The sequence below is a fragment of the Lycium barbarum genome, chromosome 5 (genome assembly GCF_019175385.1).
Source record: "Lycium barbarum isolate Lr01 chromosome 5, ASM1917538v2, whole genome shotgun sequence".
NCBI classification, from domain to species: Eukaryota; Viridiplantae; Streptophyta; class Magnoliopsida; order Solanales; family Solanaceae; genus Lycium; species Lycium barbarum.
Genome location: NC_083341.1, coordinates 58,574,381 through 58,646,469, shown reverse-complemented (window position 1 = coordinate 58,646,469; position 72,089 = coordinate 58,574,381). Strand labels below are relative to the sequence as shown.

The window sequence follows — 72,089 nt, the reverse complement described above, 5'->3', positions numbered from 1 at the left end:
ACATAATTTTCTGTTTACTACGTGAGTAGAGTCATGTTAGGGGCCGAAACTCGGTACCCTGACTTAGAAAGGTTACTTTTCGCTTTGGTAATGGCCTTGCGTAAGCTTCGGCCTTATTTCCAATGCCACCCAATTGCTGTGGTAACCACCTTCCCTTTAAGGAATGCGCTCCACAAGCCCGAACTTTCAGGGCGATTGGCAAAGTGGGCGGTCGAATTGAGCGAATTCGATATTGAGTATAGGCCTTGTACTGCGATCAAGTCCCAAGTCTTGGCGGACTTTGTGGAGGACTTTAGTTCGGGGGTGGCCCCCAGGCTTAGAAGGAAGCTTCTCTAGTTCAAGGGGTTGCGTCTGTGGTTTAGACACTCTACACAGATAGGGCGTCCAACGTAAAAGGCACGGGGCTGGGGGTTGTACTCCATACCTCCGCATGAGATGTTCCTAGGGAAGAAATTAATAGCGTGCCTCTAACTAACAATGAAGCGGAGTATGAAGCTTTGATTGCAGGTCTCGAGCTAGCCCGAGGACTCAGAGCAGAAGTCATTGAGGCAAAGTGTGACTCCGTTTTGGTAGTTCAACGCCAAAGAGGAGTGCATGCTGAAGTACCCAATGAAAGTTTTAAGGTTGTTGGTTTGGTTTCGAGAATGGACAGTGATGCACATTCCCAGAGAGAAGAATGTGGAAGCTAATGCATTGGCTAATTTAGGCTCGTCCATGGAGTCAACGGGCCCAAATTCAGAATCTGTGGTCCAACTACTTCACTCAGCCTTGGATTAACCAGGATATGATGACGTCAATTCCACAAGCCTTGTTTGGGATTGGCGGAATGAGTTCCTGGACTACCTCAACCATGGCAGGCTACTGGAGGACTCAAAGGATTCTTGAGCCTTGAGAACCAAGGCGGCCCAATACTGTATCGTTGGTGGCCTACTTCATCGCAGATGCTTTTTTGGCCCAATGGAAAAATGCATAGACTCGAGGAGTCAGATTACGTCATGTGGGAGGTTCCAAAGGCATCTGTGGTAATCATTCTGGTGCAGAGTTGCTCGCAAAGAAGTTACTCCAGGCTTGGTATTACTAGCCTCGAATGGAGGAGGATGCCAAGGCGTTCGTCCGGAAGTGTGACAAGTGCCAGCGGTACGCATAAATTTTACACCAACTAGGTGAAGAGCGGTATCCAGTTATATCACCATGGCTATTTATGAAATGGGGTTTGGATATAGTAGGGCCCTTATCAGTGGGACCTAGTCAGGTACGGTTTGTATTGATGGTAACAAATTATTTCTCTAAATGGGCCGAGGAAGCAACGTACAAAAAGGTCCGAGAGAAGGAAGTGATCGATTTCATTTGGAATCATATAATTTGCCGATCCAAGATCCCAAAGGAAATCACTTATGACAACGGTCCGCAGTTCATTCGAGCTAAGATCACAAACTTTCTCGAAGAATTGAACATCAAAAGGATCACATCTTATCCTTATCCTCCCAGCAGTAACGGCCAGGCGGAGTCAACAAATAAGACGGTTATCCAAAATTTGAAGAAGAAGTTAGAAGATGCCAAGGGGGTGTGGCCATCAAAGTTATCAGACGTGCTATGGGCTTACAGGACCACGGCCAAATCCAGTACCGGTGAAACTCCTTTCTCCCTTGTATACAGGGCGAAGGCATTGATTTCGGCGGAAGTCGGGACCCCTAGTCCACGGTACGACTGGGCACAAGAGAAGACCAATGCTGAAGCAACGTTGGTGCAGTTAGCCTTATTGGAGAAGCATAGAGACCTCGCGTACGTCCGTATAGTTGCTCAGAAACAACTGATGCAATGATATTACAATCATCACACTAACCTCCGGCATTTCAAACTTGGGTACTTGGTGCTACGGAAAGTGACGCAAAATACTCCAGACGCAAATATTGGAAAACTAAACTGGGAAGGCCCATACAAGGTGATTGGCATTGTCAGTAAAGGTTCATACAAACTGGAGGATGAAGGCGGCAAGCAAGTCCCTAATAATTAGAATTTTAGTTTCCTCAAGAGATATTATGCTTAGCGTGAAAACTATGGCCGGTGGTGCTTCACTCTTTTTCCCTTCGATCAATTTTTGTCCTAATTAGGTTTTCCGGGCAAGGTTTTTAATGAGGGAGTGCTGCTCGGTCGTCAACAGGTTTTCCTGGAGGCATTATAAAATTTTTGGAACTTCATTCTTTGCTTCTAAACATTTAGGGGCTACATATATAAATAAATAAAAGATTGAGGTGATTATGGCTACAACTTAGGTAATTTAGGTGTCACCAAGTAATTCAGGTGTCACCAAGTAAGCTAAAGATACAGATAGGGAAATAAAAATGAAATTATTTTCTCTGCCATGATAAGCAAATATTTTTGCAATGTTAAGAAAATACTTAGCCATGTTAAGCAAATTTCTTTACCATGTTAAGCAAAGTACGATAAACAGACCAAATTAGACTTCGTACTGAAAAACTTTGCGCCAAAGCGAAAAGGAGACGTCCTTTTCTGAGCACCGAAACCTAAGAGCCCTCTTTTATAACGATTAAAACTTCTTACAAAGAAGAGTAAGTTTGGAAAAGCTTAAGAGTTGTTTTGAAAATCAGTGCCAAGTACGATTTAGACTGAATATTACTCCGTTGAGACAATCGAAATTGTCATAGTCCGAACCTTTCAGGGGACTAAAATCGGAGGAGCATGCAGGTACACTCAAAGGCTCGGGGGCAAAAAGCAATAGATGTACCCGATCTTTGGAGCTCTAGGAACTGCGAATATACAATTCTCATCCTTTGAATGACTAAAGTAAATGCGAGAAGCAAAGCATAAATAAAAGTCAAATCTGCAGAACAAAGGATCATTAATTAAAAGGTCACTCCGAGTTCGTAGGGCCCTAAATCAAAAGATAATTACAAATCCTGCGAGCCAACATATCTGATTCTATGGTCTGTCAAGCCTTTTTAAACAAAAAGGTTCAAAAAATGAATAACAACAGGAGCTAAGATTTTATGGGGCTGAAAATAGAAGCTGCGGAGACCTACAAGCACCCAGAGACATTACGGAGGGGTCAGGATTCACTTTAGAGGGGAGAGTTTGTCTTGTAGCTGGCATATTCTCTTAGATATCCTCTTCGACAATGGAGGCATCGTCTTCATCTCCCTCGTTCTCGTTCCCTTCTTCTGGCAACTCTACCGACCTCTGCTACAACTGGTAAGCCTTCTCAATCTTAGCTCTGATGTCACTGATTCACCTGCCCCTTACATCTTCAATGGTTTCCCTTCTCATTTGATAGGAACTCTGGATCAGGGCGAGGTTGCGGTTATTAATAGCAGGTTGGAATTTAGCGTCGGCCATGTTGACAGCTAGGGCCAATTCAACATTTTCTCTCTGGAGGACCGTTATGGATGCCGAAAGTTTCAGGATGCCATCCTAGTGCTCCAGGTTCTGAGCCTTGAACACAGCCAGCTGCTTTTTCAGTTGTTCATTTTCATTACAGATAGCGGCAAGATCGGCGTTCTTGGCCTCAGATACCCCTCCAGTGAGCGCACATCAACTTCTAATATCGACACCCGTGCCATCAGCTCAGAAACATTATTGTTGGCCATGTTCCACCTTTTCTTCCAGTCTTCAGCCTTGTCTTGCATAATGGTGGCTTGCACATGGAAGGCTCTTCAACTTGTCCGAGCTGGGTTTCTAATTTTGTTACCCGAGCTAACTTTGACTTGGCAGCCAACATTTTCTCCATAGTTGAGTCCCTTTCCTGGGCTAGGGCGGCCATCTCCCCGATCATCCTTTGCAAACCCTCATTACAGAGAAAGCTAGCCTATATCATGTTATAAGTTATGGGTTACAGTCTTAGCAAGAAAATTTTATTGAAAGCAACCTTTTATGGAATTTTTATTCGGTCTTTCTTCGAGGCTACATATTTTATGTAGTTTGCAATGCCCACAGGTTGGGACAAAAGGTGGCATTCGGCTGAAAATTGGAAGGTGACCTACCTGAATTAATTCGGGTCATTGACAGGAGCAGGAACTCATTTTCCAAGATCTCCCGGGGGGAATGTAGGGACATTCTCTCGGGTAAGAGGATTATTGGTGCCAGGGTCGCCAGCAGCAGGGATGGGCACTATAAAGATACGAGGGGTCGGTGCAGCAGTCGAAGCGAAAGTTTGCGTATGCAGACCTGCAACCCCAGATCCTACCGAGGCAAAGGTAGCTTGTGTCGTCGACGCTCCACGCTCAGCGATTGCCATTTCTTCCCACAAAGCGGGCTCACTCTCGATAGCAGCACCCGGGAGGCTGATCCCACCGACGCTCCTCGAGAGCAATAGTTTATTTTCATCTGGATTGTCCAGGTTGTTACACCTTGTAGTGTTTTACATTGAGATTTGTCGTACATTAGTTGTCTTATTTTTGGACACCGGGATTTGTCTCTAAGGTTATACACGGTTGTACATGCTTAACTTATGCTTATAAGAGCTTTAGTTCATGTATGGTAAGTTATGGAAGGATTAGAGAATTAGTGGATCGAAGCGGAAATGTTCGTCGAAAGTTGTTTCTAGGGAATATAAAATATGGGTCGTATAATATGAGATATGGTCCATATTTTGAGATATGAACCGTCTTTAAGGCTTTTAAAAATTTACAGAGAAGTAGAATTTTGTGGTGGTAAAATACGGACCAACTATGTTGTCTGTATAAAATTATATGGAAAGCATGTTAGCCGTATAATATTATACAACCAGTATATATGGTCTATATTTTCCAAGTCGCTGGATTTTGCTGAATTTATATATTATGACCCCTCTTCATTTTAAGTCATTTTAAACATAACCACAAGTTCAAGAAATCTCTAGAAACCTCTCCCAACATATTCAAACACTTCTCCAAGCATAAATCAAAGATCAAAGTGAGGATCAAAGTGCTTAGGGTTTCAAAGTGTTATTGAAACTTGTCTTTTCTTTTTGCAAAATCTTTGGAGGGTGTTTCAAGGTGAAGAAATCTTGTAAGAGAAGTGTTCTTAGGTTCTTGAGGTAATATTTCATCTTATTTTCATGTTTATGAGTTTATGTGGTAATTATGCGAAAAAGATATTGGAGAAACAGGTCATAAGGTGTTGTGTTGAAGTTGTTGTTATGGATAGATTATGAAAAGAAGTTTTGGGACAAAATTGAGTATAATTTGAATGCAATATCTTGGCTATGGTATTATTAATATATTTATTGTTGTCTTGGAGTTTAGTGTGTTGACACCCAATTTTGTCCCGCCTCTCCTCCGAAATACCTATTCGCGCTTCTAATATTTTTTGAAAAATTAAAAAATACTTATATTTTACTATAATTATTAGCCTCTTATCAATACCGACGTTTCATTATTCTATTACAGTTACTAGATATTATTATTATTATTATTAATTCCAATACGAGCCCAATTCACCCTCAATATTTTTGGATTAACCCAAAACAATTTTCATAGGCCATTACCCATTTTAATTCACCCCAACCCAATTTTCAGACCAGTCCACATTTTATTCCAAGCCCACATTTTAATTCACCCAGCCCATCGCCTAAACCTACCCGACCCGCCCCTGCAAGCCGCCACCCCTCTTTCTCTTTCTCCTCTCCTTTCCTCTTTCTCTCCCTTCTCTCTTCCACGCAACTCCCACGCCTCCACCTTCTCCTGTCCCCCCACACCACTGTCGCCTCCACCTCCTCCTGTCCCCCGCTCCTGCCCTCTTTCTTTTATTCAACACAAAACCCTATAAATAAGGGGAGATGAATCGTTTGAAAGGGGACAGAAAAGAAAGGCTAGAATCCCTTTACGAAAACAAGTTCTTGAACCCCAAAACCCCCTAAAGCAAGAAACAAGTTTTTTTTTTCAGTGGCAAAATCACCTAAGCAATACTAGTTCATCAGCCGCCTCAAAATATCCATACAAAATCAGTTTCTTTAGCAAATCGTAATCTCATTTTATAATCTCATTTTAATCGGGTCAAAATACTAGATCCCAATTCATATTCGTTTGCCTTGTTGTTGTGAATCCGAGTATCGCAAGCTCGGGTTTGATAGTGTTCGAGGTGGATCGAAAACTCGAAGTCTCACTTCGCTGCACCCGAAGCAGGTAATTTCCCCTTTTCCTTTTATTTTCTGTTTTCTCTGTTTTTTATTGCTATGTAGGTTTAAAACGGGTTGATTACTTAGATTAGTTTGGTTTAATGGATAGTTTGTTTATATGTTGATATTAATCCGGACTTAATCGGTTTGTATGATGGTTTAGTTGTTGAATTAGTTCCGTTTATACAATTACATATGTTGGAATTATATGAGTGATTCTCTATCCTTTCCTTTTATTTTTTTGCTACGACTTTATTACGCTTGGTATTTGATTTTAGTTCTCAGTGCTTTGTTTTCTGTTTGTTTGGAATTTGAATTCAGTTAGTTTATTCAAGCCCATAAGTATTTGTTTAGTTTTACTTTGGTCCTAAGATCAGTGTTAAACACTTTCGAAGAAAAATAAGACCTGTTCTTATGTTTCATTCGGGTTGCTATTCAAGTATGTAAAAATATAATCTTTTCTATCCAAGCATCAGCAATACATTAGTTCATGTGAACTTGTTTGTTATTATCATTTTTTTTATCTTGGTTGTCAAATTTGAACGTGATGAAGAGCTTAACATGATTGATGAGCTTGAGTCAAGTTTGGTTTGTTCAGTGGTAAATTCGAATGAAATATTCTCAGAAATCGATTCAGCTTTTGGATCTTAATTTGAAAGAGGTCGCCTGCTTGTTTGAAACCATATGCATAGGAGTTTTGTTTCTAACCAGTCCATGCCCTTTCTTATTTAATGTTCAAATGATTAATGGAAGAGTTTAATTTAAACATGAATATGCTCTAACCAATGATATTTAGATATTTTTCATTGTGGGTTTATGGAATAGAATTTAGTATTCTTGGTTTACGTCTGCAGTATGATTCTTCCAAGTTGGAGTTGACTGTGTTAACGTGTATATGTCGGATGTCGTAACAATAGAAATTTCGCTTGTCTTTTGATAGGATGTTATCTTATAGAAGATGGCTCAACATCATTGTTTTGTTATTATACAAAGTAGATCGATAGGGGAAATGCGCTAGTACTTTTCTATATTTATTTAAAGAGATCACTCGCCTGAGAAAAATTTGTTTTGATTTGCCTCCTTCCACATAATGCAGCCCCCAATTGTTGGTTTGAAACCTCAAAAATGGATAAAATGTGGATATAAAATAATTAGCTTGTTTTTTGGGTAAAATCAGATCTGCTTAAGGAAGTTTCTCTGTCTGAATATTTATGTGTTAGTGCATATTTCAATATGTTTTTATTAGTACTATGTTACGGTAATTATGTCCCCAAATGAAAGCATAAATCTTTGTCAAATGCAGAAGTTATAATAGAACATAGTAGTTAGGTGCCAGATTGATCTTTTTCCTTTTCCGTTGCAATCTTCTGCCTGCTATTGATGTGCCCACTTGAATTTACATTATATGTTTAGCCTTACTTATTGATTACGCACTAATTCTTTCTCCTTCGTTTTTATGCATGAACATCGCACACGAGTCCGAGGGACTCGTTCTTCTTCTACATCCGGTGTTGGGCTAAAAGCCCAACGAAATCCTCTTGAGTCATTCTCCATCAGTCCATCCGCAACAGCATATAAAAATTATTATTGGGCCAAAGCCCATACAGCAGCAGCAGACTGCAACCCTACAGTGGAAGTTACTGGGCCGAAGCCCAATAGCAGGAACAGTCCGCAGTAGTTGGGCCTGGAAAATGGGCCAGATCCATTCAATTTTCTTTCCCTCTATCTTATTTTACTGTTGTATATTTTTTTATTTGCTTTGTATGACTAACCTTATCTTATTTTACTTTTCTTAACTTAGATGAACCTTAGTAGAATTAGTGGGTTAGTTTGATATAATGGGTAGTCAATTGAAAGTATCTATAATATTTATTTTTGTTAAGACAGTTGATTTTCAATAACATACTTGGAGTAAAAGAAATCATGTTTTGCTACTTCAGAATATTATTTTTCTAAGAAATGTCACTAATATGCAAATATAAACTCTAGTCTATTTTATAAATAATTCTTCAAGTTTGAATCAATCATGCATATTTTTTAGCTAAGCATAATTAATAAGAAATGATAAAAGGAGAAAGAAAATTCACTTCCCTTTTGAGTCCTGTTTATAAGCTCAGATTTTTCTACATTGCTATATTTATATAGCGTAATCTAAAGTTAAAATTGATAAATCTTTCTCTCAAAAGCTATTGTTTATGAGCAAATTATCATGTTTCCTACGAGTCTTATCTTGAATAGCATTTACTATATTTTCATATAAGGTCTTAGCAACATTTTAAGCTTTATTTAAATAGCATCTAAAATCCTCTTTTATGCAAACTATCTTTTATAAGTTTTATTTCTAAATAGCATTTGATTTAAAGCATTAGTAATATTTACGAGTTTATTTAAAATGGCATTCAAAGTCCTCTTTTATATGAATTTCCATCTTAATTGATTAACCTAAGTTTGGTCGGATAACCGTAAGTTAACGGATTCTAAAGGATGCCTAACCCCTTCCCTTTAGGATAATATAGAGCCCTTACCTAGAATCATATTGGTTAAGCAGACTATTAATAGAGGTTTAGTTTTAACTTTGCCTTAGTTAACATCTAGGTGTCCTAATTCACCGTTAAATTAATTAGGTGGCGACTCCTTAAATAAAACAAAATAGGAATCTCCAATATGTTGTACTCCGCTTCAACCCGGTTAAAAAGGGGTATAACATAGTGGAAGTAGATGATATAGGAGAAATGCTACCCGATTTTCGTTTACTTACCAAATAATTTAGTTTGACCTTATGAGAGTTTCAATGACTTAACCTTAGTATGAATCATCTTGAATGTAGTTTTACAAGCTCAAGAGGATAGACGTTGAGTGGTTAAGTAGACGACGAGGTATGTTAAGGTTGTCCGTTTCTTTCCTTTGGCATGATCATATTGATACGAACATATACGAACGTCCTTCATAATGACTTGATTCCTAGAAATATTATAAGCTTATGTTCTTGATCTTTCTATGATGTTATTGATCTTGTCTCATGATTATTGACCTTGTTTATGGTTGTTGATCTCATCGTATGGTTATTATTCCTTCAAGGTGAGATATGTCGATGATGTTAGCTCCATAATGATAATCAGAGATATACCGACCTTACGTCACTCCGATAGAGTTGTAACATTTCTTTGAGCTCTCATGCATGCCTTATACATATATGTATCTATTTTCCGACACCGAGCCGCGCTATATTCGGCCGGCTACGGCTCCTATTGTGCACACCACTGCAGTTAGATACGTTAACACGGAGCCTATCACGGCCAGGTATGATGACACCGAGCCTTGTTATGGCCAGGTACAATATTATATATATATATACGAAAATATTTTTTTTTAAAAAAAGGAAAGCATGCATGTTATCCGCCTTTAGAGGCAATCAGATGTACAAGTTATTTCTCTTATCTCATGTCACTTTCATGTTTTTATTATGTCTTTTCTCATGCCTTATATACTCGGTGCATTATTCGTACTAACGTCCTTTTGTTTGTGGACGCTGCGTTCATGCCCACAGATAGACAGGGGGATGGTTCAGACCCTTAGGCTGCATTCTCGACGTATGTACTGGAGCGCTCCACTTGTTCCGGAGTTATAGTTTAGATTGGTCTGATTCTTTTGTGTACATATGGGTATGGTGGGGTCCTATCACGTCCTTATTATGTTATGCACTTTAGTAGAGGCTCGTAGACAGATATGCACAGTTAGATGTCTTATGACCTTCTCGGTCAATATTTTGCTGTATTAGTATCCTGACAGCCTTGTCGGCTTGTATATTTTGAGTTCAGCTTGATAACGTGTGTATGTATATATATCTTTTGGGCTTGTGTCCTTTCAGTTCATGATATCTATTTGTTAGCATTTTGGCCCATATTCAGTTATGTTTATGTAATGCATGCATGTCTTGAGGTGCTCGATAGGTTAGATCCGGGTGCCCGTCATGGCCCTCAGGTTGAGTCGTGACAAATTTGGTATCAGAGTAGCTCATCCTAGGGCTGTCTATGAGCCGTGTCTAGTGGAGTCCTATTTATGGGTGTGCAGTGCACCACACTTATAAACGGGAGGCTGCAGGACATTTAGCAAGATTACCTTTCTTTCTCATCTTCGATCGTACGATAGAGCCATGCTATGAGGATTCTCTTTTCCTGACCATGTGTTGTGATTTCAGTAATGCCCATGATGAGGAAAGCTTCAGCGGCCTAGAAGGCCAAGTCAGTGGCCGACAGAAGAACTGGCCGAGTACCACCTATAGAGGTTGAGGAGGGCGAGTCACAAAATGAAGTTCCATTTCAAACCTCTCATACTCCTCCCGCTCTAGAGGAGCATAAGGTAGCTCCAGCTCCAGCATCCTTAGTTCCTCCACATAATGCCTCAGGCTAGGCGATGCAAGAGGCTATTTAGTTGCTGACCCAGTTTGCAGCCGCTCAGGCCCAACGTTAGGGTACGGGTTAGGGTGACATGGCTTTTTATGCCAGGGTTTGAGATTTTATTAATTTAGACCCTCCAGAATTCTTTGGGTCGAAACTAGAAAAGGGCCTGCAAAATTTTATAGATGGCTTCTTTCTGCATTATTTGCCTCTAGAGATTCGACGAGCCCGAGCTGATAGGTTCTTGAACCTTAGATAGGGGAGTATGAGTGTTCGAGAGTATAGTCTTCATTTAAATTCATTAGCTAGGTATGCTCTAGCTATTGTGGCTGAGATGGAGGATCGTGTTTACTGGTTTGTGAGTAGATAGGGACCACACTTGATTGATGACTGCATGACGGCCACTCTTCCGACAAGTATGGATATTTCTCGCATTCAGGAACATGCTCAAAATCTTGAGAAGTGTAGGCAGCAACGGAGCGCCGAACGTAAGCATGATAGATGCCACAGTAAGAGAGCTAGATCTTCAGGTGTTGTTAGTGAGTTCAGAAGGGGTCATAGGCAGCAGTATCCTAGGCATTCGGCCCATTCATCGGATAGTGCGCCTTCACAGTTCACAGGTCAGAGATTTCATCGGTCTACTTATTTAGGACCAAGTCAGGGTTCCAGACCTTCAGGTTCTCGGAATAGAGATGAGTCGGGCTAGATGAGGCCACCTTTACCGCGATGTACTTAGTGTGGTAAATTACATATTGGACAGTGTCGCTTGGTTTCAAATATTTGTTATGCTTGCGATCAGCCAGGCCATATTATGCGTGAATGTCCATCGAGGGGTGGTAGAGGTTTAGGTCAGCCTACCGGATCAGCAGTTGTTTCATCATCATCTGTACGCCCTTTGGGGCAAGGCTGTCAGACATCAGCAGGCCACGGTAGAGGCAGAGGGGGAGCGTCTAGTTCAAACTGTCCTCAGAACCGCATTTATGCATTGGCTGGTCGACAAGCTCTCTTATCTTCTTCTGATGTGGTTACAGGTATACTATCAGTATTTTCCCATGATGTATATGCGTTGATAGATCCAGGTTCTACGTTTTCGTATGTTACTCCTTTTATTGCTAGTCAGTTATGGGTGAAACCCGAGTCGATTAAACCTTTTGAGGTGTATACACCCATTGGTGATCCAGTGATAGCTAGACGAGTATATAAAGATTGTGTAGTTATAGTCTGTGATCATCATACTATAGCAGATTTTATTGAATTAAATATGGTAGACATTGATGTCATTATGGGTATGGATTGGTTGGCCTCTTGTTATGCTAATGTTGATTGTAAAACAAAGATTGTTCGATTTCAATTTTTAGGAGAGTCAGTTTTAGAGTGGAAGGGTAATACAGCATCGCCGAGAGGTAAGTTTATTTCCTATCTCATGGCAAGGAAGATGATTGCCAAAGGTTCTATATTTCATATCGTCTGGGTTCGGGACGCAGAAGCGAAGCCACCGACCCTTTAGTCTGTTCTAGTGGTTAATGAGTTTCTAGAGGTGTTTCCGGATGATCTTTCATGTCTTCCACCAGAGCAGGAAATTGATTTTGCTATTGATGTTTTACCAGATACTAAGCCAATATCTATTCCTCCTTAGAGAATGGCACCTGCTGAGTTGAGGGAGTTGAAGGAGCAGTTGATGGACTTGCTCGAGAAAGGCTTTATTAGGCCCAGTACATCGCCATGGGGAGCACCTGTGTTATTTGTAAGAAAGAAAGATGGCTCGTTACAGATGTGTATTGACTGACGATAAAGAATAAGTACCCACTTCCAAGTATTGATGACTTATTTGACCAGTTACAAGGTGTCAGATGTTTTTCGAAGATAGATTTAAGGTCAGAGTACCATAAAGTTAGGGTCAAAGAGAAGGACATTCCTAAGACAACTTTCAGGACCAGATATGCCCACTTTGAGCTTCGTGTGATGTTATTTGGCTTGACTAACGCTCCAGCAGTACTTATGGAATTGATGAAATGTGTATTTAGACCTTTCTTATATTAGTTTGTGATTGTATGCATTGATGATATTTGTTACGCCTCTCGTTCTCGTCGTAGTAGAACCTATGGTTTCATAGTCAGGTATGCCCTTGGAATTGAGACTCGTGTCTGAGTTTTGGAGATAGAAAGTGCCTTACCCCATGTACAAAGGTACCAGCAGGTATTCCTGGCAATTTACAGAGTTAGAAGTTGAACGAATTGAATCGACGCGATCTGAGCTGAACCTAAGAAAATATGCAGACACCAGTCATAGTCGATGAGTCGTTGACATGGTCGAAGGGCCGTCATTGTGCGGCATCGACAAGATTCCGCAGCTGGAAATTTGCAGGCGTAGGTCGACGGGCAAGTCGACGGACCGTCAACACGTTGACGGGTCGTCGACCCGACAACCGCACCGCTGGAGCTTTTTAATTTCCAAGTATAAATATGTGGTTCATGACCTTATTTCTTATTTTCCTCCATTCCAAATCAGATAAACCCTAATATTTTCTCTCCCAATATTTTCCATCATTATTAGTGGAGATTTGGTAAGGTTTGAGCCCCGTGGACCCATGCTTGTCAAGAAGAAGGTTGTTTCTAGGATTTTTTTTCAAGTTGTGAAGCTTAGGGAGTTGGAGTTAAAGTTGATCTTTGGAATCTTAGATCCCTCAAGGTATGTAAATGATTTCTACCCTTATATTTAAGTTGATTACCGAGAGTTTTAGTTGTTTTAAGCGAAAAGGGGGTATTTGTGGAAGTGGTAAGTTGATGAAGGTTAAGGTAGTGATTTGAGGCTATTTTAAGAGATGATTGGGGATACATATGAGTATATATTTATATATAAGTGTTGTTATTATTGTTGTGGTTCATGTTGGATTGAATGGGAAGTTGAAGGATTGTTAAGCTTATAAGGGAAATGTTGTCCATAATTTGTCAAGCTCTATTCATATTTAAAATGATTAGTAAGCGAGGTAAATAGTCTGATTAAGGCTTACGTTATCTTGATTGTAGACTTACAAGTTCAAGAGGTAGAAGTTGGACGATTGGGTATACTTAAAGGTATGTTAAGGCTATCCTTTCTTTCTTTTGGCATGACCTTATGACATGAACCGAACGAGTAAGCGAGCTTCCATATTACTCTGCTCTTAGCAGCACTAGGAGTAATTCAGTCTTTGATGTTCCTGTATTCCGTCTGTGATTATTCCTTCTATTCATGGGTCTTGAGATTTCTTATATTGATGATGTTAGCTCAAAGAAGGTTCATCGGAGATAGTACGACCTCATGTCACTCCGAGAGTTCTATGTATTCATTTCATTTATGCATTGTATCCATATTCATATGCACATTGACCCATGACCAGAAGGCGTTATATACGCACTATTATAGTATTATATATGGATCGGGCCATACGTTCCTCGGCACCACTATCATATTATTATATATAGATCGGGCCGTATGTTCCTCGGCACCACTATCATATTATTATATATGGATCGGGTCATACGTTCCTCGGCACCACTATTATATTATTATATATGGATTGGCCCGTACGTTCCTCGGCAACACTATTATATTATTATATATGGATCGGGCCGTACGTTACTCGGCACTATTATATTATTACATATGGATCGGGACGTATGTTCCTCGGCACTATTATATGATATATGGATTGGGTTGTACGTTCCACAGCACTATAAGTTCAACTATAACCTATATATATACATGAGCATGATTATCATTGAGAGCATGCATATTATGCAGATACACACAGATACTAGTTCATACAAATACATGCAGATAGCCATTTCAGTTTATGAGTTCAGATTTTATTCATGATTTTCATATATATACATGTTGTTCTTATGCCTTTCATACTCAGTACATTATCCGTAATGACTCCCCGTTGCTAGGGGGTTGCGTTCATGCCCGCAGGTTCAGGTAGACCGACAGGTGGTCCAGCTTAGTAGGACTTCTATCCAGCAGTGGTCAGTGTGCTCCATTGATCCAGAGTTGCAGTCTATTTTGGTATGCTAGCCCTTTTTGAGATGTACATGCATATGGGAATGACGGGGCCCTGTCCCGACCTTTCAACAGCTTTTATTCCAGTACTATTGTATGTATTAGTCAGATGAGGTAGCCTTGCCGGTCCCCATTCTTTTGTGTACAGTATATGTAGCGGCCTAGCTGGCTTGAACTGTTCTTAAGTATGTGTGTGTGTATACAGATTGTACAAAGTTTTTGACATTTTCCTTTCATGAGATCAGTTTATGCCATTTATGGGCCCTTGATGTTCAGTATGGTTCAGATATGTGTTTAGGGGTGTTTGGTCGATAGAGGTCAGACACTTTTCACAACTCATCGGTTTGGGTCGTGATAGAAGTGGTTTCAGAGCAGTTCCGTCCTAGGGATGTCTACAGACCGTGTGTAGTAGAGTCTTGTTTATGGGCGTGTTGTGCGCCACACTTATAAAACAGGAGGCTACAGGACATTTAGGATGATATCATTCTTTCTCTCTTAGATTGTGCGATAGAGCCATGTGTTAAGCGTTCGCTTCTGATGAATTGTTATGATTTCAGCGATGCCCCTCAAGAAAGCTATAGCTGCCCAGAAGGGCAGAAGAGCGACAGGTGAGGCCACTAGCCGCACTCGGTAGGCTACGAGGGCTCAGGATGAGATTCAAAGTGAAGGGTCATCTGAGACATTACATACCCCGCCTCCAGCCCCAGTTCCTCAGCCGGATGCACCAGGCCAGGATGTGCGGGATGATATACAATTATTGACCAGATTAGTAGCCGCCCAGGCTCAGCGGTAGGGAGTTGGTGTTGACCACGCAGATAGGATTGGTAGTTCGAGGGTTAAGACCTTCCTTGGGTTAGGTCCTCCAGAGTTTTCCGTGATAAAGCAAAATATGGACCATCAGGATTTTATTGATGGTACGCAGAGGACCTTAGGAGTTATGCACGTGGATAAGGTCGAGTCTGTGGAGTTGGCTTCGTATAGGCTCTACGATATTGCAGTACCGTGGTATCAAATTTGGGAGTTATCTAGGGGAGAGAATGCCCCTCCAGCTATGTCGGGAGAGTTCTCAGATGCTTCTATTCGCCATTATCTACCTCCTAAGGTCAGGCGAGCCCGTACAGATAGATTTCTACGTATTGAGCAGGGCATTATGAGTATCCAGGAGTATTACGCATATTTTAATTCTATGGCCAGATATGCTCCATCCATGGTGCCTGAGATGGAGGACACAGTTCATCGTTTTGTGGCTGGTCTAGGGCCACATTTGATAGATGCTTGTACGACTGCTGCATTATAGCCAGGCATGGATATCTCCCGTATACAGGCATATGCATAGAATCTAAAAGATCGTAAGCGTCAGAGGAGGACAGATCATGACTGTGACTGGGGCCATGGTAAGAGGTCCACGACTTTAGAGATCGAGGGTGAGTCTAGGGGAGGACAGAAACCACAGTATCCCCGGTATCTATTCCATTCAGCAGGGAGTGCACCTCCCCGGTTTTCAGGTCCGAGGTTTGATCGGTCTTCTTATTCCAGAGAGGACCAGAGTTCTACAGCATCAGGCTCTCAGTACAGACCGGAGTCAGGCCAGATGAGGCCCCCTTTGCCATGGTGTGCCCAGTGTGGAAAGTTACATGTCGATCAGTGTTGGCTGGGCTCAGATGTTTGTCATGCTTGTGGCCAGCCAGGTCATAAGATGCGGCAGTGTCCGATGAGAGAGATGGGGGTATGGTTCGTCCCACAGGATCTGTGGCTGGTTCTTCTTTTGTGGTGCCCCCTTCAAGGCAAGTTTCTCAGACACCAGCAGGGCGAAGTAGAGGGAGGAGTGGAGCATCCAGCTCGAGCGGTCCTCAGCACCGCGTATATGCACTAGCTAGTAGACAAGGATCGTGAGACATCTCCTGATGTTGTTATAGGTATATTATCAGTCTCCTCCTATGATGTGTATGCACTGATTAACCCAGGTTCCATATTATCATATGTTACGCCCTTTGTTGCCGGCAAGTTTGGGATAGAGCCCGAGTTGATTAAACCTTTTGAGGTGTCTATGACAGTTGGTGATCCGGTTATAGCTAGGCGAGTATACCGGGGCTGTGTTGTTATAGTTTGTGACCGCCATACCGTAGCAGACCTGATTGACTTAGATATGATTGATTTTGATATCATTATGGGCATGGAATGGTTGGCTTCTTGTTAGGCTAATGTTGATTGCAGGACAAAGATAGTTCGATTTTAGTTTCCCGATGAGCCAGTTCTTGAATGGAAAGGTAATACCGTTTCGTCGAGGGGTAGGTTTATTTCCTACCTTAAGGCAGCGAAGATGGTCAGAAAAGGGTATATTTTTCACCTAGTTCGAGTTCAATCTGTTCCTGTGGTTAATGAGTTTCCAGAAGTGTTTCCAGATGAGCTTCCAGGCATTCCTCTAGAGCGAGAGAGAGAGAGAGAGAGAGAGATATTGATTTCACTATTGACCTATTGTCAGATACTCAGCCAATATCTATTCCTCCTTATAGGATGACACCTGCGGAGTTGAAAGAACTGAAGGACCAATTGAAGGATTTTCTTGAGAAGGCTTTATTAGGCCCAGCACATCACCGTGGGGAGCACTTGTATTATTTGTAAGAAAGAAGGATAGCTCCTTGCGAATGTGTATTGATTATAGGCAATTGAATACAGTGACTATAAAGAATAAGTATCTGCTCCCGAGGATAGATGATTTATTCAATCAGTTGCAAGGCGCCAAACATGTCTCGATGATAGACTTGAGATCGGGGTATCACCAGGTTAGGGGGAAGGAGGATGACATTCCGAAGATGACATTCCGGACTAGATATGGCCACTATGAGTTTCGTGTTATGTCGTTCGGGTTAACTAATGCCCCGACCATATTCATGGATTTGATGAATCGTGTATTCAGACCCTTCCTAGATTTGTTCGTAATTGTGTTTATAGATGATATTCTGATTTATTCGTCATCAGAGGCTGATCATCCAGAACATCTACAAACAGTGCTTGGAATTCTTCGAGGTAGAGAGTGGTATGCCAAGTTTTCCAAGTGTGAGTTCTGGTTGAACTCTGTGGCTTTTCTAGGTCACATTATTTCGAAAGAAGGCATTAGAGAGGATGCCCAAAAGATTGAGGTTGTGAAGAATTGGCGAAGGCCCACGGCACCAATAGAGATATATAGCTTCTTAGGCCTGGCAGGATATTATAGAAGGTTCGTAGAAGGATATTCCTCTATTTCAGCCCCATTGACTAAGTTGACCTAGAAATCAGCTAAGTTCCAATGGACAGATGCTTGTGAGCAGAGTTTTTAGATGTTGAAGGATAAGCTGACTTCAGCACCAGTTTTGACTCTTCCAGAAGGAGCAGATGGCTATGTGGTATATTGTGATGCTTCAGGTACTGGATTGGGCTCTGTGTTGATGCAGCACGGTAACGTTTTTGCTTATGCCTCTAGACAGTTGAAGAAGCACGAGAATAATTATCCAACCCATGATCTTGAGCAAGCGGCAGTGATTCATGCTTTGAAAATATGGAGGTACTACTTATACGGTGTCCATGTTGATATCTATACTGATCATAAGAGTCTCCAGTACATCTTTAAGTAGAACGAATTGAACTTACGTCAAAGGCGATGACTAGAGTTGCTAAAGGATTATGATATGGATATTTTGTACCATCCTGGGAAAGCTAATGTAGTAGCCAATTCCCTTAGTCGTAAATCCATGGGTAGCTTGTCATATGTGCCGCCAGAGATTAGCTAGCCTCGGAGTTCGATTGATAGATTTAGGTGATGCAGGAATTACTGTTCAGGACACAACGGTGTCATCTTTGGTAGTAGAGATAAAAAAGCGTCAGTATGAGGATCCTGTTTTAATTCATTACCGAGATACAGCACCTCGGAAGGAAAAGACACCTTTGTGATTGCAGGAGATGGAGTACTCCGATATAGAGGTAGATTGTGCGTCCCTAACGTTGCAGGGCTTTGTCAGCAGGTTATGGGGGAAGCACACCACTCGCGCTATTCTATTCACCCAGGCTCAACAAAGATGTACCATGATCTCAAAGAAGTTTATTGGTGGAATGGTATGAAGAAAGATGTAGCGGAGTTTGTTGCTCAGTGTCCGAATTGTCAGAGTGTCAAAATAGAGCACCAGAAGCCCGGAGGTCTATTGCAAGTTATGGAGATTCCAACATGGAAGTGGGAGGTAATTAATATGGACTTTATTACAGGGTTGCCCCGTACTCATCGGAAGTGTGATTCGATATGGGTCATAGTTGATAGTCTTACAAAGTCAGCCCATTTTCTGCCTGTCAGAACTACTTATGCAGCCGAGGATTACGCGAAGCTTTTTCTTATGGAGATTGTATGACTTCATGGTGTTCCCGCTACCATTATCTCAGATAGGGGAACACAGTTTACAGCTAATTTCTGGAATTCTTTTCAGAATGGATTGGGGACTCAGGTGAGTCTTAGTACTGCATTTCATCTGCAGACAGACGGACAAGCGGAGCGTACTATACAAACACTTGAGGATATTTTGAGAGTTTGTGTGATTGACTTCTAAGGTAGCTGGGATGATTATTTGCCTCTTATCGAGTTTTCCTATAACAACAGTTACCATTCCAGTATTCAGATAGCTCCTTATGAGGCCTTATATGAGCGGAGATGTAGATTGCCCATATGATGGTTTGGTGTCGTGGAGAATCAGTTAGTAGCCCAAACTTAATTCAGCAAGCAGTTGATAAGGTGAAAGTGATTCGAGAAAGATTGCTAACAGCTCAGAGTCAAAAGAAATCCTATGCGGATAATCGGCGACGTAAGCTAGAGTTTGAGATAGGCGATTGGGTGTTCCTGAAAGTTTCGCCTATGAAGGGAGTGATGAGGTTTGGCAAGAAGGATAAGTTAAGCCCTCGATATATTGAGCCATATAAGATCATTCGTACTGTGGGCACAGTGGCATATGAGCTAGAATTGCCTTCCGAGTTAGAGTCAGTTATCCGGTATTTCATGTGTCTATGCTTCAGAAATGTATCGGACCGGCTTAGTAGGTCTTCTATCCAGCAGTGGTCAGTGCGCTCCATTGAGCCAGAGTTGCAGTCTATTTTGGTATGCTAGTCCTTTTTAGATGTATATGCATATGGGTATGATGTGGCCCTGACCCGTCCTGTCTACAGCTTTTATTCCAGTAGAGGTCTATAGACAGTTGTATGTATTAGTCAGATGATGTAGCCTTGTCGCCTCTCATTCTTTTGTGTACAGTATATGTAGCAGCCTAGCTGACTTGCACTGTTCTTCAGTATGTATGTGTGTATACAGATTGTACAAAGTTTCTGATGTTTTCCTTTCATGAGATCAGTTTATGCCATTTATGGGCCCTTGATGTTCAGTAAGGTTCAGATATGTGTTTAGGGGTGTTTGGTCGCTAGAGGTCAGACACTCATCACAACTCATCGATTTGGGTGGTGACAATATTCTAGTCTACTCTCGATCAAAGGCTGGGCATGCGGATCATTTACGTGCAGTACTCAGAGTTCTTCGGGATCGGAAGTTATATGTGAAGTTCTTTAAATGTAAGTTCTGGTTGAACTTTGTGGCTTTCTTAGGGCATATTATATTAGAAGAGTGTATCAGGGTTGATACGTAGAAGATTAAAGTCGTGAAGAATTGGCCTAGACGCACGACACCGATAGAGGTTCGTAGTTTTCTAGGCTTGGCAGGTTATTACATGAGATTTGTAGAGCGCTTTTCTTACCTTTCAGCACCACTGATGAAGTTGACTCAGAAGACAACTAAGTTCCAGTAGACCGATGCTTATGAGTGAAGTTTCCAATCATTGCAAGATAAATTGATTTCGGCACCAGTCCTGACACTTCTAGAAGGATCTGAGGGTTATGTTACTTATTGTGACGCTTCGAGTGTTGGACTGGGTTGTGTGTTTATGCATCACGATAAGGTTATCACTTATATTTCGAGACAGTCTAGGAAGCATGAGAAGAATTACCCGACCCACGATCTGGAGCTAGCTGCAGTGATTCATGCACTGAAAATGTGGAGGCCTTACTTGTATGGTGTACATGTTGACATATATACAGATCATAAGAGTCTTAAATACATTTTCAAGCAGAAGCAGTTGAATTTGCATCAAAGGTGATAGTTAGAGCAGTGGAAAGGTTATGATGTTGATATTTTGTATCATCCAGGGAAGGAAAATGTAGTGGCTGATGCCCTTAGCCATAGATCTATGGGTAGCCTATCTTATTTGCGGCCAAAGAAATGGGAATTAGCTCATGAGCTCCATCAGTTAGCTAGCCTAGGAGTTCGATTATTAGACTCGGGCGATGCAGGAGTTACTATTGAGGATTCAACACCTTATCATTAATAGTCGAGGTCAAGGAGCACCAGTACGAGGATCCCATGCTAGTTTATTATAGAGACACAGCCCCTCAGAAGAAGAAGTCACCATTTGAAATTTCTGGAGACGGAGTTCTCAGTTATCGAGGCAGATTGTGTATTCCTGATGTTTCAGGATTACATCATCAGATTATAGGAGAGGCTCATTATTCCCGTTATTCAATTCATCCAGAAAGGACGAAAATGTACCATGATATTAAGGAGATTTACTGGTGGGACAAGATGAAGAAGAATATAGTTGAATTTGTAGCTCAGTGTCCTAATTGTCAGTAGGTAAAGGTTGAGCATCAGAAGCCCAGTGGGTCACTACAGACCATAGAGATTCCGACTTGGAAATAGGAGGCGATTAATATCGATTTAATTACATACTTACCTTATTCTCAGCGTAAGTTTGATTCGATATAGGTGATTGTTGATAGGCTTACAAAATCAGCTCACTTTCTACCTGTTAAGACTACTTATTCAGTGGAAGATTATGCGAAGCTTTATATCAAGGAGATAGTATGACTCCATGGTATTATGGTATCCATTATCTGCGACAGGGGTGCACATTTTACAACTAACTTCTGGAAGTCCTTCCAGAAGAGTTTAGGGACTCAGGTGAATCTTAATACAACATTCCATCCCCAGACAGACGGAAAAGCTGAACGTACGATTCAGACATTGGAAGATATGTTATAGTCATGTGTGATGGACTTTGGAGGTAGTTGGGATGATCATTTACCCCTTATTGAGTTTGCATATAATAATACTTACCATTGCAGTATCCAGATGGCTCCGTATGAGGCACTATTCCAGTATCCAGATGGCTCCGTATGAGGCCTTGTATGGGCGGAAGTGTAGGTCACTTATTGGATGTATCAAAGTGGAAGAATCTAAGTTGAAAGGGCTAGATCTAATCCAGCAAGCAGTTGATAAAGTCAAGCTTATTCAGGAAAGGCTATTGATGATGTACAAATTACCGAGCAACTATCATATGAGAAAGTCCCTATTGTGATCTTGGATCGACAAGTCCGTAGGTTGAGAACCAAGGATTTGGCATCGGTAAAGGTACTATGAGAAACAAGAATGTTTAGGAGATGACTTGGGAAGCTGAGGAAGATATGAAGTCTAGATATCCTCATTTGTTTCCGGCTTCATAACAGATGCAGACTATAACACAATCATCATCAAGCGTGTATTATTTATCAGCTACTCTTATTGGTCGTGTGGGGCCATTTTTGTCATTGATTGTTGTAGCCCTGTGTGGAATTATATGTTTTGGGTTGATGTAGAACCCCCTTTTGGGAGGATGCCACTTACGAAACAAAAGCAAATTTCTTACCTCAATGTTCAGAAGAATTTTATTAGATAACATATTCACAATAATTTAGTAGTAGAAAGAGGCCCATGTAAACAACTTTCAAAAATGCAAACCTAAGTGTGTCACATGGATCACGTACAAGCCCCCAAAAGTATGCAAAATGAGCATGCTCATGCAAATGTGATCTTCATCAAAGCTTCTAAATAGTCTACCTCAATTGGCCATCCTTAAGTCTTCCTTGGAACATCACCTACCATAGTAACAAACTATCGCTAAGCATAAAGCTTAGTAGCAAATAAACTTAACTAACATTTCATATCAAAAGGAGAAGTAGGCTACGTAAGGAGTACAACAATAAATTCTAGGAATGAGCATATCAAAATCATCATCAAGCACTTAACGAAGGTACCATGGTTTCAAGAGAATGAAATATCAAACAAGAACTAAATGAAGGTACAATCCTTTCAAGAGAATAAATATCATATATTAAAATAGTTCAAGATATCAAGAGCGTTCCAAAGCAAATCCAAGAATTTCACCATTTGGTTAGTTTAATCGTGAGTTATGAATCAAATATAAGTGCAAGAAGTGAGTTCAAGACATAAGCTTATCCGATTTACAACCAAGTTGGAGAATCACCAAACCATAAAATAGTTCAAGCTACTAATATTTCAAATACCAAGTGTCAAGAAAGCCTTCGAAGCTTCAAATACCAAGTGTCAAGAAAGCTTTCAAAACTTCGAATACCAAGTGCCAAGAAAGCCTTCGAAGCTTCAAATACCAAGTGTCAAGAAAGATTTCGAAACTTCAAATACCAAGTGCCAAGAAAGCCTTTGCAGCTTCAAATACCAATTGTCAAGAAAGCTTTCGAAGCTAATTCATGAAAAGTCATTCAGTTAGTTAATTTCACCCAACACATACGTCATGCCATCACATCAAGCACTATCAAATATCAAGAAGGACCAAAGCCCCTATAAAAAAGGATCGAAACCCTTATCAAGAAGGACCGAAGCCCCTATCAAGAAGGGTCGTCACCCAATAATCAAGAGAATCAAGAGCCATGTTGAAAGTGGCTTTCCACTCATACTCGAGAATGGACAAAAGTCCATCACCAAGACGAAATGCAAATCCAAAGTCAAGATGGGAAAGATTCGGAATCAAGAAGGGTCATCACCGCATAATCAAGAATGCAATAATGCTCAAGCAATCCGTATACGTGGGCGAATTAAGTCGTCTTACAAAATGCTTCACACAACACCAATGTGATTTTAGCATACTCATAACTCAATTTAATAAATCATATTCTCAATGATAAAGTTATCATATTGAAGTATCTCAATATATTCTTTCTCAACCCACAAAGCAAGTAAACTATCAAAGTAGCAACAGAATCAATATGGCAACAATTTTAAGTAGATATTATTTCATCAAGATTCAAGCTTCTCACAATATCTTAAACCAAATAAATTGAAAGCGAAGTTCAAGTTTAGGTGCAAACCTTGGAGCTTTAGAGCTTCGAAAGCTGCTCACATAACCACCAAGAAGTTAGAAATCCCCAAAGCAACGATCAAGTAAATATGTCAACTTCCTTAGCCAATTTACCTTAGCTTGTACAAGGGTATATATATACTCAAATACACCATCAAATATCTAATTAAGTTCAATGGTTTCAGCATGTCAAAACTGTCACGACCCAACCCCGTAGGCCGTGACTAGTGCCCGAGTTGGGCACCCTAACACACTTATCCAAACTGAATCACATACAGATAGCGCATACGGCACAAATGTCCCACGCTGCCTCAAATCATATCAAAAGCCGACAAGGCTGCCATAACGAGTGGGATCAAAATAACGCAAATGTACAGAAATAGGCACCAGCCCACATATATGTCTACAGACCTCTAAACAGACCAACCGAATCATATGGCGGGACAGGGCCCCGCCGTACCCTGAATAAACATAAACCTGAACATCGGTAGAGTATGTACCCAAAATGTCGGCTACGGAACAAAGGGAGCACTCCGAACCGCAGAATGGAAATCCTACGCCGGTGGGTCACCAAAACCTGAGTATGTACCTGCGGGCATGAAACGTAGCCCCCGAAGAAAGGGGGGGGGGGGGGTCAGTACAGAAAATGTACTGAGTATGTAAAGCGGAACTATAACAAATATAATCATAGTCCGAACCAGAAGTGCAGAGATATAGCGGACAGAATCACCATACGGATCGGGGCACAGAATATGGCTGACATAATCGTAATCAGAGTTAGAGGTACCGAAGTGTAAGAGACTGAATCACGGTCTGAATCATATTTCCGGAAGTGTAACAGACGGAGTAATAATCCAGATCAGGCATACAGAAGCGTAACAGACAGAATCATGCATGCAGAGTCATAAGCATATACAGATACAGGTAGCATATATATCAGATCCCGGAAGACAAATACGGCAATCAAAATGCCAAACTGCTTTGCTTTCTTTTAAAAAAACATTTCCGTCTCATACACATAGAAAATCAAACACACAAATGCCGCGGCCAAAAGTCCAGCGGTTAACATCCCAAATGCGGCATACCGCGGTCAAGAATCCAGCGGTCAATCTCGCACGCACCGCGGTCGAGAATCCAGCGGTCAACATCACAAATGCGGCATACCGCGGTCAAGAATCCAGCGGTCAATGTCGCACACACCGCGGTCAAGAATCCAGCGATCAACGTCACACAGTGCACACAATAATAAAACCGGCCCAGGACTGGGCGAAAGAAGTAATAACAGAATGCACGAGCGGAATCGTAAATAACCGTAAGCATGCAAATCTCTTACCACAACCCAACAGGATAATCAAAACAAATTGTTAGTTCAACCCCGGAACAACAGTCAAACATGTTATAACCCCCAATGAAATGATTAAACGACCATCTCACAGTAGTTGACGCACTAGTCATAAGTTTTCATGTTTAAAATACATTGTGGGACTTACGAAATACTTCAAAACAACTGTCGTATAGTAGTTAGAAAAGTAGCCAAGAGTTCCACTTCAAAATAAGTCAAACGGAACAAATCAGAAAAATCCGAGAATAGTGGGCCCACCTCGAATCAAATGAGGTGGCATACGTAAATTATGGATCATAGGTCTTATGGAGTCATCCGTGAGAGTTTTAGGGCATTCCGACTTCATTTGTGAAAGTTGCATACATATAGGTCATTTTGCCGACGAAAGGTTAAGAAACCAATTCAATCTCATTGGATGAAATGGAGCCAATTTCAATCTCGGATTTCTAGAAACAGGGTCGTATCTGAGGCTCGCGGCCGGGCCTATCATGTCTAGAACATGCCAAAGAATGAAGGGAAAGACTTTACATACCTTGATTGCGCCTTACGCTCGTCCAAGTTCAATTCCCGTTTCGCTCAAAATCTACAAATGGTCATGTTTACCAATTGTCAATAGTATGACTTTTAGCATTCAAATATTTAATTCATTACTTGTCTAAAAAAATTTGGGCAGCATTTCCCCTATAAACTCGCCTATCCGAATTTCCAATTGCTCTCCTGTTGACACAGAAATACCAACAATAACATATGGACACAACCATATCTTCAATTTTTTTATTTCAACAAGAACAACAACATATCAAAACAGCCCCCAACTATAATATAACGATGCCCGAAATTCTAACGAACACTTGCAATACACCAAGCAGCCCATATGCACTTCTTATACCTTATTTCATGCAATCTTTTCAGCAAATTTCTGAGAAATACAACAGCAGCCACACAACACCACATCATCTATTCATATGCAACTAAACCACATTATTATCTCTATAATCCTTACAACAACCCACAACAATTTAACTCCAACTCTAACCATTAAATTCCTTCACTCTCCTCACATAATCCATGATTACAACAACCAAAATATTAATTCAAATCAGTCCATCAATTTCAATTAAAACAGCCCCTCACCCATAAATTTCAACAAAACAACAAACGAGTTTATAATGCTGTTTTCTCCGTTCTAATTCGTTAAAACTCTAACTAAACACTTTAATAACATAAAAGGAATTTTATAAATACCTTATCAGAAGCTCCACCACGAAAATTTCATCCCCCAAGACCAATATTTATCTCAAATTGAAGGCAACGTACAACGTTTTTCTCTTCATGAGCTTCGGGATTCGAAGCTCGGATTTTAATCAAAATGGCTTCCTTAGCCTAGAAGCTCTCTCTCTCTCTCTCTCTCTCTCTCTCTCTCTCTCTCTAATGTTTTGGAGGATATAAGCTGAAAATGATCAGCCCTCAAATGAATCTACTATATATTTTAACGTTAATGGGCCTCATGGGCCGAAACATACTCATGGGCCAAAATATGAGTGCTTGGATCGGGTCTCAAGTTTCTGCCCCGCCAGCCCAACTTTCGTCATCCATATCTCCTTATTCCGATATCATTTTGATGTGAGGTTTGTTGCGTTGAAAACTAGACTCGATGAACTTAATTTTAGGCTTTTGAAACACCTTAAAACTCCTCATATACTAGGAGATATGCCTCCAATAATATGGGCTAAAAATCTGGTCCGAGATTTTTCTGAAGTTGTTCGGATTCATTTCGTTCAGATTCGTTTAACTTCTAATCCTCTTCCGACCCTCATGTAACCTCTTATACATACATATACATACTCATATACATACATAACAATCCATACACATCTCGAAGGGTCCGGAGAATCACAATAACCTTAAACGTAACTGGAGAACTTACGAAGCTTCGACGAAACTCCAATCGCAAAAATATATTCATATCTTTTATCCATCTTCTATAGCATTACTAATAATCTCAAATACTTTAAAATGGCACTCACATTACCTCATATACGCTCATAACGCGATTTCAAATCCTTTAGGTTACGATGTCACCTCGGGATACTTAAGGCAACCATATATATATATATAACGATATTCTTACTAACTCGATTAACTTTCCTTGAACTTTCTTAACTCATTCTTTCTTGTCTTAATTAAAATATCACAAACTCTTACGGGGTGTAACAAAAACTCAACACGATATCAGTGAAAATCACCCTGAACTAGCAAAGCAGAAATTCTAGACAGTGCTACTGTCTTGTATTGTGACTCAGTTTCAAAGGGGTAAACGGCAAATAAACTTTGTGGCCTTAATGAAAGTTGTAGATATATGTCTTGGGGTTTCAAAGAAATTTAAATCACTCCTATAGCAGTTTTTTTCAAAAATATATGCTCAAAATACTAACAGTGGTAGATGTAAGGTTTGCAAACAGAAATCTGGGCAGCACCTGCCCTGTACTTCATCACCCTTTTCCCAGTAAATTAAAGAAAAAATGGGTTTTGGAGCCTTAACTAAAGTTGTAGGGCTATGAAATAGCTTTCTATAATATATTGGATCACTTAAATCTAAATTTTATACAAGGAGATATGCTAAAAACACTAACAACTGTCCAGTTCAAAAACGGGTTCGGAACTTACCTCAATCGGGTGGAGTAGTTTGTGGCTCAACCAAAACAAGTCTTGATGATTGATTTAGTGGATGAATATTATGAGAGGAGAGAAGCTTTGGGGCCTTATTTTGATGAAGGAAACGAAATTGGAGGTGGTGGAGAGAATAAGAGCCCCAAAAAGGTATATATCTTACTAGATAAGGATGAAAAAAATAGCAAAATAAAAAGGGCTGCCCACTTATATATATATCTATCTAATCCATTTAATAATTTACTAAGATAATAATAGTAGGAGTAGTTTACATAACTACACCATAACGCTTAAAACAAGTTCCAAATACCATAAAATTCATGTTCAAGAAGCGCGAAATAAAATATATCCCTACTATCAAGATATGGCCAGTCGAAAATTCACGTGTTAGTTTAAAAATTTCAGGGTGTTACAGTTGCTGTGTGGCAGATTAGTAGTGGTACAGTTACAGGAGAGACTCTGTCAAATTTTTTTATAGAATTCCTGGAAGTTAACATTCGAGGACGAATGTTTCTAAGGGGGGAGGAATGTTACGCCTTGTAGTTTTATACATTGAGATTCGTCGTACGTTAGTTGTCTTAGTTTTGGACACCGGACTTTGTCTCCAAGGTTATACGAGGTTAAATATGCTTAACTTATACCTATAAGGGTTTAAGTTCATGTTTGGTAAGTTACTGAAGGATTAGAGAATAACTAAATCGAAGCGGAAAGGTTCATCAAAAGTTGTTTCTGGGGAATATAAAATATGGCTATATAATGTGAGATATGGTCCGTATTTTGAGATATGGACCGTATTTAAGTATTTTACAAATTTACAGAGAAGCAGAATTTTGAGGTGGTAAAATATGGACCAACTATACGGTCTGTATAAAATTATATGGACAGCAAGTTGGCCGTATAATTTTATACGACCAGTATACACGGTCCATCTTTTACAAGTCGGTGGATTTTGCTGATTTTTATATATTACTAACCCTCTTCATTTTAAATCATTTTAAACATAAGCCCAAGTTCAAGAAAGCTCTAAAAACCTCTCCCAACGTATTCAAACACTTCTCCAAGCATAAATCAAAGATCAAGGTGAGGATCAAAGTTCTTAGGGTTTCAAAGTGTTATTGAAAATTGTTTTATCTTCTTGCAAAGCTTTGGAGGGTATTTCAAAGTGAAGTAATCTTGGAAGTGAAGTGTTCTTGAGTTCTTGAAGTAAGATTTCATCTTATTTTCATGTTTATGTGGTAATTATGTGTAACGACCCGCTTGGTCGTTATAGTCCTTTCGGCATTTTTGACCTTCCCAGGCTTGTTAGCTTATATTTGACCCGAGGGGACCATTAACACATTTTTCGAGGTGTTTAGATTTGATTTGGGTGACATTTTGAGAAAATTGAGCTTAAAGCAAAAAAGAGTTGACCCAAAGTTGACTTTTGGGTAAACGGACATTTTTCGGAAATCCGTCAATTTTGAGAGGTCCGGATGGTCTTTTAGAACTTGTGTGTATATTCAGTTCGGTTCCCAATACACTCGGGTGCATTTTGGGACTTGGGTTGGGAAGTTGATGTTGAGGTATTGGGGGTTGACTCGGTGAACGAGACCTCAGTTAGGAATTTGAGGCCACGAGTGCGATCGTAATGTGTTTTTACAAGTGTCTGTGTATGTGGTATGTGAGCAAATGGGCTCGGGTGATATTCGGGATTTTGAGTTGAGATTGTGATTATTTTAGGGAAATCTGGTTCTGGTACCCGCTATAGCGGCACCAGTACCACTTCAGTGGTACCGCTATAGCGGTGGGATGGCTGCCACAGCAGCCAAGTGCATTTCGTGACTGACCGTCATAGCGGTCTAAGCGTCAGTCAAGGCAGGACCACCGCAGCGGTCCCGTTGCCACATAAGCGGTATCGGGCTGATTATTTCATTAACTAAGCATTAAAAGCCCTAAGTCCCTCATTCTTTATTATTTCGACTTTAGAGTTTTTGGGAGATTTTCAAGGTGATTCTTGGGGGAAACTCTCGATGGTAAGTTATTCTATTTCCTTTACTATTCCATTGTCCTTAATCACCTTAGAATTCCCTTATCATGATAGTTCATTAAGTATTTGATAATTTAAAAGAGGGTTCCATGAGTTCTTCTTTCTAAGCTTCTAAACCTTAATTTATTGATTGGGTTAGCTTCATTAAGTATGGGATTGATGACTAGAACCTATAGCTGCATGATCTCTTCCTAATTAGTGGCTAAATTATGGGATTGAAAGTTAGGATTTATACTCAAATTTGGGGGTTTTGCCTAGAATATGAATTTGAGTAAATTGTTGTTTCTTCTAGCTTAATATTGATGGGAATTGATCACCTAGAGCTTTAATTTCATGTTGAGACCTTTACATTCCTTATTTCACCCTTCTAGTTCATAAACCCCTATTCCATAGGTTGGGGATTTGGGTCTTGAATAGAAGTAGGGTTTGATTGATGTTCTTCTTAATTCTAATTCCATTATTCGGATATGTTAGACTTTCAATATCTCGAGGCTCAAAGAAAAGGGAATACTAAGGAGTGATTGTTGGAGACTTTCTATTCGACCTTCCAGGTAGGTTACGGTTTACCTTATAGTGAGACTTCGATTAGCGAAGCATATGTTTAGATGATATTGTCGGAGAATGCATGTAAGCCTTCGGGTACGAAGTTGGGATGGATTTTCTCTTAGGTTGGTCCTTGTTGTATGATTTGGGGCTAGCCACCCCATTGTGTTGTTGACTCATCTTGATCTATTTTACTTGTTAGTTCGTTGATCCATTGATAATTATGGCTAGTGATATCGTGGATTTGATATTGTTGTACTTACTCGTTCAATACTAAGATGAGAATGGTGATTAATTGTGGCTTATTGTGTAGCCTTACTGTTGATGTTACTTGTGTGCCATGTGTGGTACTGTTTCGGATTATATTGGTTGTTGATATCACATTTCATCATGTTGATACGCATTTCCATGACACATTGACATACGCATGGTTCTGGTACTGATGATGATATGTGAGAAAGTGTAGCCTCCGATGCCAGAGAACGTAAAGAGAGACGAGTGTTCATTTCCCAAGGTTTCTTGCCGAGAATGATGGAGTGTCCAATACTCGAGGTCTTTGCCGGGATAGTGAGAGTGTGCTCGTGATCCGAGGTCATATTTTGAAAGGAGCGGTGCTTGGACTTTGCGGGTCCCCCATGGGTCATGATCGTCGAGATGTGGAGTCATTCCGTCCGGAACATGTTGTATAAACCTTGATATGCATTACATTCATCCTACATACATTACTGCATTGCATTGTATCTTGATTACTGTTGATTGTTGTGATATTACTGTGACGTACTGATTCGGATGGCTATATTGAGATTTGACACAGTTGTGTTTAGATGCTACAACATAGGTGATGACTTGTACCATGGATATGGCTTATTGTTGACTTGTACCTGTTGGTTTATATGTTTATCTTGCTTTGTTGTTTTTATATACATTAGCTAGTCTTAGTCGCCCTATGATACCAACCAGTACTTGTTGATTGTACTGAGCTGCACTTGCTGAATTCTTTTATGAATGCAGAGCTCCAGGTGGGTTCGACCTCTACTTCTCGTGGCTGATAGTAGTTCGACGGTTGCTGTTTGGAGTCTTACAAGGTGAGCACGAGGACGTTCGTCGCCTTGAAGATTCTTCTTTTATTTATGTCTTATTTGATGTTCTCAGACATATTGAGACTATTGATTTATCTTTATTACTCTCAGACTTGTAGATTCTAGTTAGAGGTTCTTGTATGGTTAGACCATATTCTGGGGTGGTTTTGATGTATTTATTTACTTCTGTATTTTCTTATATCATTACCGTCAGACTTACATATTTCTATCTCTTTCTCTTATTTATTTATTTATTTATTTATTTATTCATGTTTTTAGAATTGTTGGGATAAGGATTCGCTTACCGAGGTTGGAAAGGTAGGTGTCACACCCTAATTCCACTAGGGTGTGATGGGCACCCGGCCCCACATCCGGAGCCAAGCGAACCCACAGACCTTTAGGGCACACATAATCTGATTAGACTTTTAAATCAAATAAAAATAAAATACATAATAAACTTTCAAAATATTCTTTTTCGATGCTTTCCAAATCAAACATAATCTGTGATTTTATAGGATTTATCACGTAATACAGAATGACATATCGGCTGATGAAGCCGCTTACGCAACCGACATACTATACTCACGACTCTGTCTGCAAAGTCTCTAACTTCAATCCAGAAAAAAACATAACATACAAACTCGGACTCGGCAGCACTCCAGGAGCAAATGGAGCTTGCCAACTCTGCTGGAACATTCTCTATAATGACTTTACATCATCTGGGTGTACCTGTGCGGCATGAAACGCAGCCCCCGAAGAAAGGGGGGTCAGTACGGAATATGTACTGAGCATGTAAGGCAAGAAGTGCAGTAAACAGAATCATAATCGGAGTCAGGAGCACAGAAGTATAACAGATAGAACCATAATTAGAATCAGAAGTACAAAAGGTAAGTACCTTATTCGAGGCATCAAAATGCTTACTTTCAGAACACAAATCATGTATGCCAAAATCATAAGTCATCATATGCATATACAGATAACAGATAACAGATGCCGGCCCTCTAGCGAGGGACGCGGTAACAGAACCCGGCCCTCTAGGGAGATACGCGGTGAACAGAATCATATGTCATCCTGGCCGCCATCCCCATATCATCATATACAAATAACAGAACTCGGCTCTCCCACCGAGGGGCGCGGTGAACAATGCAGAGGAAGTGCACGATAACAGAACCTGGCCCGGGACGCAGTGAAAAGACATACTCAGACATGCACGAGCAGAGTCGTGAGAAACCATATGCATACAAATCAAGACCCGATAGAGACACATACACTTACCGACATCTGAAGGCCCAGAAACAAGTTTCGGGTCGATCGGACTCAGTATCAGAAAGTTACGAGCGTTTTAGTACAAAAACCTCTACAGGCATTTTCAAGCTATCCAAGATCGTATACATAAGTTGGGGACATTAAGACTTACAGAGAATACTCATATCAAAATACTCATATCAGATTACTCATATCAGAATACTAATATCAAAATACTCATATCAGAATACTTGTAACAAAATACTTATATCCGAACACTCATAGCGGATTTACTGAATACGTATATCAGAAGGTGCATACGAATCATAAACAGATTCGGAATCAAGAGTAAAATTACCTCAAAGTGCATATCATAACTTACTTGGCTCTAGGACATGCCAAAAGAAAGAAAGGGTAAGCCTTACATACCTGTTCCACGACCAACTAGCTACGCTTATTAGCCCAAACTTGCTAATCTACATTCAAGAGAATTGACATAACCATTAGATTCATTGTCATTCACTTGTCTTAACTTCTCAAATAGATTCACTTATATTCTGCCGAAATTTCGGCAGCATCTCCCCTGTAAATATACCATCCCCAAGAATACAACTCGGCCAATTTCAACAACAAACCCGAGAATGGAACTCGGCCACATCATCAACAACAATACCAACAATTATTCTAACAATACTACAATATTCATAATAATCCAATGCTACCCGAATCATCCAACTTCAACAATAGTATTAACCACACATTTTTCTCATTCTAGATTCATAAACCATATCAACAATCATGTATTAACAACATCATTCATACAATGTAAGAATCCAAGCTAGTTTCGCATTAATTTTCTTCAACAATTCTATAACGATTACAACTTCATTTCCAAGTCATTAAACCTTCATTTTCTTATGGATTCCACAACAACAACAACTAAAATATCACATAGAATCAATTCACCATAACTTGCCAAACCAACCCCTATTCGGCCACAATAACATCATACATGTTTTCATGCATTTTCATTCATTTCTACATATTACAACAACAACCAAAAGACTAAGTAAAATTAATCTATTTCTTCTACACAACACCATATGTACACGGCCAATGCTACACACGCACGGCCACCACTTCAACATCACATTTTTCCATGAATTTCATTCATTTCAACCTTCCACGATACTCACAAATTATCCATAAACATATGAGAGAAGGTTAAACACATACCTTTTCCACTTATCTCTTCATTCGGCTAGGGGCATATATTGCTCAAATGAGTGATTTAATTGCTCCAACAACTCTCCCATGTTAATGAGGGCTTTCAACTTAGTTGGAATACTAGAAGAAATAATTTTTTCTTGATCAACTTCATGGAGTCAATTCTCCATAGCCATGGCCGAATGGCCCCTTGGAATTTTCTTCTATTTTCTCCAAGTTTCTTCATCTTTTTAAAAGATGAAGACAAATATATCTTGTGTATTTTTTTCCCCCATTTAGCTATATATATATATATATTTAGGTCCCTTGAGTAAGAGTATGGACACATGTCCCCCTTCTCCATTTTCTTGAAACTTCTTGAAATGGTCAAAGAAGACTAAGTGTCTTCTTAAGCAAGCTTTGGCCCATATATTTTTATTATTTATAATTAGCCCCCCATTTAATAAAAATGTGAGCACATGCTACCCATGCCACACGGCCATCTTGGAAATTTCAAGAATTTTCTTGAATATTTGTGAAATTACCATTTTGCCCCTAGGCTTCCACAATATTACCATGAACCATTTTGCGAATTTCCCTTTTTACCCTTAACCTTTCTCAATATTTCCATACAATAATATTCATAAACAATATTCATAACAACTTATACATCAAAAATAATTTTTGAAAATGATCTTGCCCTTCACTTGCCACGTCGATCTCGAAATATCCGGACGTACAAAATGCTGGCTATAACAGTAGGTGCCCGCGCGATTTAGAAATATTGGATCGTGACATTATGCTAAGATTTGAGAAAAAAATAAATTGGAGAAAAGGTCATAAGGTGTTGTGTTATGGATTGATTATGAAAAGAAGTTTTGGGACTAAATTGAGTATAATTTGAATATAATATCTTGGCTATGGTATTATTCATGTATTTATTGTTGTTTTGGAGTTTGGTGGAAGTAGATGATATAGAAGAAATGCTGCTCGATTTTTGGTAGCTTACCAATTAATTTAGTTTGACCTTATGAGAGCTTCAATGACTTAGCCTTAGTATGAATCATCTTGAGTGTAGAGTTACAAGCTCGAGAGGATAGACGTTGGGTGGTTAAGTAGACGATGAGGTATGCTAAGGATGTCCCTTTCTTTCCTTTGGCATGATCATATTGATACTAACATATACGAACGTCCTTCATAATGACTTCACTAGAAATATTATAAGCTTATGTTCTTGATCTTGCCATGGTGTTATTAATCATGTCTCAAGATTATTGACCTTGTTTATGGTTGTTGATATCATCTTATGGTTGTTGAAGGTGAGATATGTCGATGATGTTAGCTCCATAATGATAATCGGAGGTATACCGACCTTACATCACTCTGGTAGAGTTGTAACGTTTCTTTGAGCTCTCATGCATACTATACTATATATATATATATATATATATATGTAGCTATTTTCTAACACTGAGCAGCGCTATAGTCGGCCGGGTACGACACCTATTGTGTGCACCACTGCAGTTAGGTACGGTAACATCGAGCCTATCACGGTCGGGTATGATGACATCGAGCCTTATTATGGCCGGGTACGGTATGATGATGATGATATATATATGTATGAAAATGTTATAAAATAAAATAAGGAAAGCATGCATGTTATCCGCCTTCAGAGGCAATCAGATGTACATGTTATTTTTCTTATCTCATGTCACTTTCGTGTTTTTATTACGTGGTTTATCATGCCTTACATACTCAGTGCATTATTCGTACTGACTCCCTTTTATTTGTGGATGCTGCGTTCATGCCCACAAGTAGCCAGGAAGATGGTTCGGACCATTACGCTGCATTCTCAGCGTATGCATTGGAGCACTCCACTTGTTCCGGAGTTGCAGCTTAGCTTGGTATGATTCTTTTGTGTACATATGGGTATGGCGGGATCCTGTCCCGTCCTTATTATGTTATGCACTCCAGTAGAGGCACGTTGACAGATATGCACAGTTAGATGTCTTATGACCTTCTCGGTCCGTATTTTGTTGTATCATTATCCTGACAGCCTTGTCGGCTTGTATATTTTAGGTTCATATTGATAACGTATGTATGTATATATATCTTTTGGGCTGGTGTCCTTTCCAGTTCATGATGTGTATTTGTTAGCATTTTGGCCCACACTCAGGTATGATTATGTAATGCATGAATGTTTTGAGGTGCTCGATATGTTAGATTCGGGTGCCCGTCATAGCCCTTAGGTTGAGCCGTGACACAGGTCCACAATCAGCTGGTTACCGACATTTTTGGTAGGTTGTTGAGAGGTTGATAGAAGGATTGGGTCAGCTCTTTCCGGGCCTTTTGTTTTTCTGGTCCGTTCAACCTCGAACCGAGGGCTTGAAGTTGTTTCATCCGAGCGCGCTTGCGCTCATTGATTTGGTCGATCATTTCAAGGGCCGCAGACGCGTCACCAGGAACTTCAAAAGGAAGAGCTGGTGGGGCTGACTTCGGCAAATTTGAGGTAATAGAATAAAGCGTAAGGATGTTATAAGCTCAGTCGGTACCGGAAGATACACAAAGAATGAAAGGAGCCGTACCATGTGTTACAGTTCACTTTTATGCGGGCGCATAAAAGCTACTAAGAGGGTGTTGGTGCTCTAACTGGATTTCATAGTTTTAGAGTCGCCACCTAATTTATTAAAGGGAAACTTGGAAAATCGGATAAAAAGGGTTTATTCAAACAAGAGAAAAATCCTTTTTTAGACCAGAGTTCGAGATACGTGTTATGGTGATCCCCTAAGGAAGGTTTTAAGCACCCTAGTATTAAGGATTCGTAGAATACGGTTGACCTACGAGCTTCAATGTGTGATTAAAGTGATTATTTGCTTAAAATGTTTACTTTATCGCAAATGCCATACTTATCATAAATTCAAAATTTCGGAAAAATGTCCCCTTAGGAAAGGGGGTTTTTAGTTTCAAAAAATCTATATAAGTGTTCAACTCACTTCATTTTTGGATCAAGATACACTCGGGATTTCTCCCACGTAGAGTCACTACTGTTTTGGTCCTAATGATATGATTTTAGTTCTTATAGGTTTTTATTATATAAGAAAGTACATGGAGTAGTCATCTTTTTATAATATAAGTATATAAAAGGTTTTGTTAAGTCCATTTATTAATCCATTGAAGCTCATAATCAAATATATTCCACTTTCCGAAGCCATCTTATTCTCAAAATTGGTCCAAGCATAATTCTTCTTGTTTTATCTCTTTAAGTTTGGGTCTTTGGCCCAAAATGCCCTTTTTTATTTTCTGAAAATTATCCTAAGTCCAAACAAGTTGTAAAGAGATCCATTTTTACTTAGTAAAAAAGCTGAATTTTGATTCTAAGTCATGCTCCAAGTCCCATTTCAATTTTCTACAAGTGAGCCTTATATCCAAGTCATTTTTTAGGTCCAATTCCAATCCAATTTAACACTAAGGCCCTAAGGGGGCAAAAAGTTATATGTTTGGTTTAAAACAGTCCATCAACGGGCTTAAGCCCCAAAAACTAATTTTTTATCGCGGTCCATTTCGTTTCCAAATTTCATGGGAAAAAAAAGGGCGAGAGGCCCAAAAATTACAAATTAGTTTCATTCAATTCCCATTGTCTTAATCCGTATCATCAAACTATTATTAAAATTGAAGAAAACTTACACAAAGTTAAAAACCAGTTTCATGCATGTATAGAATTAAGCGAATTTGAAAGTTATTTGGGTGACTTCCTAATAATATTAGCGTTTTCCTAAGTTCTAAAATTCACAAGGGGTTTCAATATTATACAACATCATTACTAATACGCTTACAAATAAGTAATAGAGAAGGGTTTAGGCTGGTGGACCTACCTAAGCCCACTAGTTGCCTATTTTCACTCATAGGTGGGCCTTCAATATATTAGCTTCCCTTTCTCAGATTTCGAACTCGATCAAAGGAAGTTGGGCCTCGGGCCCAACAAGTTTAAAGAATAAGGGTCGGCCCAGAAGAAGTGTCCCATGCACACAAAAGAAGGGAAAAGGGGAAATGTGGTTAGGAGGTATCTAAACATATATACTAAACTAAAAAAAAAACTTCAACTAAATGAAACATTCAAGTCATATATGTATATTACGCATAATTCTGAGCAGATTTGAGTGATATATACTTAGCATCTTAAAGCCCAAAGTGAGTAAATGCAAACAAGCCTAAGCAGTAGATGAAAACAAGCCCAAATTCTTGGCAATCCATAGAAAAATAACATTAAAAAATGTACTCAGCCCAAACCCCATTTAAAACATACAAGAGCAGCCTTTAGGAATTTATATTGCATGATATGCAAAATATACACCATGATGTATACAAGTCTTGCATACCTTGTATATGCTCAGTGTATAGCACACGTATCAGCAATAAGCATGGGGAGTGGGAAAGGATTTTCGCATGATTCTACTTCAAGACATCTTAACAAACTTAACAATATTAAATTGCCAACACAGTTCATGTACAAGTTCAATCAAAAGGGGAAGGGGGTGTGGATTGTGCATGGTAAAGAATTCAAATTTAAGATTGCACAAGACTTGATCTCAAAGTAAAATAAAATAGGGGTAAAGAGGAATGCTAGTCAACAACAGGTTCACTTCAGATTTTCTCAACAGAGTAAGGAAGAGTTCAGAAAAGGCAAAACAAGGCCAAGATGTGTGGTGTTTGGGAAAAAGAATCAAGACTCATAAACTCCCTAAGCTTTCCAGATGATCATTTTCCCAACAAGTTCATTTCTTATCCAAATTGAGTAGCCTGAACTATTGAAGACTAAGCGCATTTAAACCATGTAGACAAAATACAGGCTAACAAGAAATAAACATAGGCAGCCAGGTTTAGGAACATGCTTTCAGATTTGTGCCAGCCTAAAGGTTATACTTATAGGTGCAAGAACAGTTAGACAGGGTATCCATGAATCACCCTAGGCCTAACTAGTCCTCATAATCCTAACAATTCAGCAAAGAATGAGGGAATAGGGGTAAGGATGGTACAGTTCTAAGAGATCTGTAAAAAAAAAAAAAAAAGGAAATGGGAGGAGTGACAAAGTAGCAGTTCAACATATAGGTTATTTTTCCTTAATTTGGACATCCAAACCTCTTGAACAATTATCTTTAAGAAAATCCCAACTTGACATTTCTGAATCCAATTCTTTGCTTAACTAATTAACCTAAGTGATTCTTGATTTTAGACCTTTAAGCCATATTTGTTCTAGTCCTTTATTTCATTGATTATCTAAACTAAAACATGAATTAGAACCATGTGAAGTGAAATCTGGAGAATGCTTGCACCCAACCATGTGATTAAATACCACCAGTCCATATTTAGCCTATATTGACACTCAACCAATCATATTAACCCTTTGGACTGTATAAACTATAAATCATTTATCAATCAAACATGTGACTTAGCTAAACCAGTTTAACATGATATAGAGATAGGATCCTCTGACATTTTTTTAAACCTGGATAGAGTAATGAACTACACACAAGATTAGACTAAGTATGAGCTTATCCATTTCATTAACACTTTGAATCAGAATCTAAACCAACCTATGACAGTATCAATATAGACCCAACATAAACTTGACTAATCAGAGCTCCACTGAACAAAACTACATATTAAAACCAAATTCAAAAAACTAAAACAAACTATGAACTGAGCAGATAACCACATGAATGCTAAATTACACTATATAATGTTAACACAAGTGTAAACTAACTAATATCATAAAGCACACAAGGCATAAACTAACTAAACCAACTAATCTAGACTAAACTAACATTAATTAGCACTAATTAAGACTAAACTATATAAATAAAGCACATAAAACCCATAAGGCATAAACTAACTAAACTAACCTACAAAAATTAAACACATAAGCACATAAAGGGGAGAAACAAAATGCAAAAATTAAAGAAAGGATAAAGAATTACCTTTCAAATGCACAGCCTTCGTCAAGAATGGACTTGAAGACTCCTTCTCCACTCGAATTGCTCAGCCACACCCAAAAAGAATAAAATAACTTTTAAAATTTTACTAGATTCAAATACGTAAAGGTCTCAAAAGTAGAAACCCTAGTTAATTTGATTATTTTTTTCATTTCTGAGTATATTGATATTTCAGTATGCTCAAAAAGTTCTCCCAAAATGTGAAGGATGGGGTTTTTTTATATAGAACCTCAAATTCTCAAAACCCTAGTAACAAATCGATGTGGGAGTCTAGCATTTCTGATAATTGCTTCTCTCAAACCACATCTAACTGTTGAGGTTCAAGCTGACAAACAAATAAAGGGTCCGATTTGGACCCAATTTGAATCAATCTGTTGGTTCCTTCATGAACCAATAGAAATTGTGGATTCAAAATCACAACAAAAAAAAAAAGCAATTAAGAAATTTCAGTCTACAGAAAAAGCACAAAAAAGGGGATGATAATACCTCGTTTGGGTTGGAACGTGGTGGTTTTTGGTTGAGAAATGACATAGCAATAAATGCCCTTGCCATTCTCAGCCATTCCAAGTCAACACCAAGCATCGAGGGCCTGCAATCTTTGTCGTTTCCGATAATATAACATCTGTTGACACCTAATTTTTGACATCTCATAATTTATTTTTATTACGCAGGGTCCTTAAATATTAAATGGGGTGAAATATGTATTTTTAGAAGACAAAATGATTTTATAAAATTATTCAGATAATATTTTACCATCCTTATTTGGTAAAATAATTTCTATAATGTTATAAATCATTTGGAAATCAATTTGCAACAATTATGATATATTTTCTAAATTTAATCAAGGAAATAGTTTAAAATAATTATTTATTTATTTTTTGAATTATCATAAATCAATTGGAAAATATTTTACCCTGTTTAATTCAAGGAATCTGATTAATTAAATGAATTAATCATTTTACCCCTCAATTCTTAATTCGGCATTCGTCATAATTAATTGGGTATTTAATGTTACACCTCGGAAAACTTCATGTCGTCATGTGGTAGATAGACTAACGCAGGGTGAGATGAATATGATATCCCTACAAGTAAGAAAGGATACTCGGCGACTCTAATTAAGATTCCAAAGACATTTGGGGCAAGAGAAGAAAGTTCGTTGAGGGAGGCAAGGTATAAGTCGTGTTTTGGAAGGATTTTGCAAAGTACCGAGCTAATGTTGATGTAATAATGTCTTGAGAAAGAGTTATAACGCTCCTTAGATTATTAATGAAGTGTTAAACAAGTGCTAAAAAGGTTTCATAAGCATTGTAGATCAAAGAAACGACGAGAACAAGTTCGGAGAGAAGGTGGATTATATGACCATTTATACGATCCGTATAATGGTCCGTATAACTATTACAGTGAAGGGACATCACTGATGGAGTTATACGGTCACTTATATGGACCGTATAAAATTATACGGACCGTATAAGGGTCCGTATAATTCCCGTCGGGCAGCTTTTAATTTTTATAAAAAGATGACCCCAAGGTTTTATTTATCATTTCCTCCACTCCTCTCAAAACCTCTAGAATATTCAACACACTTCATTTACATAAATTCAAGGGAAATCAAAGATCAAATACCAAAAACTAGTAGAATGAAGTGTAAGAATGCTAACTAGGGTTGAGAGAAGCTAGAAATCTCTTTGGAATTGAAGTTAGGGTTTTCTCCAATTGAAGCATTTCCATCCAAAACCCATTCCTACACAATCAAAGGTGATTTTTGTGTTCATTTCATGCTATTAAGAGTATTGAATGGTTGAAAGGCTTGGATTATGGAAGAAAGAAGAACATGGAGTACAAATATGAGAATAGTGAAATTCTTGAATGGTAATTTGATTTGAATCATAGTTCTTGACATGTTATGGTATAATCTTATTATGAATGACATTAAAAATGTGGAAGAATAATTATATATGAATGAATACGAGGTTGGGTGGTGACCATGGTTAGGGGTGACTGGAAGAGGGAATTGTGAGAATTGAATAATATCTGGCTAAACAAGCCTATTGATCATGATATTGTGGATGTTGTTATTGATGTTTGGGAGTTGTTATATTGTATGGAAAAAGTTGTAGAAACAAAGGAAATGCTGCCCAATTTTATTAGCTTTTAGTCGTTTTAGCTTAAGCTTAAGTATATTATCGATTATCTAATCTTAGCACGAATTCTGTTGAATGTAGAATTGTCGGCTTCTAAGGGAACCATTTAGTCGATAGAGTTAAAGAGACAAAGAGGTATGTAAGGATAGTCCTTTCTCTTCTAAGGCATAATTTCCTTTGTATTTCCATGACTCTCTTACATTCCAGAAATGATGAGTCTATGATTGTTAAGAGCTTCCCATGAGATAAAGATAAAAGACGTGCCATGAATATGATAATGACGATGACGCATTTACGTCTAGAGACTCTAAAGCTTATAATATGATAGTCTTATGATTCCTTGATGTTATTCATTGTTGTTAGACTCACCTTATGACGCTAGTTCCTTTAAGGTGGGACATGATGATCATGACTACTCCATAATGGAATCGGGGGTTCTCGACCTTACGTCACCCCGATAGAGTCGTAGTTTCTACTTGAGTTTTATGCATGCTTTATGATAAGTATATAATGATGAGATTACACCGTTCCTACATGGCCGGGCAGGCACCGCTAAGGCGGGCGGCATATACACCATGTCTAGATAGCATGGGCAGACACCACTAGTGGACGACATGAGATGTTTACCCCGGACGTGGGAGGACCGGATGCGGGCTAATGATGATCACACCACACCTATATGGTCAGGCCGTTACATACATATGTTTACATGATATGATGTTGTTTATTATATGAGTTAGCATGCATGACTCCGCCTTAAGAGGCAATCAGTTACAGGTTACCCCTTTATCTTATATTCTTGCATCTCTTTATCATGTTATTGTGTATGCCTTACATACTCAGTACATTATTCGTACTGACGTCCTTTTCTTTCTATGGACGCTGTGTTCATGCCAACAGGTAGACAGGGAGGCGGCCCAGATTCTTAGGAGCTATTCGGCAGATTCACAGAAGCACTCCACTATTCCGGAGGTGCCATTTGTTGATACATTCTTTTGTGTACATATTTGGGCACGACGAGGTCCTGTCCCATCCTTATGTCTCAGTACTCTAGTAGAGGCTCGTAGATACGTATGCGTGGGCAGTAGTTGTCTCATGAATACGTCAGTGTATATTTTTGTATATCATTTTTGCAGCTGTGAGGGATTATGTATATTTATGTATTGCCTTGGAGATTATATGTGTCCAGGATGGGTATGATGATTAGCGTAATGAGTGGTGCTCGGTAGTTAGCTTCGGGTACTCGTCATGGCCCTTTAGTCGGGTCGTGACATTTAATTATGGTTAATTCCATAAATTGCTCGTTATGAGGCTAGTAGTGGCTATATAAATGATCAAGTATTATCAATTTTGGCCTTAATTGAAAACCAATTCTATGTTTTAAGCCAATTAAGGCCATTATTGCAAAAACTAGCCCTTGATTGTTCAATTAAGTTTAATTTTTGCCATGATTGAAACAATCAAATTCATGGTTGAAGTTCAATTAGGTCATAAATGCAATTAGTTTTTATTTGTTTAATCAAGCCGAATATGGCCACAATTGAAATAGCCTATTGCACAGGTCAAGGTCAATTTGAGGCTACGTTCGCAATTAAAGTCCCTCTGCTTAATTAGGCATGATTGTTTGGCTAATTAATCTTGAGTTGACCATGAATTAAGAGGGTTAAATTAATTGATCTTTTCTTAATTGTGGATAAGTCCCAAAACCGGTAGTTCCACAAGCTCGTTCTTATCTTCAAATTTAGCGGGAACCGTTATGTCACGTCCTTCTGACTTCGGCCACGTGTCTCGCTCTGAGTGGTCGGCCTCGGAAACAGCCTTAACCCACGTCACTTCAAATCACGTCCCATTAATTCTGGAACACGTGTCGCCTCTCGATTGGTCGTTCTCTGTAACCGCTACAGTAGACCGTCTATATAAGGCCTTAAGCTGCTCATTTTTTCACTTTACATTTTCACTTCTCATTCTCTACCTTTTACTTCTTAACTCTTTGATCATAAGCCTCTTTGTTAATTTCTTCATTTGCTTTGAATCTTCAAGGTTTTTTGCATCAAGGTTCAAATTGAATCTCTAATCCTTCTAATATTCCTCTTTCATTGTTTCGTTCTTGTCTTGAAACTTTCATCTGCCTCTTCAAATCCTCAAATTTTCATACCCACTCTTTCATCTTTAAAATGTCAGCCAACACTGATTCTGCTTCCTAGCACGTTCCCTCAGTTTCTTCTCCAGGAGCCGAGCCTGTTTCAAAACCCAAAGGTAAGACATTTGTGGAACCGACTGCTCTGGACATAATACCGTCCAGACCCAATTACAACCATAAATTTGACGTTGAGAAGCCATCTTTAATCGCGGATAGGGGTTTTGACGTTAGGCGATACCCTTCGTCTATTACAGAGGACCTCCTCCCCCGAGTCCGGGCCGAATGCGGATGGGACGATCGTCCGGTAAAGGTGTTCACCCCCGATCCTGATGCGTCCATCACCGATCATAGGGAAGGGTTACTGTTTCTTTACACCTATCCATTCACACTGAAGCTCGTTCCTCCGATTGATCCGGTCATCCTTGAAATGTGCCGGACATATAACGTGACCTTGGCCAAAATTGGGTCGGTTATCTGGAGGATCGTGGCCTGCCTCCGTCTACTGGCCAATAATGCCAAAAAGGAATTCACGTTAGCACACTTCATCCAGTTGTATTATCCGAGAATCTTCCGAGGGGGCGTGATAAAGGTCGCCAAACGAGGCCGGAACCCGATTCTTTCCAAACTCGACGAGGATAGAGATCGCGGATGGTTGGAATGTTATGTCCGGGTAAGGACCACATACATTATTCCGGCTGATCACATGCCCTTTACAGAAAAGTAGAATAATAGACGTAAGTTTCTCAGTTGTCTTCCATCTATAGTTGTCTTTCCTCTATACTTTGTCCAAATTTGCTCTCTTACATGCATATGTGAATTTTTTTTTAGCCGAGGCATGGATACCTTCAGCTGTTCGGAACCTACCCGAATGGGTCGAAGCAATCATTAGCCAACACCTTCACGGTGAACGGACATGGGCGGACCTGTCCCGTGGCCGGTGGGTTGCCCAAAATCATGGTAATCTCCCCCTTGATTTGGTACTTATTACGTCCTCCCGTTTTGCTTTTTCTTTCTATAACTCCTTTGGCATTTAGGCTTGCCCAAGGGATCTATGGAGCCACGACCTGAACCAATTTCCGAGCCTGCCACACCGGCTTCTGAATTAGATACGGCAGGATCATCCCGGCTCATTACTGCAGCCGGAAAAAGGCAAAGAAAACCATCGGCCAAAGGGCAGAAACAAAAGAAGAGGCCGAGAAGTGATGTTCGGACCCTGAGGGATGAATCCGAGTCAGATATTTTTATTCGAAGGGTTGGTGCGGGCCCCTTCGTCGCCTCTATTCCGGAGGAAGAAACTACAATTCCGCCCTCGTCTACAGCGAAGGAAGGAACTGCCATTCCGACCCCGAACACAGGTGGGGAAAAAGATGTTTTTTTTCTGATTTCTCTAAGGTCCATTGAATTTATCGAAATTTCAGGTTATCCTTCTCCCGAAGCGGTACCCTTGGTGAAGAGGCATAGAAGATCTGGCCCGTCTTCGTACACTGAGGCTGATCAAAAGGGCTGAATCAGCCCCGGACAACGAGGCTATAATGGTTACCAGTTCACTGCCCGATGGCGACCAAGCTACTACATCTGAGGCACCTGCATCTACCGAGGCTGCTAGAGCCGTTCCGTTTCTCCTACTCCTGCATCAAGGTCTGATAACCTGGATGACATGTTCTCGGATATCCCTCCTCCAACCGAGAAAGCTGTTGGGTTTGGACATCTTCCTATTCCTCGAGCCACGAGGGCCGCTAGCCAGTCCACTGAAACGGGAGCGAGGGACTCTCTTGTAGGTATTTTCCCGGCCCTTAGTGTAGAACCGAGAAGGACGAGGTCGGCCGTGATCACCGTCCCCGAGGATTGTAGTTTTTTATCCCGGCCTGTGGAGGTTGCAAGTTATCTAAGGCCTCTTATTTCGGATTCGGATAAGAGAAAAATGGTCGGGGTTCCTTGGCAGTGCCTTATAAACGAAGGCATGCATGCAGGCAACCGGGTAAACTTTATGCTCGTCTTTCCATAATAATGATGTGCAATTTTCAACTCTTGTTTATTCAATTTCTTAACTCGATTTTTTTCTTCTTCTGCAAAGTATTGTGCTCGTTAATGAGGGCTTTGTCCGTGCCCAACATGAGGTTGATGACTTAAAGGGCCAGCTGGATGCCCAGGGCCGAGAAACGGAGAAGTTTCAACTCCTCCTGCAGGAGAAAAAAGAACAGCTGAGCCGGGCCGCTGCTCTCCCCAACCTTCAATCCGAGATCGAAGCGGCAAAGATCGAAAACCTTCGCTTAAAGGCCAAGTTAGCCGATATGATTGAAAAGAACCGGCTCCTTGAGGCGGATAATGTCAGTCTTAACCGAGACAATGCCAATTTTACTACACTATTTCCCAACTTCGGAGTAACCTTGACTCGGTCAAGGCTGATGCCGTGAGGATGGCAGAAAGGCATCAACAGCTTGAATCCGAGAGCGCCAATGATAAGGAGAAATTGAAAGTGGCCGAGGAGAAAGCCGAGACTCTAGATCGGATCAGTGATGTGCTTAAGACCAAGCTCGAGGAAGCTACTGAGGCTAATTATGTGCTTCAGGCTGAGTTTGAATCGGCTAATCAAATTCGAATAGCTCTTCTTGAAGTGAGATCCGAACTAAAGGCTAAATTGAAAAAATTCGAGGCCGACCTAGAAGTGTCTCTTAAAGACATGGAGACTGCCGAGGCTCGTTCTACGATTCTGATCGAGTATGAGCGGTGGAAATCCTGGAGGGTTAACCTTGAACAGGCTGAAAAGGGGCTAAGGGACCTCCAGGCCCGGATACTCAAAGCCAAAGAAGTCAAAGAGAGGGCCAAGAAAGCCTTTGATGCCGATTCTGAAGACTCCGAGTAAACGATTTTCGAGAACTCCGGTTCCAACCATACCGGGTAGATTAGGGCCTGTATGAGCCTTCGTTTTGTTTTTTTGACTTGTGTGGAAAGACTAAGTGTAAATCCTTAGTTTATATATGAAATGCATATTTCCCTTTTGGTTGTTGTTTTCTTCATTCTTTTATCCGAATGAACATTATGACATTTGCCTTAAACATTTGTCCCGTAAGGAATAATCAAAGGTTTGGAGTTACCTCTTTTTTTTGAATTGCGGCTGTCTTAACTGATTGAGTATTGGGTTTTATTTCGTTCGGTAGGTTTTTGACCGAGAATTTTATCGAATGGTTTGCCCGATGGGCTTATTTATACTTCGTGAACTCAGACTTCTCTGAATCACATTGGGCATTTTGGGTCGAGGTTTTTAAATTGTTTGAACCTTTTTCCGACCATTTACTTATAATAGATTAGGTTCGGATACCTGAATCCCTGCCTTTGTCAAGTTTCGAGACCGTAATCCCCACTCGAGTGTGTTAAAAGATTTTGGGCTCGGTTCATTTCGACCTTGCTGCCTTTGCCAAATTTTGATAATGATTCCCGGTATAGGGTATTTAATACACAGACGTGTCCGAGACGTATGCTTTCATAACGCTTTTTTATATAGCCAGTGTTTGTACGTACATAAAATGAGGATTTTATCCGTTTCCTTCTGTTTTTACCGTAGCAAATACTAACTGGACACGATTCATTTTTTATCGTTTGGTCCTTACATCGAATCCTAACACAGAAGGTCCGGGTTTACACAAGAATAAGAGACATAAAATTTCGAAGACCTTTCCGGGATAGCACTTAATAGTGTTTCTTCATCTGCTTTGGTGAGTTAAACTCATTCTGCCTTTCCGGGATAGGCCTCGATGTGGGTATGATAGTCCCCTAGTGTTTATCCAAGCAGCATGATCAGGTAAGCACTATTAAGTCCCCACTCGAGGGGCAGACCCTCCGTTTCCGGGTACTTTGCCTTGTTTTCATAAAGCAGCACGTTGTACTTGTTGCCTCATTACCCACTTCGGGACAAAACCGTACTAAGGAAAAGAGTGCAACACGTGTTTTCAGACCTAACTCCATTCTCTCGGGCTTGTTTCGGTACCATTTCTGTAAAAAAGGATAGGTTAATAAAAGATGATCACAAGGGTAGGCATCCATACCTTAGCAATAATATTTCTTCAAATAAGCCACATTGCAGTTATTGCGCAACCGTTGTCCGTCCATGGATTCCAGTTGGTACGATCCTTTGCCCGTTACTCCGGTTATCTTATACGGCCCTTCCCAGTTCGAACCCAACTTTCCGTCATTGGGATTCTTGGTATTCAAAGTAACTTTCTGAAGTACCAAGTCCCCAACTCGGAAATGTCGAAGATTGGCCCTCCGGTTATAGTATCTCTCCATTCTTTTTTTTTTAGCCGCTAAACGGATCAGCGCATTTTCGCGTAGTTTGTCCGCCAGGTCGAGTTTTAGGCTATAGCCTCGTCGTTTGTCCCGCTGGTGACGTATTTTAACCGGAGGCTCGATTTGCCAACTTCTACAGGAATCAGAGCTTCGGCCCCGTAAACCAACGAGAAAGGTGTTTCTCCCGTGCTCGAGTTTGACGTAGTTCTGTAAGCCTATAATACCTCCGGCAGCACTTCCCTCCATCTATGTTTCGATGTTTTAAGTCTTTTCCTTAGATTTTGAATTATTATTTTGTTCGTGGATTTCGCTTGTCCATTTGCACTCGGGTGATACGGAGTCGATACTATCTTCTTGATCTTCAACCCTTCGAGGAAAGTATTGACCTTGCTGCCAACGAACTGAGGGCCGTTATCACAAGTTATTTCAGTTGGGATGCCAAAACGACAGATAATATGGTCCCATATGAAGTTAATAACCTCCTTTTCTCTAATATTTTCGAAGGTCTGCACTTCAACCCATTTTGAGAAGTACTCAGTCATAAACAGAATGAAACGAGTCTTACCTGGTGCCCATGGCAGAGGACCGACGATGTCCATTCCCCACTTCATGAACGGCCAAGGTGATATCACCGAGTGTAGCAACTCCCCGGGTTGATGAATCATCGGGGCAGGCCTTTGACACCCGTCTCATTTCCGGACAAAAATTTTCACATCCTCCTCCATCCGATTTTAGTAGTAACCGTCCCTGATAATTTTTCGAACCAACGCTTCTGCACCGGAATGATTACAGCAGGCCCCCTCGTGGACCTCTCTCATCACATAATCTGTTTCTCCGGGACCGAAACACTTGGCCAGAGGTCTGAAGAAAGAACGTCGATACAATTGGTCGTCTATTAAGCAGAACCGAGTTGCTTTGGTCTGGAGTGATTCGTGATTCTTTTGGGTCACTCGGGAGCTTCCCATCTTGCAAGTAGTCGATGTATTTGTTGCGCCAATCCCAAGTTAGACCCATTGTGTTTATCTCTGCCTGCCCGTTTTCGACCGTCGAATTCATCAATTGCACTATGGTACCGAGTTGATTTCCTCCGCTTCGACTAAAGAGCCCAAATTGGCCAATGCATCGGCTTCGTTAATCTTCTCCCTGGGTATATGTTGCATGGTCCATTCTTTAAACCGGTGTAGTATCACCTGAGTTTTCTCTAAATATATTTGCATACGCTCATCCTTTACCTCGAAGACGCCATTCACCTGGTTCACGACCAAGATAGAGTCGCATTTTGCTTCGATTATTTCAGCTCCCAGACTCCGAGCCAATTCCAAACCTGCAATTATAGCCTCATACTCGGCTTCATTTTCAGTCAATTTTAGTCTAATGGCATCACCCGGGGGGGGGGGGTCTTAAGAACAATGCCCAACCCGGAACCGTTCAGGTTCGAAGCCCCATCTGTGTGTAGAGACTAGATACCTGAAGCCTTTCCCTAGGTTAGCAAAAGTTCATTCTCGACCTCGAGAATCATGGCGGGGGTAAAGTCTGTCTCAAAATCGGCTAAGATTTGAGATTTAATAGTTGTTCTAGGCTTATACTCGATATCATATCCGCTAATCTCTACGGCCCATTTGGTCAATCTACCTGATAACTCCGGTTTATGCATGACATTTTTTAGTGGGCAAGTAGTTACTACACATATCGGATGGCATTAAAAGTAAGGTTTTAGCTTTCTTGACGCACTTACCAATGCCAAGGCTAACTTTTCAAGGTGTGGATAACGAGTCTCCGCATCCCCTAAAGTCCTACTCACATAATATATTGAGAATTGCGTACCTGCTTCTTCTCGGACCAAAACACCGCTTACCGCTACCTCGGACACGGCAAGGTACAGAAACAACTGTTCGTCTGCCTTCGGTGTGTGCAACAGGGGCGGGCTCGATAATTACCTTTTTAATTCCTGTAAAGCCTTTTGACATTCCAGTGTCCAGACGAAGTCATTCTTCTTTCTCAGTAGTGAGAAGAAATGGTGACTTTTATCCGAAGACCTCGAAATGAAACGACTCAGTACTGCTATCCTTCCGATGAGCCTCTACACGGCCTTGACGTTGTTCACCACCTTAATAGCCTCAATTACTTTGATCTTGTCCGGGTTAATTTCAATTCCGCGGTTCGATACAATGAAGCTCAAAAATTTACCTGATCGGACACCGAAGGCACATTTCTCTAGGTTAAGCTTCATGTTGTATTTGCGAAATACATCAAAGGTATCCTGCAAATATTTTAAATGGTCCTATGTTTCCAGGGACTTGACTAGCATGTCATCAATATAAACTTCCATTGTTTTCTCTATCTGTTCTTCGAACATTCCATTAACTAGGCGTTGGTAAGTTGCCCCGGCATTTTTTAACCCGAATGGCATGACATTATAACAGTAAGTCCCGTATCGGGTAATAAAGGAGGTTTTCTCTTGGTCCTTCGGGTGCATCCGGATTTGATTGTATCCAGAGTAAGTATCGAGAAAACTTAACATCTCATGCCTAGCCGTTGAATCGATCATTCAATCGATGTGAAGCATCGAAAACGAATCCGTCGGGCATGCTTTGTTCAGATCCCTATAGTCAACACACATTTTAAATTTATTACCTTTCTTTGGCACCACCACTACATTAGCTAGCCAGTCCGGGTATTTTACCTCCCGGATAGAGCCTATTTTCAAAAGTTTTGTTACCTCATCTTTTACGAAGGCATGTTTTGGCTCGGCCATTGGTCTCCTTTTCTACTTCACCGGGGGAAATTTCTTATCGAGGCTGAGCTTATGAGTCGTGACTTCTGGTGGCACACCTGTCATGTCTATATGAGACCATGCAAAACAATCGGCATTAGCTTGAAGAAATTTAATTAACTTGTTCCTGAGCTCCGAGGTTAACCCCGTGCCCAGGTATACCTTTCTATCCTGTAGATGTTCGAACAAGATGACTTGCTCCAGCTCCTCCACGGTAGATTTGGTTGCATCCGAGTCATCCAGTAATACAAACGATCTAGGCACGCCGAAATCATCTTCTTCACCAGCCGAGTCCGATCCCTTCAGCTCCGCTTTCGAACCTGTATTCTTTAATTGCTATTTGGTGTCCTTGCCTCCAATTGATTCATCATCTCTTTGATCCCGATTTTTTGGAAAAAGGGGTGCTTCCTCGATCGCGAACATTTCCCTTGCTGTGGGTTGTTCGCCTCGAATAGTTTTTATCCCCTATGGAGTCAGGAACTTCAGCAACTAGTGTAGTGTTGATGGTATCGCTCTCATGCTATAAATCCATGGTTTGCCGAGCAAAGCATTATACTTCATATCTCCCTCGATGACGTAGAATACCGTCTACTGTATGGTTCCATCAATGTTGACCGGCAAAGAAATTTCACCCTTCGTGGTTTCGCTTGCCATATTGAACCCGCTGAGTACTCGGGCTACCGGTACAATCTGGTCGAGTAACCTCAGTTGTTCTACCACTCTCCACCGGATGATATTGGCCGAACTACCTGGGTCAATCAAAATATGTTTAACTTGTGATTTGAAAATAAGGATAGAAATTACCAATGCATCATTGTGCGGTTGAATGATGCCTTCTGCATCCTCGTTACTGAAGGAGATGGAACCCTCGCGTACATAGTCTCGGTTGTGCTTCTCTCGTACAATTGAAACCTTTGGTCGTTTCATCACCGGCCCTCGTGGAGCATCCGTTCCCCCAATTATCATATTGATTACATGTTGATGTTCCACCGGCTCGGCTCGTTTGTGACTCTCCCTTTCTTTGCAATGGTTTTTGGCTCGTTCACTCAGGATTTCTCGAAGGTGGCCATTCTTCAATAAACGAGTCACTTTCTCTCTTAATTGACGACAGTCTTCAGTACTGTGCCCATAGGTCTCATGATATTCACACACCACGTTTGGGTCTCGTTGACCCGAGTCTGACCTCAATGGCCTTGGTCATCTAGCCTCCGTGATACGACCGATAGCTGAGATGAGGTCCAAGGTGTTGATGTTGAAGTTGTATTGCGATATCCTCGGTACGTCTTTATTGCTAGCCGAACTCCCGGCATCACTTCTAAATGATAGGCCTCGACTGTTTGACGGGCTTATCGCCCCTACCCGAGAAGTGACTGGGACCGACCCTTGATTTTTTCGACCTGAAGCTCGATTTTTCCGAATGAGAGTATGGCCAGTACCTTTCCCTCGATGGTCGCATCTCCGGCTCGTAATTTTTCCTTGACCTCTCAGAGCTTTTTCTCATATTTATAGGTCCCGGAGGAAGTTTGAGCTGGTCATCCTCTACCTGAATCTTTGATTCGTATCTGTTATGAACATCTGCCCAGGTTACAGTCTCATACTCCAACAAGTTTTCCTTCAGTTTTAACGAAGCAGTCGAGCTCCGAGGGTTAAGCCCTTTGGTGAAAGCTTGTGCAGCCCATTCTTCCGGAACCGGAAGGAGCTCTATCCGTTCCCTTTAGAAGCGGTTCACAAATTCTCATAACAACTCATCGTCCCTTTGGGCTCTTCGGAAAATGTCCGTCTTCCGGGCTTGCACCTTTTTGGCCCCAGCATGGGCTTTGATGAACGCGTCTGCGAGAATTTCGAAGGAAGTGATCGAATGCTAGGGCAGATGGTCATACCAAGTCAACGCTCCTTTCGATAATGTTTCCCCAAATTTTTTCAACAACACGGACTCAATTTCATCCTCTTCGACATCATTGCCTATTATAGCACAGGTGTACAAAGTCACGTGTTCCTGCGGGTCTGTTGTACCATCGTATTTCGGGATATCCGGCATCTTGAACCTCTTCGGGATTAACTTCGGAGCCGCAGTAGGAGGGAAAGGCCTTTGAATGTACCTCTTTGAATCCGGCCCTTTCAAAATCGGTGGAGCTCCCAGGATCCACCCGAGAGTTATACGTTTCCACCCTCTTCTCCGTTGAATCGACCCGTTTTGCCAAGGTCTCGAGCATCTTTAGAACTTCGGTAGACGAACCAGCTCTGGATCCATTGCTTTCGACTATCCGTGCTTCGTCCCTCCTTGGTTCGGTGACCCCTTTTGACCTTACCGGAGTTGTCTTGTCGTTTTTGCTCTGAAGCTGAGCTATAGCAATTCCCTGTTCAGCTATGGCAGTCCCCTGTTCCTGTAACAATTTCAAATATTAAACGTAAGTTAATCTCATCCGGTGTATCCGGTGTTTTCTGGCCTTGAGCCCGGGACAAAGTAATTGAGTTATAAGTCTTCAAGGGATCGGTGGCCGAAAAGGCGGCATTCTCCTGATTCACGGTATTCTGTCGGTTAAGGCCTTCTCTCGAGTCAACAGAGTTTGGGTCGATTGGATCTGCAGGTAGGTTTCGTAACCCACTGTTGTTCTCATTTTCAGCCACAATCTCGTTGTTGTTCACATGACCGGAATGTCCGCTGCTTGCCATTTCGTCCGTTTTTTGCGGAAATTAGCAGATTCTTCAATCGATGGGTAAAAGAAGGAAGAAGCAAAGATTAAAAAACCACTATTATCCTAGCCCCACGATGGGTGCCAAACTGTTTACCCTGGATTTCGGTAACAATTAAATTTGTAAGTGAGGTATAGGATATGTGGATGAACTTTAATCTATTTGGTTAATATGAAATGTCTATGGATTTGTTTGTAGTTATATATATGTGTTTTAGTGCTGTATGAATGCGTACTGTGATTGATGATTTATGCCAAAATATATATTAAGTAATATATTGAAAGGATGAGCAAAGCTAAGGAAGAAACCACAAAATCCGGACCAATATCTTTGAGAGAGAGCTTCTATATATTTGACTATTACAATATTGAAATCTGAAAAAAGCTAACCCCAAAAAGGGGAAGAATGTCCTCTATTTATAGGTATGCCTTATGGGCCATGAGTACAATAAAAAAGCCCTTATGAATAAAGAAACCCTAAAAAAGATAAGGTAGGACCGTACAGTCTAACACCCGTACGATCGTCAGTGCAAATGGCAGAACGGCTTCCTGACGCGTAGTAACCTTGCTTTTGTTTTCAAAGAGACTCAAGTATATGCTCCATTGATTTTCTTTAACAGAAAGGTAAAGAGAGTAATGTCATTTTGAGTGATTTTACCACAACAGCAGCCGGTAACGAAAGCCAAGCAAAAGCTGCAGTATAAGTAATGGGCTGAGCTAACTAGGTAACATACTTACCTGGACAGGGTCAATGGGCGATCAATAAGGCTCATGGCCTAGGCTGGTGACCTCCATTGCACTTTGGAGGGGTGCCCACCTAAGGTCGGCCCAAGTGGTCGAGCCTACGTCATAATTTGTGGCAGCGGAGGCCTGTGTTCGCGCGGCCCCTCCCTAATTGTTAACCCAAAATATTCTGTTCCATGAAGAAATTGGTCTAAGTATTTATTTGGGATTAAATTTCCCTGGAAAATGGAATCCCAATAATATGATAAGTTTGGTAAATTTCACGGTCACGTAACTATCACTTTTTTTCACAAAAGTCACTTAGCTATCTTTTCTAACACAAAAATCACTTAACTTTGAATGTACTAACCCAAAGGTTACTAAACCACTTTCTAGTGTCACTAAACCACTTTACATTGAATAATTCATTTTTTACTGTTTTGTTTACAAAAATATAATAAATAAAAAATTAATTAATTAAAAAGGGACCTAAAACTCAAAACCCGTTATACTGCAACTTGGATATAGCAGTAAAATCTCTTCATGTCAAATACCTAAAGTCCAGAGATGACATAATAACTCATATATTGATCCAAGATCAAAATTTTATGTAAAAGTATAAAAGGACATCAACTTAAAGTCATTAGTTGAATCTTCCGAATTTCATCAAGAACCTCCCCAATTAATCAATATTTATCTATATATAATAGGAGAAGCAAAACAACATTAGGATGACAAATGTCATCGCCACAAAATTCCTATTTTAAAAAATAAAGATAAAAGACAAAAGGAGAAAAAGAGAAAAAGAATTCAGTAAACACAAACATGCACGGTTAAAGCTTTTTAAAAAGATAAATTTTAAAACTCAATAAAAGCACGTTTTTTTGTGCTAGCAATTTTTTTAGAAAAATATAAAAAACTAAAAAACGAATTTGGAGTATTCTCCTTCTTTATAGCAACTAAAAAACAAGTTTTTGTCTGCTTTTTCTTTACCTTATTAAATTTGTATTTACCAAAATCTCAAGGAGTTTAAGTATTTTGAATTTGATATCTATAGATATTATATATTATATTATTGGAGTTTAAGTATTTTGACTTTCATATCTATAGATATTATATATTATATTATTATAATTATATCATCATTATTACCATTATTATTATTATTATTACTATTATTATTATTATTATTATTATTATTATTATTAACACAAAAGGCCAAGTAGCACTTTTTTAGGACAAAAAAAATTATATTTATTAAAAAGAAAAATATGAAAGTATCCCACACCCACGATTTCACCTCTTCCATTCAGGTTCCATGAAAAACTGCCGCTAAAATTTAGGAATACATGTTTATCTTTTTGGTTCTTATCCCTAATTTCCTATTTTTTTCTATATTAAAAGTTTAACTAATAAAAGTCATTGTAACAGTTTGTAACTCTTTTAATTAGACTACCAGTTATGCCACGTTTTATTTTGTAACTCCTCCCTGAAATCCTTATATTCTTCTTTCAGTAACTCTTCTTCCAGTAAGTTTCACTCCAAGTATCTCTTTCCCTTCTTTTTTCAATCTCCTCATCTTCTGGTATGAGGTCGACGCAACTGTGAGTATAGCATGCTTCAGGACGTCTCAACAAGATTGGGGGCCTAAAGCCAAACTTCAGAAAGACACCTTAATTTTTTATTTTTTTAAAACAAAAGGAAAGATCGTGATATATATTTTTACTTAAAGTCTACTTTACTAGTTTTTTAGATGCGAAGTCATTAATTACTGTTTTATAACCGTCAAGAACAATGCAAAGTTGTTTAACATTTTTTTCAAATCAATCTATTCTAAAAAAAAATTCAACTGACAATATAGCTAATAAATCACGTGACCAAAAAACAATTATATAAAAATTTAAAATTGTGTACTCCACTCCATCTGTCTCAATTTATGTGACACAATTTGAATTTCGAAAGTCGAGCTTTCTTATTTTTATCATAAATTTAGACATACAATATTTAAATTTTTTAAAAAATAATTTACTTATTTAGAAACTACATAAAATATTATAAGTCACAATAACTTTTTAAATAAAATAGCCACAAAACTTAATAAAAAGTGGGGCCCCAAAGCCATTGTCTTATGGCCTTCGCCTTGAGCGGGGCCTGGCATGCTTTTGTCGTTATTTTCTTATTTTGTTTGCTTTGAGTACTTCATATAACTATCCAAAGAGGCTATAATAGCTACGAAATCTGATACCGTTAACAGTCGAGTAGTACCTAAGTAAACCTTAAACTTATGCCCTATTATAGGCATCTATACTCCTGCGGCAAAAATAGTTCATTGCTTGGTCAATATTTTTACATATTCTATATATTAGCATGTTTATATTCAGTAGAGTAATCGTTTTTATGTATGAAGTGTTTGAAACATGAACCAATATGGCAGTTGTGATCTGCTTGGTGAGTGGAGAGATTGTTTGGTGATTAATTTTTGACATTTTAATTTTCTATATATTTTTTTGGTTCACAAGCGCGCCCTCGGGATGGTGTTCAAGGCTAATAAATATGTCACTATTCATATTTCCTTTTATTTACTTTTTTCTTTGCATTTATTTTTCTCTTTTTTTTATACATTGTAAAATGACAGTTTCCTGACACATATAAATACTATCTAAAAATGAAGAATTTTCGCCTTTATTTTAAGTTGAATTCCATTGCTAGGACAATATGACAACTTGTTTGATTAAGAAGAAAAATATTTCTTATTTATTAAATATTGTAAAACAATTAATTGAAAATCTAATGAAGTTCTTTATGACCGCACAAATCACGGATAAATTTACTGGTCATATAATAAAGGGCAACAATCAAGACCTGGCAATAACTTAATAAAGACCAAGTAACGGACTGTTGAAAACCTCTGTTATGAGTCTTTCAACTTTCAAGGTGATTCATTTCCCTTATTTATGTCAGGGTTTTATATGTCCATGAAAAGATTATTTTTTTATAACTGTGGTGTGGGGGCCAATTTACATGTACTTTGACTAATTCTACCCCTACCAGCACAGTCACCGGATAACTCTGTTTGTCAAGGTTTTGAGAAATGGGAAAATTTTACTTTTTCTATTTACTTTATAGCTCATCTCATACACTAAGATATTATATTAATCTACATATCCTGAATGATTGAAACTAAGAATAAGTTATTAAGTTATCAGACAATTGCTTCAAAAAATCTTGACTTAGTTAATCAACATATAACAAAATGCAAAGCTAAAACTTTACTCTTCAAAGCATTAAAAAAACCAGAATCACAATTGAAACTATAATTGCTAAATTCTCAAATTCCCAGTTACACCCATTTCCTTTCTGATCAGTTCCCTCAAAATTGAATCATTAAAAAGCTATATCAAATCACCCTAAATATTTGCTTTCTTATTTGGATAATTTTAGCCATTGGTCCCCTCCCCTCCCTCGATTGATCCAGGATATAAACTTTACGGGCTCGAGTTTCAATTCTATCACTGCCTATTTAATTTATTGAGTTTCCGAAATCTATTATTTTATTTAGTGCACTTTTTAATATGACTTTTGAGTTTCGGGTCGGGTTGGGTTGAACCTTTTTAATTAATTTTTAATTTGTTAATATATATATATATATATATATAAAAGAGTAAAAAATGAATTATTCACCGAAAAGTGGTTTAGTAACACCAAAAAGTAACTTAGTGACTTTTGTGTTAAAAAAAATAATTAAGTGACTTTTGTGAAAAGAAGTGACAGTTACATGATCATCTGCGAAATTTACCCCGTTAAGTTACAAAGTAAAGGATGACTTGCATTTTTTAACGAGCAATTATATGAACGATCTTATGTAAGATTTAGGATTCCCATATTGTTTCCCCAATTAATTGATTGTTGAGGGAATTTAAGGTAATAAAAAATTGTCACCTCGCGATCAAAACTCGTACTGGCATATATTCTGCTTGTATTCAATGTTTTATGTTTCTATCTTGTGGAATCAGAAAAAAGCTTTAGTGACATGTCTAATTTTTTAATCAGAATAGCTTTAGAGGCCTCCTTTAAATTTAGGTTCGTAACACTAACATCCCTGGCCGGTGGTGCTTTCCAAAATAAATATAGAATAGGTGAGTCATGAGTGTGAGGTTGTTCTATAATATCAGATCAAATAAACATTAGTAGAGTAGGTATATTTTGGTTTTATATTTTTTCATTTCTTTTAGAAAAATAAAATCTAGATTAATATTCGGTATGGTTATATATATATATATATATATATATATATCAGAATATAAAATTTTATATTGTAAAAAGAAAAAACTAATAACCGGTTCAGTCGATCTTCAATGAGACATTGACATTCCTAGCGATTAATAAGGTCGGGATAATTGTTATGTTGTGATTAATAGGATTAACTGTTATGTAAGAGTTACTTAGAACCTCCAACCAACAACATAAAAAAAATTACAAAAAAATAATCTTTCTATACAATCAAAAATATAGTTAACTAGTGAATTTGCCCGCGCTTCGCTCGGTTTTAGAACATTCGATGCAAATAGTTATTCAAACGTTTTTGGAAGAAAAATATCACCTTATTTGACAATGTTTACTATGAAAATTGTATTTTTTTTCACACAAATTTACAGAATCATTGTTTCCTTTAATGTCTAATTTTACGAAATCTTTCTAACTCTTACCTTTATCGTTTAAATATTTGACTACTTTAATATTTCTCGCGCACTTATTCTTTGATTTTCTCCCTATAAGAATATGTGTATAGATATATTTGCATGCATAATACTCTTTCGTTTGAGTGTATATGTATTTTCTCTTTAACAGTTACAATTTCATATTTTTGTAATTTCTCCTATTTTAGATTGTCACGAATGTCACGCTGCAAAAATAGAAAAGGTAAATGTCACACCCTGCAAAAATAGAAAAGTGTTATTTTAAAGTTTTTTATTATAGAAACAGAAAGAATAAAGAGACATTTATATGGTTAATTGTTTAATTAATAATTTTCTCAATTATTTAGTTAGGGCATAGAAGATAAATGTCACACAGTGTTCTATCGAAAAGAATAAAGAATTGCATCACAGAGCATGAATTAGTGCTTTTACGATCAATAACAAAATGGAACACCTTCAGGAAGTATTATTAGCACGCAATGTAAAATAAAATTTATTTATTTAATTTAAACACCAAATACATGGAATAAAAAGCAAGTTATGTAAATATAAGAAATTTCGGGCCCTCTTTTGTTTTCCTTCATTTTTTGCTGGGATACACAATCTAAAGACAAATGATTCTTAATTGATATCTTCTAAAAATTAGAACAAGATGAACAACATATTTCCTTAAATTAAAAAAAGTTATCACTTTTAGAAATAAACCCAAGTACCTATTTCTTCTTCTATTTTTCTTTCCTTTCTCATTTGTTTCCTCTTTTTCTTCTTTTTCCTTCCCATTCCTATTCTGCAATCTCCCTCTCAATTCTGCGCTTAATAAAAGAGTAAATATCAATAAAATGTTCAGCTCATCAACTGCATCAGCTTGAAAACCAGTTTAGAGAGGGTCCCACAGAAATGAAGTTATAAAGCCATGAATATTTTCTGGTTTACCTGTGATGATTATTAGGAGAGGATTTTGGATATTTACAAAGTAAAGTTAGCCTTTTAAATATTGATTTTTAGGATTTTTATAGTGTGAACAGGTGCAATTAGGTAGAGAATTGATGAGATGACTTTTAACTTTTAAAAATGTTACAAAAATCTTTTAAAAGGTGGCAAAAGCAGAAAATTAAGGTAAAATATAAAAAACAAATCTGATGTTAGAGAGTGCAATATCATCTCTCCAATGTCAACAATTATATAGATAGATGATCATAAAATTTGCAGAAACATGATGTGTGGAGAACATAAATGCCTTGCACCTTCAATCTTACTTAGTTGATAATTCTTCTCTCTTCATATATGTAGTGTCGTTGGTAACGTTATATTTTCATGCGATCTACGGTAAAAAAGTAAGTAGACATAAATCACACAAAAGTTTCATTTAGTCACGAAGAATCGATTATAAAGGAAATGTCAATTCATAAACCCTATCAAAAAAAAAACGAAAGTCAAACGCAATGAAAAATCAAATAATAAATCGGTTTGGTAAAAGATTGAAAACCAACCTGAAGCAGCTTAAGCAAATTACTTGCTTATCTTTCAAGTCCTCGATATAAGGAACCAATAAATATAGAGATAAATTTACGTATAACCTGCAATCATATTAATATTAATCATATTGTTGTTTTCATAAGGTATATAAATGAAAATCTAGTGCTTAAAGTAAATAAAAAGAAACAAAATATATAAAGAGAGAATAATGTTGCAATACTCATTACTCTAAATAAATTTCAAGTACTATTATGTGAAGAACTTGGGAAAAGTGAAAATCAGTTAAATTAAAACGAAGATTAAAAAGAGAATAATGTGCAGTGCTCTAAATAGATCTAAGTACTACTATTATGATAAGAGCTTGGAGAAAAATGAGAGTGAAAAATCTGGTAAGTAAGGAAAAGAGGGGTTAAAGGAAGAGATATAATTCATTTATTTTTTACACTGTGCAGTATATTCATGGAGAGGAATATCTTTACAACGATCAAACCTTAACCTCATGCAACACTAAACAGTTTTTCAATCTTCAGTAAAAATTGCCAAACATAATCAATCTTCAATGAATTCCTTCTCCTCATGGTGATCATCGAGTGTAGTTTGTTCTTTCATGTCCTCATTACAATCACGAAGTGGCATGTTTTCCATTTGTTAAAGATTCGGCAAAAGTAAAATAGAGGAATTTTATGAATTGTTTTGGAACGTCACAGTATCTCTATAATTAATGAGTTGCAATCAAACGGGTGTCTTTTGTGAAATTCAGTAACAGTTTTTATCATGTTTAACCAGGGTAATGGAGGAAGTAAATGCTAATTATAGGGGATTAATGACTTGATTGTTGGACTTTTAGAATATCACATAAATAAGGGACGTTTAATTTTCTGACGATTTGAAAGAAAGGAACGGCAGAAAAAGAAGGAAGGAAGAGAAATTTTAGGAAAGTAATTAATTGTATTAATCAGAGGAGAGAGATAAATAAGATATCTTTAATATATTTTGCAGACTTTTTTAGAGCAAAAGAAAGAGAAAAAATTGAGAAAAAAGATAAATGATAATTCTAGCCTTAGAGAGTGTCACATCACTCTCTTGTTGTCCAGCTTTATTATATGTATAGATTATTCAAATGCCTATAACCAAACCTGATATTGTCTCATGTAAAATACTTGTATTATTTTTTTAATCCTTCCAATCAAACTACCCTAAATATGCCTAACCAAACGACCCCTAAAAATAATCACCATCAATATAAGTTGATTAATTTAAGCATAGAATATGCGTGACGCATTTTCATTTGACCAATTGGCCAACTTGGCCTAACCAATCGCTATCAAGTGGTGGCAATATGTGATCTGTCAAATTAAAATACTAGACAAGAACAATGACGTGACAATTAAAATAATTGGCAAGAAGTTGATCACCAAACAACCAAAAACATTAATTAATTAATTAATTAATTAATAACAATATCTCAAAACGTATGTTTAACGAATATCATCAAAGGGATGTAAAAATGAAATCCCCAATAAATTTTACATCAAGAAATTTGCACAAGGCAACAGGGATGTTTAATAAAACGTATCATTACAAGGAATAAAAGTAAATCCACACTGAGGGAAACTGGCATAACTTGTTAGAAACAAGCATCCAAGACGCAGCAGCAACATAAGGCAGCACAACTGCAGCAATGCACAAAATGAAAACGTTAACACAAAAGAATTTATCTTCAATTTCTAAAAAATTGCTTTAGAGAAAAAAAAAAAAAAGAAGAAGAAGGAAGTAGTTTGTTGCGTATAACATTTAAATTTCCGGTTTTAGATCCTTGGGACTTCTCTTTTCTTAATACCCTTATTAAACTTCTTTTCTTCATCCAAGCTTTGTAAAAATTCTTGAAAAGGATTCATCACAATAAACGGAAAAAGAAGGGATCTAATGGAAACTAAAAGTTGATTGATAGTGAAGGATTGTGGCCTTTCGATCACACAATGGTATCAACTTTGATATTTTTGATTGTATAATTCCAAGGGTACAATTGCGAATTTCTTCTAAGTTGTCCAACTTCATTTTTGTTTTGACTATGCAATAAGCTTCCATTTTTTTGGTTGGTGGTTTTGGTTTTGGGTTGGGGGGGCAGTTGAAACTTGAAGAAATATAGTACCAATAATTCAATTTTTTTATTTGTGCGTCACATAACTTGAGATTAGTTATGCAAGACTTCTTTTTATCATATAAGTACAAACTTAGTAGATAAAACTTTGTAGACCCAAAAATATAAAATTTGAATCCATTAACTTATAAGACAAGAAACGTCTCAAACAATGTAAGACTCATAATTAAAAAAATTCAATAATTCTACTTTCCCTCTGCCCCTAAAACAAGATTGGTTTTGTTGACATGAAAGAGCAAATAAATTACTCAAATCATATCCTATTCAGAGAAAAAAAAAAAAAAGAATCGTATCTTATCCTCCTTTTTTGTCCTCCTCGAGAAAAAGACCTTTGTTAGCCAATAAAAAAATACTCATTCCGTTTTAATTTATATTAACCCATTTAACAAATGAATCGTATCTTATCCTCCTTTTTTGTCCTCCTCGAGAAAAAGACCTTTGTTAGCCAATAAAAAAATACTCCTTTCGTTTCAATTTATATTAATCCATTTAACTGAGCACGACATTTAAGAAAGATGGAAGACTTTTGAAACTTATGGTTCAAAATAAGCCTTGAAAATTTGTGTGACTGTAAATCATTCATAAAGTGAATTTGTTTTCAAATTAGAAAAGAGGTCATTTATTTTGACACGAACTAAAAAATAAATAAGTTTAAACAAATTGAAACAGAGGGAGGAAAAAAAAAAAAAGACTTTAGACGGGCAACTCTTTTAAGCTTTTGTAACTCTCATACGAAAAAAATCAAGCACATGTAAAAGATGATGTAGTCTTTCCTTACAAATTTCTTTCCCTACAAATTTTATCTTTTAAGTTTGTTTTTATCGTCTAATATTCTTCGGTGCCGTTTGGATATGCGATTTCAAATATATGTTTGTTTATTATTCAATTTTAACTTCAAAGTTCAAATTTTCTAAAATTTAATACTTGAACCGTAATTTTAGATTTTGCTAAAAAACCCTATCTTTACCACAAAAGTAACTATACCCAACTCCGACTTTGCCAACCACTTTCCCCATTCCATAAAACACATCCCAAATAATTAGTTGATGCTATTGATCTTTTGTAATTTTTAATTTAGGTAGATTTGCTCGTTTGATAAAGTTGTACAAAATTAAGTTAAAAAAAGTTTTGATGGTTCTTACAAATAGTGAGTTTTCATGATTATGTGAAAAAGTACAATTGATTTCAAATCTTTATTTGAATAACTTAGAAGTTAAGCTAGGATAATTATGAGTTATGACCCATCATAATTTCAACTTCAAATCAACATAAAGCTAAGACAGCCGAAGTACAAAGCAGCAGGATTCGGGAAGAACTACACCCCCGAGCCAAATCAATAATATCATGTTCATGTCCAAACGCTACTTGGTTATATGACCTTTACACCTAAGATCAATAAAAATTTAATATAGAAATCGACCAATTGAACAGCTACTTTCTTCAAATTATAACTGCTCAAACGAAATATTCTTCTTTAATTCAACTATGGGGTAATTATTTTTTAGCAATATAAACCAGATAGATTTCAATAATGGAAAAAAGAGAGAGGGTTTTTTAGAGAATACTAACCAGCCCTTCCAGAAGCCATCACCTCTGGATTGAGTAGTGACTGGAGCAGATGAATCGCCTTGTACATCTCTAGTTGGATAACCAGCCGGTGGTGGTGGAGCAACAAGAGCACCACCCTGTGGCTGTTGCTGTGCGTATGTTGCTGCAAATATTCAAGAAAGTAAGACCATATTATAATCTTTATCAAACGAACAGTACTAGAGAACAACAAATTAAATCAAGAAGAAAAAAGGCGCACCTTGAGCCTGGTTTTGGTTGTAGCTACTCATGATGTTGAAAAGAGGAAGAGATTAGAACAAGGAAAATATGATATATTCTTCTTTGGAAAAGATGCAAGGTAATATTGTGATGATGCAAGGTATATATATAGTTGTTGGAGCTGGGGAGTTCCGGTTTGGGGGAAGCTGAGGAGGAAGTACACAAGTGGCGTTGTTAAAGAGAATAAAGACAGGACACGTAAGGCATGCCTCACGTTGCAAGACTTGCTAACATCTATTAACTTTCTTCATTTTTTTATTTATTAAAACTTCCTCCGTTTTAATTTATATGAACTCATTTAACTGGGCACGACATTTAAGATAGAGGGAAGACTTTTAAAACTTGTGATTCAAAATAAACCTTGAAAATTTGTGTGGCTGCAAATCATTCATAAAGTGAATTTATTTTCAAATTAGGAAAGAGATCATTTATTTTAATACGAATTAAAAAAAATAGGTTCAAATAAATTGAAATAGAGAGAGTATGTTTTAGTAAGTTGTTTACTTAATTAGTACCTACTTCATGGATTATAGGATATAAAAGAACTCTTTTCTGTAAGAAAAATTAATCTCCTTTCCATATTAATCCATAATTTGTGTCTCTATTCAACCATAAAACTACACGTCAAAGAGAATTAAGTGAGCCGAAATGTATAGTTTTTACAATTTCCGAGATAATTTTCATTCTAGACAAGTCAAGTCTCCATCTCTAGAAAAATCGTAGTTCAACGTTCAAGCAGTATAATGGTGCTCCTTTATGAAATTATAAGACGGGTACCGCTTTATGTGACGACATTTACAGATGTAAGAAATAAAGGATGACCTTGACATTTAAAAGAATTAGTCAGTCTTTAAGATTTATATTTTAAAAATAACTTTTTAAAAATATTCTAATCATTATTATATATATAAAATGTATTTTATATACCATCACTTTAGTTGTAATTAAAAGTCTTTGAGATAGAAAGAGTTAGACTTTTTTATCATTATCATGACAATGAAAGTTGTTCATTGATGTAAAAGAAAATTAGTAAGAATATGAGAGAAAATTAATATTTTAATTCTAATTTTTTTTCTTTTAAATTCTTTAATATTTTATATGTATACCGACAGGTTGATATCAATTTCAATTAAATAACTGTTCAGATCCAAACATAAGAACCATTTTGGTGTATATATTGGATTAAAATATTTTTATTAAATTAATTATAAAATATATTATAATTTTTTATATTAATTGTTACAAAGAAATCAAAATTAGAAAGATATAGGTTATATCATTAATCACCAAATTTTAATTCTGAAATGAAAATATAAAGTAATACATTTTATAAATGTAAAGAAACAATAATCAAAGATTGTAACGGAGATTAAATAAGTAAAGTATTGACAATGAAGTAAAACGGGGATAAATGTCACTCCTTCCCTTTACTTTTACTTGTCCACGTTAACATATCAAGGAAAAAAATAATCTTCTTCTCATTTTAACCTTCACATTAATTATTTATTTTCAAATCATTTTCTGAGGCTATTGAGACTATATACCAATAAATATGGATATTATGATAAAATATATATTTTTTTATTAATTTTCAAAGAACGTGCAAAGTCAAAAGTGAACAAGTTATGTGTAGGAGCATTAAAATAACTTTTGGTACAATTTTGCATTGCTATTGTTCGTCCTCTCTTCACGTTTAAAGTATTGACAAAGAAGGAAAACGGGGATAATAGAAATAGAAAAGAAGATAAATATAGAATAGAAAAATAGACATATATTTTTAGTAATGTGGCCTAGTAATATGGACGAAGGGAGTACTTCATTTTTATTAATTCTTAAAGAACGTGAAAAGTTAAGTATAGTAATGTGGCCAAGTAATATGAGACGGAAGAAGTCCTTCATTTATTAATTCTTAAATAACGTGAAAAGTCAAAAGTGAACAAGTAAAACTGCATGGAGGAAATAAATATGTGTCGGAGAATTAAAATCGAAGTGCACACGTGTATACATGAGAAGAGAATAAATATTCAGTACTATAACATATATCCACGTGAGATTTTATTAATTCTCAAAGAATGTGAAAAGTAAAAAATGAACAAATTAAAGTGCACGGAGGAAATAAATTTGCTTAGGAGAATTAAAAATAAACTGCATATGTTTATACATGAGAAGAGAATAAATATTCAACTAGAATACGAAAAATCAAAAGTGAACAAGTAAAAGTGCACGGAGGAAATAAATGTGTCAGACAATTAAATTTGAAGTGCATATGTCTATACATGAGAAGAGAATTAAATATTAAGTACTATGACACATGTCTATGTCATTTTTATTAATTCTTAAAGAATGTGAAAAGTCAAGCATAGTAATGTGGCCAAGTAATATGAGACGGAAGAAGTACTTCATTATTAATTCTTAAATAACGTGAAAAGTCAAAATGAACAAGTAAAAGTGCACGAAAGAAATAAATATGTGTCGGAGAATTAAAATAGAAGTGCACACATGCATACATGAGAAGAGAATAAATATTCAGTATTATGACATATATGCACGTGTGATTTATTAATTCTCAAAGAATGTGAAAAGTCTAAAGTGAACAAATTAAATTGCATGGAGAAAATAAATTTGCGTAGGAGAATTAAAATTGAACTACATATGTCTATACATGAGAAGAGAATAAATATTCAGGTAGAACACGAAAAGTCAAAAGTGAACAAGTAAAAGTGCACGGAGGAAATAAATGTGTCAGAGAATTAAATTTAAAGTGCATACGTCTATACATGAGAAGAGAATAAATATTAAGTACTATGACACATGTCTACATGGGATATAATTGTTGGATAAAGTGTACAAATTATATAGCTCACGGTACAAGAATTTAATACGGGTACAATTCGTGAAGCTGTTGGTACAAGCTTAGGGAGCCGTGTTCGTCCCCCTAAGCCGCTTATATATAATGAAAATATGCAAAATTATTAGCAATAAAATTGCTCTTTTTATTTTTCTCTCGGTATTTATTATTCGCATTGGAGCTCGAGTAAATTTGACTTCATATCGGGAAATCTTATTGAGTGGTAAAACACTCCCTAACAAAGATAATTTCACACTCAACATTCAAACTAGAGAAATTTCACTAGGGATAAATAAATACATATTAATCCACCACAACCGTGAATCGTGATAACAAAATTGCAATTATAATTAGGAATTCATTGAAAGATGATGGAATTTTACGTGTACTTTCATCTAGGGCTGGGCATATTTCGGTTCAAACCGAAAAAACCGACCGAACCGAAGTTAATTTTAGTTTCGGTTTATTCGGTTTGGTTCAGTTTAAATTTATAAGATTTTAACAATTCGGTTCGGTTTTTTATTTATGCAAAATTTAATTCAATTAAATCGAAAAAATCAAATTTTAACTAGCCACTTTTTTCTTGAAACATATTATATATATTGGGCTTCTGCCCAAAAATAATAAACTAAAGAGGCCTAAATCCCAATCCCAAAATAAAATAGCCAACCCAATTAGTAGCCCTTTAAGCTAATGTATGATCCGTGTTGTGAATATATATATATATATATATATATATATATATATATTGTATGTCTCTTTCTGGTCTCTCTATACGTGACGGCTTTGCTCCTGTTCAGATGTACTAATACTGTTACTGTTTCCTGTTTCCTCCGAGCTTAGAAAACATTGCTCTAATTTTAGCTTATGTTTGTTAAAAATTGCTTGAAATTGTCCAAATGCCTACTTGTGGCTGTGGGAAAGTTTCCATATCTAAACCGTATAAACCGAACCGATATTACAAAAATCGAACTGAATCGAAGTTATTTCGGTTCGATTTCAGTTCCCATTTTTTACGAACCGAAAACCGAAAAACTGAATCGAATTTGTAAAACCGAACCGAACCAACCGAACGCCCAGCTCTATTGAGTTTCATCTTTCTGTCCTAATTAAAATTTAAATTTTAAATGAAGGGGTACCCCCAACAAGTTATGACATGAGATATTACATGTTAGATTTTTTGCAAACACATAAAATGTCAATCTTTTCTAAAAAAATAAAAGAAAAATAAAAAAAATATCATATATTAGATATCATAAAAGATTGACATTGTTGGTTTGATATAGATAGTTGAATATCAAACCAAAAAGAAATAAAGTAGACGGTTTACTGTTTACAAACGAAATTTTCTACTCCAACCATAAAAAGAAAAAAAGAAATTTTCTACTCCAACCAAAATAAGAAAAAAGCGAAATTTTCTACTCCAACCAAAATAAGAAAAAACGAAATTTTCTACTCCAACGCATAAAAGGAAAAAAAGAAATTTTGTATTCCGTCCATAACAAAAGATTTTTGAATCTTGTGATCCTAAATTAAAGATTTATGTATTGTACTAAAATGTCATTTGAATCTTGTGATTTTAAACTTGTAACGTCGAATGTTTGAATTGATAACTTGCTAAATATAGAAAACAACACTATTTTTGGGGCAACATAAAAAGAAAAGTAAGACGCTCTATTGAGACGGAGGGAGTACTAACAAAGTACCGTTTTAACTTGTTTGTGTTACTTTCCTATTTAATCTGTTTCAAACGGAATGCATCTTTCCTTCTTTAACAACTCATCAATTTCAACTTTTTACACGACGTGTTTAAGACCATAAGATTAAAGGTACATTATATATATATATATATATATATATATATATATATATACTCCCTCCGTTTCAATTTATGTGAATCCATTTGAATGGGCACAAAGTTTAAGAAATAAGAGAAAACTTTTAAACTTGTGATCTTAAATGAGTCACATATAAAGATAAAGCGTTTCAAAATATTGAAAAGTGGTCATTCTTTTTAGCACGAACTAATAAGAAAATAGATTCATATAAATTAAAACAGATGAAGTATAATTTAAGTCACAATTTTTTTATTTTTTTTTATTTTCTTAAACCTCATGTCAATTCAAATCGGATAAACAAATTGAACCGGAGGAAGTAATTAATGTTTGGTGAAGTTAAAGAAGCAAAGTCAAAAAAGTAAGGGTATTAGCCTTTTTAGCTAGGGTGAAACGGAAACGGCCAAGCCGAACGCTAAAATTCACACATTTTACGTTTGAGCGTTTTGGTCGTTGGAATATCGTATGAGTAACGTAACGGTGATCGGCACCTTATCCGCGTTAGGAACAAAGTCGTGAACAACGAAAGAAACGCGTTTGGCTGACTTTTCAAATTAAATCCCTTCAATTTTTTGGTCTGACGTTGACGTTTTTTTCTTTCTCTGTTGTTATTCTCATAGGCCAATAGCCTTATTGTTGTGATTTGCCTCCAAGTTGCCACAGGCAATCCATAGAATTTAGGATTTCTCTATAATATAGGTGTACTAGACGGCTTACAGCATATACCCAATATTTTAGATTATAGTGTATGTAGTTATGTTTGAATAGTAATAATATATATATTTTATATTGCTAATAAATATACATAAGTTTGTACTGTTTTTATGCATATATATACTATGTTCAAAACATGATTAATATAACATTATAGTTTGTGCTCCGTATCCAAACTTTATTTTATTAGTGTTTGCTATAAATACAAAGTTGGCAAAAATTTATTAATAGTTTTTAAAAGAGAAGACTTGTTTAAAAGGAAACTATTTTCCTCTCTTTGAGATAAAACAATAGCAATATTTAAGCATCAGTTGATACTTTGAATTTCGATTCGATTCATTTAAAGGTGTAAAATATTCTATTGTTAATGTATGTAGGCTGAACCTAAATTATGTGTATGTAGTTGTGTTTGGGTAGTGATAATATATATATATATATTATATTGCTAATAAGCATACATAAGTTTGTACTGTTTTTATGCATATATATACTATGTTCAAAACACGATTAATATAACATTGTAGTTTGTACTTCGTATCCAAAACTTTATTATATTAGTGTTTGCTATGAATACAAAGTTAGCAAAAATTTATTAATAGTTTTTAAAAGAGAAAACTTGTTTAAAAGGAAACTATTTTCCTCTCTTTGAGATAAAACAATAGCAATATTTAAGATAGTTTCCTCTCTTTGAGATAAAACAATAGCAATATTTAAGCATCAGTTGATACTTTGAATTTTAATTCGATTAATTTAAAGGTGTAAAATATTCTATTGTTAATGTATGTAGATTGGACCTAAACAATAATTATTATTTTTTATTAAATTTTGATTTGGATAATTCTAATTCAAATTATTAAATTAATTTTACATGATTAAAACAAAACAAAGTAAAAACTTGATTTTCTATTTAAACGAAGAACTACTATTTTTTAATTTTTGGTAAATATTCTTGGTTTAGCTCATTTTACTTGTCATGTTGTCTTTTGCACAGTTTTTTAAGGAAACGTCAATTAGAATTATAATTTGACTAATTTATCTTATTCATTATTTGATCTCCATTTAATATTATTTTTTCTTTTACGACATTAATCTCTTTTCACATTTATTAAAGTAAGAATAAAAATGAAAAAAGTAATTAAATTCTATCTTATTTTAAAATATAAATATTTTAAGTATATTTGTTTTAGTAAACATAAAAAATAAATGACATGACGGAATATCAAATACAACAGTTAAATATCTAGATTAGATCTCAGGCTAATATAAGAAAAGAACGGAAATTGTATGGGTTGACTACTAAATCTTTTGAAGAAAAGCAATAATATGGGGTCCATGTTTTTTGCCGTACAATAATTTCATTTGCTCCCACTAATGGGTTGATACGCATGTGACAATGAATCCACCATTATTGACTTAATGAGGATACTTTGGGAATTACATGAATATTGTTTGATTTTTTAATATGGGGTGCACGTTTTTTTTTTTTGACATTGTTTTTTTTTTAATATGGGGTCCACTTTTTTTTACATGAGTTTGGAGATGGTGGGGTCCACTTTTTTTCCTTTTTTTTTAATATTGCTTGGTGTTTTTAGTATGGGGCCCACCTTTTTTTTTTTAAGGGTGACTGACGACGAAGCATGGGTAAACCCATGCTGTTTCTATATAGTAAGATAGATTAGGGCTGGGCATAAATACCGAAAATAGAAAAACTGAACCGAACCGAACTAGTTTGGTTCGGTGTTTGGTGTCCACCGTCAAAAAACCGAAACCGAAATAGCCGAACCGAAGTTTGATAAAACCGAAAAACTGAATGTGCACCGAAATTTAATACATTACCCAAAAAAATTAAAATAGTGTAGGCCCATTAAGTTTAAAGCCAGAAAAAACCCAATTGTACCAAGTCCTCTTTTGCATTTATAT

At 37.7% G+C, this 72,089-nt stretch overlaps 2 protein-coding genes, 2 long non-coding RNA genes and 1 other non-coding gene across 5 annotated transcripts; 2 read left to right on the top strand and 3 right to left on the bottom strand.

Moving 5' to 3' along the window:
- The first annotated feature begins 1,267 nt into the window (after window positions 1–1,267).
- LOC132639416 (uncharacterized) lies at window positions 1,268–1,822 on the top strand. Its single transcript, XM_060355863.1, has one exon. The coding sequence runs from the start codon at window positions 1,268–1,270 to the stop codon at window positions 1,820–1,822; it is 555 nt and encodes a 184-aa protein (XP_060211846.1).
- Window positions 1,823–22,320: 20,498 nt separating this feature from the next.
- LOC132640873 (uncharacterized) lies at window positions 22,321–26,359 on the bottom strand. The gene is made up of 3 exons (XR_009582470.1): window positions 25,631–26,359; window positions 23,767–24,345; window positions 22,321–22,518 (listed from the first exon to the last, which is right to left on the bottom strand). It is a non-coding gene; the product is annotated as an uncharacterized LOC132640873 (long non-coding RNA).
- A 5,505-nt stretch (window positions 26,360–31,864) lies between these two features.
- On the bottom strand, window positions 31,865–40,337 carry LOC132640872 (uncharacterized). The gene is made up of 2 exons (XR_009582469.1): window positions 39,843–40,337; window positions 31,865–32,145 (listed from the first exon to the last, which is right to left on the bottom strand). It is a non-coding gene; the product is annotated as an uncharacterized LOC132640872 (long non-coding RNA).
- Window positions 40,338–54,618: 14,281 nt separating this feature from the next.
- On the top strand, window positions 54,619–54,779 carry LOC132642937 (U1 spliceosomal RNA). The gene has a single exon (XR_009583414.1). It is a non-coding gene; the product is annotated as a U1 spliceosomal RNA (small nuclear RNA).
- Window positions 54,780–62,191: 7,412 nt separating this feature from the next.
- Window positions 62,192–64,912, bottom strand: LOC132640871 (protein CYSTEINE-RICH TRANSMEMBRANE MODULE 4-like). Its single transcript, XM_060357672.1, has 3 exons — window positions 64,753–64,912; window positions 64,515–64,656; window positions 62,192–62,457 (listed from the first exon to the last, which is right to left on the bottom strand). The coding sequence occupies exons 1-3, from the start codon at window positions 64,781–64,783 to the stop codon at window positions 62,412–62,414; spliced, it is 219 nt and encodes a 72-aa protein (XP_060213655.1). The 5' UTR covers window positions 64,784–64,912; the 3' UTR covers window positions 62,192–62,411.
- Window positions 64,913–72,089: the final 7,177 nt, after the last annotated feature.

Bases quoted from the DNA above. Each gene is read 5' to 3' on its own strand.
- LOC132639416 (XM_060355863.1), top strand. From the start codon at position 1,268: ATGGTAACAAATTATTTCTCTAAATGGGCCGAGGAAGCAACGTACAAA.
- LOC132640871 (XM_060357672.1), bottom strand. From the start codon at position 64,783: ATGAGTAGCTACAACCAAAACCAGGCTCAAG. The intron at 64,657-64,752 runs GTGCGCCTTTTT...GAATATTTGCAG, and splicing joins CAACCAAAACCAGGCTCAAG to CAACATACGCACAGCAACAG. The intron at 62,458-64,514 runs GTTAGTATTCTC...GCATTGCTGCAG, and splicing joins GATGGCTTCTGGAAGGGCTG to TTGTGCTGCCTTATGTTGCT.